Source organism: Theropithecus gelada, chromosome 3 (genome assembly GCF_003255815.1).
Source record: "Theropithecus gelada isolate Dixy chromosome 3, Tgel_1.0, whole genome shotgun sequence".
Classification (NCBI taxonomy): domain Eukaryota; kingdom Metazoa; phylum Chordata; class Mammalia; order Primates; family Cercopithecidae; genus Theropithecus; species Theropithecus gelada.
This window is the reverse complement of record NC_037670.1, coordinates 100,663,858-100,735,946: the sequence shown is the minus strand read 5'-3', so window position 1 is coordinate 100,735,946 and position 72,089 is coordinate 100,663,858. Positions and strand designations below refer to the sequence as shown.

General features: G+C 35.4%; 1 protein-coding gene across 2 annotated transcripts; it reads left to right on the top strand.

The window, feature by feature from the left end:
* Positions 1–40,656: 40,656 nt before the first annotated feature.
* Positions 40,657–63,432, top strand: TMEM106B (transmembrane protein 106B). 2 transcript variants are annotated; one of them, XM_025380871.1, is made up of 8 exons: positions 40,657–40,860; positions 44,272–44,490; positions 47,932–47,995; positions 53,863–54,022; positions 59,411–59,551; positions 60,122–60,171; positions 60,803–60,856; positions 61,591–63,432. In XM_025380871.1, the coding sequence occupies exons 2-8, from the start codon at positions 44,274–44,276 to the stop codon at positions 61,727–61,729; spliced, it is 825 nt and encodes a 274-aa protein (XP_025236656.1). In that variant the 5' UTR covers positions 40,657–40,860; positions 44,272–44,273; the 3' UTR covers positions 61,730–63,432. The 2 variants fall into 2 exon arrangements, with proteins under 2 accessions (XP_025236656.1, XP_025236657.1); XM_025380872.1 differs by having other exon boundaries at positions 40,729–40,982.
* The last annotated feature ends 8,657 nt before the right edge of the window (positions 63,433–72,089 follow it).

Here is a 72,089-nt window from a genome sequence, read left to right as displayed (position 1 = left end):
AAATTAAATAAACAGAGGAGAAATGACAAATATTCCTTATAGAATAATTCCAAATATTAAACATAGACATGGGAAAAATACAAAATCACCACTAGAACCCACCAGTAAATTGCTGCAGACAAGATTCACGATGAATGTTAAAATTGGTGGACAAAACTTTAAGGATACTTGTATGCCCCAAGGTGTCCACCCTCCAAATATGTATTATTTATTGTGATTTTAACATACGTGCACAAAATTTCTAAAATGCCTCCTTCCAGAAGGTAAAGCTCAATTCTCCTCTTGAATGTGAGTTGGATGTAATAGCTTAGTTGCAAGAATACAATGTGTAAAGGGAAAAGCTGACTCAGTGGAGAAACCTGGTAGATACAACCTCAAACAAATGATTAAGGTTAAGCTCACCAGTGATAGTGCATGTTTGTCTCAGGTACCTGTAACTGATTGTCATGAGAAGGGCATTTCATCTCTGCCGTATTTTTCCCCAAGAAGACCCATAAGCCCAATATTATCATGAGAAAACATCAGATATGCCCCAATTGAAAGACATTCTGCAAAACACTTGACCCATAGTCTTTATAACGCTCAAAGTCATGCAAAGCAAGAAGATACTCAGAAAATCCCATAAGCTAGAAAAAACTAAGGAGCTGTGATGCTTAAACTCATTGTAGTATTATGGATTGGATCTTAAAGCAGAAAAAGGACACTGGTTAAAAAAAAAAAAAAAAAAGAAAGAAAGAAAGAAAGAAAAATGTATCTGACAAATGGCTGTGTTGCAGAATATATAGAAGAATACTTACAATTCTATAATAAGTCAAACAATCCCATTAAACATGATTAAAACATTGGGGCTGGGCACAGTGGCTCATGCCTATAATCCCAGCACTTTGGGAGGCTGAGGTGGTTGGATCACTTGAGGTCGGGAGTTCCAGACCAGCCTGACCAACATGGTGCAACCCTGTATCTATTAAAAATACAAAAATTAGCTGGGTGTAGTGGCACATGCCTGTAATCCCAGCTATGGGAGGCTGAAACAGGAGAATCGCTTGAACCCTGGAGGCGGATGTTGCAGTGAGATCACGCCACTGCACACCAGCCTGGGTGGTAAGAGCAAAACTCTGTCTTTAAAAAAAGAAAAAAATGATTAAAACATTGGAACACACATTTCACCAAAGGAAAAAACTATGAACAGCAAATAAGCATGAGAAAGTTGTGCAACATCATTAGTCAATAGAGAAATGGAGATTACAACTATTTTATACCCTTGTACTGCAACCCAAATGGCTAATATTAGAAAGATTGACAGTACCAAATATTGACGTGTGTAGCAACTGGAATTCTTGAACACAGCCACTGGAAATATAAAATGATATGACCACTCTGGAAAAAGTGTGGCAGTTTCATATGTAAACACATACTTACCATATGACCCACTAATCCCATTACTAGATAGTTACACAAAAGAAATTAAAACTTAGGAATTCAGTTTAAAGATGGCCAAATAGGAACAACTGCAATCTACAGCTCCCAGCGTGAGCGACACAGAAGATGGGTGATTTCTGAATTTTCAATTGAGGAACGCAGCTCATCACCAGCAACAGATCAAAGCTGAATGGAAAATGACTTTGACGAGTTGAGAGAAGGCGGCTTCAGTCCATCAAAGTTCTCAGAGCTAAAGGAGGAATTATGTACCCAGCGCAAAGAAACTAAAAATCTTGAAACAAGAATGGAAGAATGGATAACTAGAATAATCAATGCAGAGAAGGCCATAAACAAACTGACAGAGATAAAAACGATGACATGAGAAATACGTGACAAATGCGCAAGCTTCAGTAACCGACTCGATCAACTGGAAGAAAGAGTATCAGCGATTGAGGATCAAATGAACAAAATGAAGCGAGAAGAGAAGTCTAAAGAAAAAAGAGGAAAAAGAACAAAGCCTTCAAGAAGTATGGGATTATGTGAAAAGAACAAATCTACGTCTGATTGGGGTGCCTGAAAGTGAGGGGGAAAATGTAATCAAGTTGGAAAATACTCTTCAGGATATCATCCAGGAGAACTTCCCCAACCTAGTAAGGCAGGCCAACATTCAAATTCAGGAAATACAGAGAATGCCACAAAGATAATCTTCGAGAAGAGCAACTCCAAGACACACAATTGTCAGATTCACCAAAGCTAAAATGAAGGAAAAAATCTTAAGGGCAGCCAGAGAGAAAGGTCGGGTTACCCACAAAGGGAAGCCCATCAGACTAACAGCAGATCTCTCGGCAGAAACTCTACAAGCTAGAAGAGAGTGGGGGCCAATATTCAACATTCTTAAAGAAAAGAATTTTCAACCCAGAATTTCATATCCAGCCAAACTAAGTTTCATAAGTGAAGGAGAAATAAAATCCTTTACAGATAAGCAAATGCTTAGAGATTTTGTCACCACTAGGCCTGCCTTACAAGAGACCCTGAAGGAAGCATTAAACATGGAAAGGAACAACCGGTACCATCTATTGCAAAAACATGCCAAAATGTAAAGACCATCGATGCTAGGAAGAAACTGCATCAACTAACGAGCAAAATAACCAGTTAATATCAAAATGACAGGATCAAGTTCACACATAACAATGTTAACCTTAAATGTAAATAGACTAAATGGTCCAATTAAAAGATACAAACTGGCAAACTGGATAAAGAGTCAACACCCATCAGTTTGCTATATTCAGGAGACCCATCTCACATGCAGAGACACACATAGGCTCAAAATAAAGGGATGGAGGAAGATCTACCAAGCAAATGGAGAACAAAAAAAACCAGGGGTTGCAATCCTAGTCTCTGATAAAACAGACTTTAAACCATCAAAGATCAAAAGAGACAAAGAAGGCCATTACATAATGGTAAAGGGATCAATTCAACAGGAAGAGCTAACTATCCAATATATGTGCACCCAATACAGGAGCACCCAGATTCATAAAGCAAGTCCTTAGAGACTTACAAAGAGACTTAGACTCCCATACAATAATAATGGGAGACTTCAACACCCCACTGTCAACATTAGACAGATCAACGAGACAGAAAGTTAACAAGGATATCCAGGAATTGAACTCACCTCTGCACCAAGCGGACCTAATAGACATCTACAGAACTCTCTACCCCAAATCAACAGAATATACATTCTTCTCAGCACCACATCACACTTATTCCAAAATTGACCACATAATTGGAAGTAAAGGACTCCTCAGCAAATGCACAAGAACAGAAATTATAACAAACTGTCTCTCAGACCACAGTGCAATCAAACTAGAACTCAGGACTAAGAAACTCAATCAAAACCGCTCAACTACATGGAAACTGAACAACCTGCTCCTGAATGACTACTGAGTCCATAACGAAATGAAGGCAGAAATAAAGATGTTCTTTGAAACCAATGAGAACAAAGATACAACATACCAGAATCTCTGGGACACATTTAAAGCAGTGTGTAGAGGGAAATTTATAGCACTAAATGCCCACAAGAGAAAGCTGGAAAGATCTAAAATTGACACTCTAACATCACAATTAAAAGAACTAGAGAAGCAAGAGCAAACACATTCAAAAGTTAGCAGAAGGCAAGAAATAACTAAGATCAGAGCAGAACTCAAGGAGAGAGAGACACAAAAAACCCTCAAAAAATCAATGAATCCAGGAGTTGGTTTTTTGAAAAGATCAACAAAATTGATAGACCGCTAGCAAGACTAATAAAGAAGAAAAGAGAGAAGAATCAAATAGACACAATAAAAAATGATAAAGGAGATATCACTACCAACCCCACAGAAATACAAACTACCATCAGAGAATACTATAAACACCTCTATGCAAATAAACTAGAAAATCTAGAAGAAATGGATAATTTCCTGGACACTTAACACTCTCCCAAGACCAAACCAGGAAGAAGTTGAATCCCTGAATAGACGAATAGCAGGCTCTGAAATTGAGGCAATAATTAATAGCCTACCAACCAAAAAAAGTCCAGGACCAGATGGATTCACAGCTGAATTCTACCAGAGGTACAAGGAGGAGCTGGTACCATTCCTTCTGAAACTATTCCAATCAATAGAAAAAGAGGGAATCCTCCCTAACTCATTTTAGGAGGCCAACATCATCCTGATACCAAAGCCTGGCAGAGACACAACAAAAAAAGAGAATTGTAGACCAATATCCCTGATGAACATTGATGCAAAAATCCTCAATAAAATACTGGCAAACCGAATCCAGCAGCACATCAAAAAGCTTATCCACCCTGATCAAGTGGGCTTCATCCCTCAGATGCAAAGCTGGTTCAACATATGCAAATCAATCAACGTAATCCAGCATATAAACAGAACCAAAGACAAAAACCACATAATTATCTCAATAGAGGCAGAAAAATCCTTTGACAAAATTCAATGGCCCTTCATGCTAAAAACTCTCAATAAATTCTGTATTGATAGAACGTATCTCAAAATAATAAGAGCTATTTATGACAAACCCACAGCCAATATCATACTGAATGGGCAAAAACTGGAAAAATTCCCTTTGAAAACTGGCACAAGACAGGGATGCCCTCTCTCACCACTCCTATTCAACATAGTGTTGGAAGTTCTGGCTAGGGCAATCAGGCAAGAGAAAGAAATCAAGGATATTCAGTTAGGAAAAGAAGAAGTCAAATTGTCCCTCTTTGCAGATGACATGATTGTATATTTAGAAAACCCCATCATCTCAGCCCAAAATCTCCTTAAGCAGATAAGCAACTTCAACAAAGTCTCAGGATACAAAATTAATGTGCAAAAATCACAAGCAGTCTTATACACCAGTAACAGACAAACAAAGAGCCAAATCATGAATGAACTTCCATTCACAATTGCTTCAAAGAGAATAAAATACCTAGGAATCCAACTTACAAGGGATGTAAAGGACCTCTTCAAGGAGAACTACAAACCACTGCTCAGTGAAATAAAAGGGGACACAAACAAATGGAAGAACATACCATGCTCATGGATAGGAAGAATCAATATCGTGAAAATGGCCATACTGCCCAAGGTAACTTATAGATTCAATGCCATCCCCATCAAGCTACCAATGAGTTTCTTCACAGAATTGGAAAAAACTGCTTTAAAGTTCATATGGAACCAAAAAAGACCCCACATTGCCAAGACAATCCTAAGTCAAAAGAACAAAGCTGGAGGCATCACGCTACCTGACTTCAAACTGTACTACAAGGCTACAGTAACTAAAACAGCATGGTACTGGTACCAAAACAGAGCTATAGACCAATGGAACAGAACAGAGTCCTCAGAAATAATACCACACATCTACAGCCCTCTGATCTTTGACAAACCTGACAAAAACAAGAAATGGGGAAAGGATTTCCTATTTAATAAATGGTGCTGGGAAAATTGGCTAGCCGTAAGTAGAAAGCTGAAACTGGATCCTTTCCTTACTCCTTATACGAAAATTAATTCAAGATGGATTAGAGACTTAAATGTTACACCTAAAACCATAAAAACCCTAGAAGAAAACCTAGGCAATACCATTCAGGACATAGGCATGGGCAAGGACTTCATGTCTAAAACACCAAAAGCAACAGCAAGAAAAGCCAAAATTGACAAATGGGATCTAATTAAACTAAAGAGCTTCTGCACAGCAAAAGAAACTACCATCAGAGTGAACAGGCAACCTACAGAATGGGAGAACATTTTTGCAATCTACTCATCTGACAAAGGGCTAATATCCAGAACCTACAAAGAACTCAAACAAATTTACAAGAAAAAAACAACACCATCAAAAAGTGGGCAATGGATATGAATAGACATTTCTCAAAAGAAGACATTCATACAGCCAACAGACACATGAAAAAATGCTCGTCATCACTGGCCATCAGAGAAATGCAAATCAAAACCACAATGAGATACCATCTCACACCAGTTAGAATGGCGATCATTAAAAAGTCAGGAAACAACAGGTGCTGGAGAGGATGTGGAGAAATAGGAACCCTTTTACAATGTTGGTGGGATTGTAAACTAGTTCAACCATTGTGGAAAACAGTATGGTGATTCCTCAAGGATCTAGAACTAGAAGTACCATATGACCCAGCCATCCCATTACTGGGTATATACCCAAAGGATTATAAATCATGCTGCTATAAAGACACATGCACACGTATGTTCATTGCGGCACTATTCACAATAGCAAAGACTTGGAATCAACCCAAATGTCCATCAGTGACAGACTGGATTAAGAAAATGTGGCACATATACACCATGGAATACTATGCAGCCATAAAAAAGGATGAGTTTATGTCCTTTGTAGGGACATGGATGCAGCTGGAAACCATCATTCTCAGCAAACTATCGCAGGAACAGAAAACCAAACACCGCATGTTCTCACTCATAGGAGGGAACTGAACAGTGAGATCACTTGGACTCGGGAAGGGAAACATCACACATCGGGGCCTATTATGGGGAGGGGGGACGGGGAAGGGATAGCATTGGGAGTTATACCTGATGTAAAGGACGAGTTGATGGGTGCTGACGAGTTGATGGGTGCAGCACACCAACATGGCACAAGTATACATATGTAACAAACCTGCACATTATGCACATGTACCCTAGAACTTAAAGTATAATAGCAAAAAATAAAAAATAAATAAATAAATAAAAATAAAGAAAAGGAACAATACTGCTAGCAAACCACCAAAAACAACAACAACAAAAAAAAAGAAATTAAACTTACATTCGTAAAAATAGCATTTAAATGCTAATTGCAGCCTAATTAGTTACAGCCAAAAATCGAAAACAACTCAATGTCCATCAACAGCTAAATGGATAAACAAGTTTTTGCATATTTATACAATATAATACATTGCAATAAAAAAGACAACCACACATCATGCAAAAGCATAGATGAGTTTCAAAAGCATTATGCTAGATGAAAGAAGTCAAGAAGACTACACACTGTATTGTTCAATTTCTATTAAATGTCTAGAAAATGCAAGTCTACCGTGAGAGAAAGGAGAACAGTAGGTGCTAGTAGCTAGGGTTAGTAAGGAGATTGATTCCTACAGAGCTGATTGGCGTAAAGGAAATATGTTATGAATATTGTCACATTTATAAAATTGTACTCTCATTAGTTAATGTTATTGTATGTAACTTCTACCTCAAAAAGGCTGATTAAAATATTTTTTAAAAGTTGAAAGTGGATCTCAGATAGCTTCCAAAGACTTGACAAAACGAGAGGGATATCCTTGGAATACCTGCCTAAATTACTGGGACTGTTCTAACATGTTTCCTGCAAGGCATCCACAGTGTACTTTAGACATTCATGGGCATATCACTGCTTGTGAAAATGGAAGAACTTATTTAGTGGCTGAAGAGCACAGACATCAGTTTATGTCTTGATAATATTACAGGATAATGGAGGGGCTAAATTAATATGTGAGCCTGAGTTTAATGTCACGTGCAAAAGCCCTGAGACAAGTTTTAGGGTGCCCTTTGGGTAGCATAAAATTGGCAAGGGGTTGTGCATGAATCAGACACCACAGCATCATTGAGAGGAGGAGGATAGAACAACACTTCTCATACATGTTCTGATGAAAATTAAGTGATTTGTTAAATGAGTAAACAGGAAGTGTTGAATAAAATCCTGCTTTTCCTTGTCCCCTCTGCCTCTTGTTCCAGGGATCTTGGCAAAGGGCTAATAATACTAATCCTAATATGTAACCATAGATTCTTTTAATATTATATTAAACACACAACACTGGATGAAACAATCACAAGGATGGCTCTAACAAATATTTAATCTTAACCAAAGATCTGTTGTATGAAAATGATAATATGTATAATTAATGTATATTAATATTAAAAAATAATTATAGATGAGTGTTCCTTTTAAAATATAGCATAAATTATGAGAATTTTTATCTTTATAAAAGTATAATTGAAAAAATAATGTCAGATGTGTTTAAAATGTACAACATGATGATTTGATATATTATACATTTTGAAATTATTACCAGAATCAAATTGGTTAGTATATCTGTCACCTTTTTTATTTTTTGGTGAGAATGGTGAAGATCTACTCTTTCAGAAATTTCAAGTATATAATACATTGTTATTAACTATAGTTACTATGCAGTACATAGGATCCTCAGAATTTACTCATAACTGAAAGTTCATACTTTTTGACCAACCCCTCCCCATTTGTTCCACTCCCAAGATGCTTGCTGCAAACACCACTATACCCTGTTATGAGTATTAAAAGAGAGGAAAAAATACACACACTGAATTGAATTCCATATTACAAAGAAGAGAGAGTTGTAAATATTAAAACTTTGTTTCTAACTTTGCTGCATTTTATTTGAAAAATATATAAGGAAATGAAAGAATCTATGAATGAAATGTTATATAATAAGCAGTTCTTATATGATAATTACTGATAAAGTGATAATGTGCACCAATGCTTAAAATCCCATGACATTAAAAATAATTTAGAAATATACATTTATGTCTCATTCTAATTGCATTTTACTGATAAAGTAATTTTTTCAACTGTGTAATGAGAAGTGAGGTTCCTTAACTCTTTCAGTTCTGTCTTGAAACGAAAGTAGCAATTAACACTACTAAAACATTCAGAGTTGCGTTAATTTCTTATTAAATTTGAGTTATACAAGAACAAAGGATACTTTATTCTCTGGAGAAAGATAATTGTGAATTGCAAATTGATACCGTAACAGATAAATGAAGCTTCTATTTAGTAGGGCAAATTATATCTCTTTTAGGAAATTTACTCCCAAGGTACCTACTCAAAAATCTATAATGACCACCTGACTGCTCTCACTGCAGCATGCCTACTTTGTTTGTTGAATTAAATGTTTGTTAATGAGTAACACTGAAATTCAGCCAGAACTTGGCCCCAGACTAACCTGCTATTCATAATCTGTGCTTCAGTCAAACACTGCTAATTGCTGCTCATCCCACATTGTGACCTCCTTGAGAACAGATCATTGAGTATAGAATCCCTCTACCACTACTGTCTAGCTTAATGTTGGGTTCGTTTTTAATACTCAGTACTTAGGTTGCTAAGTACACTAGTATGCTGTGTTTTTTGTCTGCTCTTACATTGTACCATTATGCCTAAGTACACTTCTTTCACTTTCCAAAATCCTACCCAGTTTTTAAGACCAAGATGGCATGCTGTACCATAGGAATCACATATTTTAAAAGTTCAAATAGATCCAGTGCTTGTCCATTCTTCTTCCAGAAATCACAGCCCCTGCTTTCAAAAAAAAAAATTGCTGGAAGAAAACCTACAAGTAAACTCTATTCACACCAAAATGACAGAACAGATGAAAAGACTGTTCTGAAAATATGAAAAACCAAAAGTAGCACAGGTGGCAGATGCAGGAAACAGTTGAGAAAGGATGCACCCAGCTATATATCCCTGACACTGGTGGTAGAATACATCTCCCCAAGTCAATGTCTCTTTTTGAAGCATAACCCCTAAAATTATTTGTCTATAGCAAAAGATAAAGGGTAAGTGGACAAGCTGTGAGAGTCTTCCCATATGTCATTTGGTAGAAAGTTTAATGAAATTGGAAAGGCAAACATGAGTGGAAAAACAAGGTTAAGTCATTTTTGAAAGGGGAAGTTTATGAGTGAGATAGCAAAAAAAAATAAAAAATAAAAAATAAAAAAAATAAAAGGGACTATCTTGGATGTGGATGCAGTCTAGTTGTGCCATATTACAGTACCTAAATTACTCACTACAAGAAGAGTACTAGTGCAATAGAGAACAAACTGATTAATAAAAAATGGTCAATCCAAAAGAAAGAAAAGGGGGAAGAGGAGTCATAGAATAGGCAGGACAAACAAAAAGCAAATAGTAAGATAGCAGATTTAAAATCAAAGATATTAGTAATCACATTCAGTACAAATGGACTAAGTGCTCAAATTAACTGATAAAGATTGTCAGACAAGATTTAACATTTGCAAGATACATCTAAAGTAAAAATATAGAAAAGAAATTGTTGACAAAGGTTTAGCTCACTAACAACAAATGAAACCTAAAGAAATTAGAGAAAAGGAAATAATAAACCTAAACGCATCAATTACAGAAATGGAAAGCAAACGTACATAAGAAAGAATGTATAAAGTCCAAAATAATTGTTTAAAAAACTAATGAAATGGGTAAACTTCTCTCTGATAAGACCGAGCCAGGAAAAAATAGTGAAGTACCAATATTAAAAATAAAAAAGAGAGAAAGAATTGACCAGTAGATTTTACAGTAATTAAAATATCATGAAACTCTTTTACCAACAATATTATGATAAGACAAGTGAAATAAACAAATTTCTAGAAAAAAAATAGAATCCTGGACAAAGTAAGAATATAAAATTTCAATTAAAGTATCAAAGAACTACAAATAAAGAATATTAAAAACAAATTTTAAAAAGGGGAAAACCTATTAAAAGCATACTTAATGTAAAATGTTAAGATGCTTATCTCTCAGACTGGCAATAAACCATGAAAAAAAGTGAAGGAAAAAAGATGAAAGCACTAATTCAGAAAAAGTAACACAGATATAGAAGAATATCAAAGAAAATAAAATTATATGAAACTACCTTGCTAAATACCATTTAAATAAATGTGACAGTGTGAATAAAATGATTATCTAGAAAAAATATAGACTAACAAAGTGAACCCTAGAAAAGATAGGACACCTAATTAGAAAAATTGCCAAAGAAGTAATAAAGATGTTGAAGAATAATTTCCTCCCTCTGCCCCTCCAAATAAAGCACTATATTCACATTCAGGTTGTTTGTAAGAGGAATTCCAAAAAATCTTAAGACACAGGTAAATCTAATGCAATTCTCTCAGACTATGCCACTGCTTTATCAGCTGAGTTTATGTAATATTTTAAATTCTTTATTGTCATTTCAACAATATTTACAGCATCTTCACCAGGAGTAGATTTCATGTCCAGAAACCACCTTCTTCATTCATCTTTAAGAGGTAGCTCCTCAGCCACTCAAGTTTTATTATGAGATCACAGCAATTCAGTCACATCTTCAGACTCCATTTCTAATTCTAGGTCTCTTGCAGTTTCCCCTACATTGGGAGTTACTTCCTCCACTGAAGTCTTGAGCCTCTCAAAGTCATCCATGAGGGCCGGAATCAACTTCTTCCAAACCCCTGTTAATATAAGTATTATGGCTTCTTCCCATAAATTACAAATGTTCTTAATGACATCTAGAATAGTAAATCCTTTTCAGAAGGTTTTCAATTTACTTTGCCCAGATCTTTCAGGGAAACCTCTATCTATGGCAGCCATAGCCTTACAAAATGCATTTCTTAAATAGTAAGACTTGAGAGTCAACATTATTCCTTGTTCTGTGGGCTGCAGAATGGATATTGTGTCAGCAGGCGTGAACACAGCGTTAATCTCCTTACCCATCTTCAGCAGAGTTATTGGGTAAGTAGGTGCATTGTCAGTGAACAGTAATATATATATATATTTTTTTTGAGACGGAGTCTTGCTCTGTCTCCCGGGCTGGAGTGCAGTGGCTGGATCTCGGCTCACTGCAAGCTCCGCCTCCCGGGTTTACGCCATTCTCCTGCCTCAGCCTCCTGTGTAGCTGGGACTACAGGCGCCCGCCACCTCGCCCGGCTAGTTTTTTTGTATTTTTTTAGTAGAGACTGGGTTTCACCGTGTTAACCAGGATGGTATCGATCTCCTGACATCGTGATCCGACCGTCTCGGCCTCCCAAAGTGCTGGGATTACAGGCTTGAGCCACCGTGCCCGGCCAACAGTAATATTTTGACAGAAATATATATATGTATTTTTTTCCTGAGTAAAAGGTCTCAACAGTAGGCTTAGAATATTCAGTAAACCATGCTGCAAATAGATGTGCTGTCATCCAAGCTTTGTTCTTCCACTTACAGAGCACAGACAAAGTAGATTAATAAATTCTTAAGGGTGCTACGATTTCTGGAATGGTAAAGGAGTCTTGCCTTCAACTTGGTCACCAGCCGCATCAATCTCTAACAAGAGAGTCAGCCTGTCCTTTGAAACTTTGAAGCAAGGTATTGTCTTCTCCTCTCTAGGTATGAAAGTCCTAGATGGCATCTTCTTTCAATAGAAGAATGTTTAGTCTACATTGAAAATCTGTTGTTTACTGTAGCCACTTTTATGAATGATCTTAACTAGGTCTTCTGGATAATGTGCTGCAGCTTCTATATCAACACCTGCTGCTTCACCTTGCGGTTTTATGGAGATGGTTTCTTTTATTCAACCTCATGAGCCAACCTGTGCTAGCTTAAAACTTTTCATCTGAGCTTTCCTACCTCTCTCAACCTTCACAGAATTGAAGAGAGTTAGGGTCTTGCTCTGGATTAGGCTTTGGTTTAAGGAAATGTTGTGGCTGGTTTGATCTTCTCTCCAGACCACTGAAACATTCTTCATGTCAGTAATAAGGCTGTTTCGTGCTCTTATTCATGTGTTCACTGGAGTAACACTTTTAACTTCATTCAAGAACATTTCCTTTGCATTCACAACCTCACTAACTGGTGCAAGACACCTAGTTTTCAGCCTATTTTGGCTTTTGAAATGTCTTGTCACTAAGTTTTATCATTTCTAGCTTTTAACTGGAAATGAGAGACTTATGCCTCTTCCTTTCACTTAAATACTTACAGGCCACTGTTTGATTAATAATTGGGCTAATTTCAATATTGTTTTGTGTCAGGGAATAGGTAGGACTGAGGAGAGAGAGAGAGAGGGATGGGTTAACAGCCTGTCACTGGAGCAGCCAGTGACACAACGTTTATCAATTAACTTTGCCTCCTTATATGGGTGCAGTTCATGGGACAAGACCATCACAATAGTGACATTAAATATCACTGATCATAGATCACTATAATAGATATAATAATAAAGCAAAAGTTTAAAATATTGCAAGAATTATCAAAATGGGGCACCAAGACATGAAGCAAGCAGATGTGCTTAGAAAATTGGTGCTGATAGATTTGTTTGATGCAAGGTTGCCAAAAACCTTTAATTTGAAAATTACCACAAAAATCTCTGAAATGCAATAAAGCAAGTGCAATTAAAGAAGGTATGCCTGTATTTATCTCAGTATCTCAGCATTGTTAGTAATAGCAAAAAACTTGGGGCAAACTACATGTTTACCAAAGGTATCTGATTAACAACTCTCTATTTGGGAAAAGAAAGTGGTGACCAGAGTGACAAGAGAAAAGAGGAAAACAGTTTTTCAATGATAATTCCTCTGTGTTTTTCATTTATAACCATATACACGCATTTACTAAGACAGTGATAAAACACATTCGTAAGTGCTGCAATCTTTCTAACACTTCCTAATCCCCCAGCAAATGTGAGTTGGACTTCATTGAACACTGGCTTTTTGTTTGATCTTTTTATGATATATCATCATCATCATCATTATTTTGACTTTCAACTCATCTCTGAGATTGCACTGAATCCGTGGCTTATTTTGTACCCCCAAAAGTTCTTAAGCTCAATGTCAAGCATAGGAAGTGCTCAGCGCATATATGTCTAAATAAGTGTCCCCCAACCTCAGTACTACTAATATTTAAGCCAGATACTCTTTTATTGTAGGGATCTGTCCTGTGCACTGCAGGATGTTTAGAAGCATTTCTGACCTATTACCACTAGATGCAAGTAGCACATTTTAAGTCACGACAAGCAAAAATACCTTCAGATATGGACAAAAGTCCCCTGGATGGGAAGAATCATCCCCAAGTGAGAAACCATTGGTTTAAAGTCACGACATATCTAATCTTGCAGAATTTTATAATAGATTTTGAAGCAAGATTTAGTATACATTTTTCTAGTAGAATATAATAATTTGTTATATACTATTTTGGTTTAAGTGAATAAAGAGTTGAAGTATATGTCTGGTATAGACTATAAACTAAACTAATCTTTAATACTTTTGTCATTCATTTATTTTTGTTTTTGTTATTTTATATACAGAGTTGAACTTGTATAGAATGGTGAAGATTTCAGAATTCCTTATTTAGTGACATTGTATGATTTGCAAAATGATGAATGATAGCCTGTATGTGAGATACATCATTTTCTCTCTTTTCTTCTAGGTAACATTAATGATAGTAAAAATTGATTATCAGAATGTCAACAGTATAATTTAAAGTAAATATTCTATCTTTGTTGCAGATAACCTCATCAAATAGGGATTAGACTACATAAAGATTAATTATAGTGGCCAAACAGTTAGTCCTGGATGATTTCTTTTAATTGATAACCAATGGTTTACAAACTAAAAGTTATCATCTGTGAAACTGGATAAAAGCCTTACAGTGAGAGTGATAAGCAGAGTAACACTAAGGATATGTAAGATAGACCATTGTCATCTCTCAAATAACATTAATAGGGAGAGAATAATACATGAGTGAAGAAATAAACACATCTTTCCCTATATATAAGCTTGTAATTTTGTCTTTGAAAGTCTTTGCAGTTTTAAAAAGATTCCTCATTTCTCTTATTCAAGCCCTTTTTTCCCTTTGTGTTAATTCTAGTAAGGGGAAAAGGAAAGGAAAGAAAAAAAGAAAAGAAGGAAAGAGAGAGGAAAAGAGGAAGGGACAAAATAAAAGGCAAAAGAAGGAGGGAGGAGGCAAGTGAAAAATGGGAGAAAATTTTTCTGTGATAGAATAAAATTGCCACAGATCTCTAGTCTACATGATAAAATTAACCTAGTGGACTAATTTTATATCTTCTTTTCCTTTAATCCCACCAAAACATAACTTACCCAACATCTCTGAAGCCCATTTTGAAAAATACTTCAGAAATTTACTTACCTAGAGCTACAATGCTCATTCTATTTTCATATTGTTATTTAAATAATATGTTATAAAGATTCACTATAGACAGATTTTCTGATATTCAACCTAACTCTGAATAGTATTATTTTAAAAACTAAAAATTTCTGCTTTTTAAATTTTAAATGTTTTGTATTGCTTTCTCTTATCTGTCTTATCTGTTTTATTATTGAATATGTCACCAAATACCAAATGGTTTTACACATTAATAATTCTAGCACCTTAAAAAAGAGCTAAAGTTATTATCCACAATAAAGTATAAATAAAAAATAATTTGCTGAACCCTAATCTGATCAGATATGAATTAGTATGGACTTCCATTTGTTTGCACCATCACTGAGTCCATCGAGTTAAAAACAGTACATAAGCAAAGAATAAATTAGTAGGTATCTAGTTATTTATTATTTTGTATTAACATAGAACATAATTACAGTTTGTTCTTATACATTATTTGTTTATATAAAAGGCTACCAATTTTACAGCTTGACTCTTTATAAACAATAAGAAGGCTTTATAGGATCCTCCTATCAAGGTAGGCTACTTGTATAATAACTCAAGAGTACAGAGAATCCACAATTCAGTCATTTGAATGACTGGATATTCATCAAGCTTTAGAGACAAAATAATTAATCACGAAGAAATATGTTTTCTATGTTTTCATGTCAAAATATTATATCTTGCTTGTAAGAAAAACGTTATTTTACAGTATATAAAATCTACAACATTATTAACCTCATATAAATTAATTGGGGAATCTTGATGAAGCTAAATATAATGTTTACATTGATGAAGCTAAATCTAAGATTTGTCTGGTAATTCCAATTTATCTTTTTTCCCCAAAAAAATTGACATATAGAATTATGCATTGGATGTTCAAATTCAAATACTCTAATTATCATAAACATTTATCCATTTTCCACTATAATTTCTTTTATATTAATTTGAGCTAAATGTAAGACATTGCAGAAATTGTAGTTGTATATGATTCAACCTACTTGTATTATCAAAAACACTAAGGGGCTTAAATATGAAATAAATAAAAAGAAAATGTAAAGAAGAATGCTGGCTTTTTTAAAGATAGACAAGCCTCTCTAATTGTGTTATAAGCAAATTATTTGAAAAAAATTTAGGAAAATCACAAAAAGTATTAACATCCAAATGACTCTTTCACTTTGAAAAACTTACATAAAGCATTATGAGGTTGAAATAACCAACGTGCAAGTGACATGTAAATTTACCCCTTTAACTTAGTATTATAATCAGTGAGCTAATGGATGAGAGATTAATAAATTAAGACATTTCACTCTACACTGAATAGTTAAGTATGATTCATGCATAATTCTGGTTATAATTTATAGAGATTAACAACGCATTTGTAAAAGAAGAGATCCTTTATTTTTCTTTGAATTTGACAATGGCAGGGCCTTGTTACCATCTCATGACTTAATAATCATATTGTGATACTAATGAATAACTTGTGACAACTTACACCTGATACCGCTGGAGCCAAAAACCTAGGGAGCAATCTGGCATACATTTATTAAGAATGTTAATATCTATAATTAATTCTAATTCTGAACTAACTGTACAATTGATACATTTTGGAGGTCATGAAGATCAATTATCTATGGTGATTTAGGATATTGATACTGAACTGAGAGGAAAAAATGATGAAAATACCACTAATCTCATATTCAGTTTGTTTACTTATAAAATTTACAAAATGCTTAAACCAAATGAAATATAATCAGATGATTTGAGAAATATTGTCTAGGGAAAGACACTAACAATACAGAACTTTAAATATTCAAAATCTTCAGCATAAGGTTGCTATAGATTGGATGTTCCCTCAAACCTCATGTTGAAATCTGATCACCAACCTTGGAGGTGGGGTCTAATGGGGAAAATCTGGGTCATGAGGTAGATTCCTCCCTTATGAATGGCATGATGCTGTCCTTGTGGTAATGAGTGAGTTCTCACTCTATTAGTTCCTGCAAAAGCTGGTTGTTAAAAGAGCCTAGTCCCTCCTCTTCTGTTTCTTGCTTCCTCTCTTGCCATGTGATCTCCACACATGACAGCTCCACTTTGCCTTCCACCATGAATAGAAGCAGCCTGAGACCCTCACCAGGAGCAGATGGTGATGCCATGCTTCGTGTCCAGCCTGCAAAACTATCAGCCAAATACACTCCTTTTTGTTTATAATTTACCCAGTCCTGGATATTCCTTTATAGCAATGCTAAATGAACTAAACCAAAAATCCATACCTAGGAGTTGGGGGGGGGGTTGTCATTACAAAGATATCTGAATATTTTAAAGGAGCTTTGAAACTAGGTGATGGACATAGGTTGGATGAGTTTGGAGGGCTCAGAAGAAGACAGGAAGATAAGGAAAAGTTGGAAGTTCTTGGAGATTGGTTAAATGGTTGTGACTAAAATGCTAATAGAAATATGGGCAGTGTAGCCCACGCTGACGAGGCCATAGCAAAGAATTTGGCTGCATTGTTTCCATACTCTAGGTCTTTTGGGAAGGCCAAACTTAAGAGCAATGACATAGGATGTCTAGCGGAAGAAATCTCTAGGCTTCAAAGCACTCAGGAAGTGGCATGCCTACTTCTAAGAGCTTACAATCAGATATGGAAGCAAACAAATAACTTAAAGTTGGAATTTATAACTAAAAGGGAAGCAGAGCATAAAAATTTGGAAATTTTGCAGCTTGGTCATTTGATGAAGAAGAAAAGAGCGTTCTTAGGACAGGAACCCCAGGTTGTTGAAGAACAACAACTTACTAGAGAGATTAGTGCAGATAAAAGGGAACCAAATGTTAATAGAACAATGGGAAAAAGACCCCAAAGGCATTTCAAAATCTTTGAATCCATCCCTCCCATCACTGACTCAGAGACCTAAAATAACAGAATGGTTTCAGGGGACAGGACTGGGTCTTGGCTACACTGCACCACCTTGGGATGCTGCTCCTTGTTTTGACCACTCCAACTCTAGCCATGGTTCAAAGAGCCCTAGATACTATCTGGGCTGCTGCTCTGGAAGTTGCAAGCCATAAACCTTGGTGGCATTCATGTGGTGCTAAGCCTGTAGGTGCTCAGAATTCAAGTGCCAGGAGGGTTGGCAAATTCCACCTAGATTTCAGAGGATATATTGGAAAGCCTGGGTGCCCAGGCAGAAGTCTGTCACAGGGTAGAGCCACTGAGAGAGCCTCTACTTGGGCAGTGCCTAGTACGACTGTGAAAACAGGGGCACTGTTCTCAGATCACAGAATTATAGAGTCACTTGTGCACCTTGCAAGCCACTATGCCCCTTGTATTAGTCCATTTTCACACTGCTGATAAAGACAGACCAGAGACTGGGTGATTTACAAAAGAAAGAGGTTATTTAGTTCCATGTGGCTGGGGAGGCCTCACAATCATGGCAGAAGGTGAAAGGCATGTCTCACATGGCAGCAAACAAGCAAATCAAGCTTGTGCAGGGAAACTACCCTTTATAAAACCATCAAATCTCATGAGACTTAGCTGCTATCACCAGAATAGCACAGGAAAGAGCTGCCCCTATGATTCAATTACCTCCCACCAGGTCCCGCCCACAACACATGGAAATTTAACATGAGATTTGGGTGGGGACACAACCAAACCATATCATTCTGCCCCAGGCCCTTCCAAATCTCATGTCCTCACATTTCAAAACCAATCGTGCCTTCCCAACAGTCCCCCAAAGTCTTAGCTCATTTCAGCATTAACTCAAAAGTCCAAAGCCTCACCCAAGACAAGGCAAGTCCCTTCCACCAATGAGCCTGTAAAATCAAAAGCAAGTTAGTTACTCCCTAGATACACTGGGGGTACAGGCATTGGGTAAATACTGCCATTTCAAATGGGAGAAATTGGCCAAAAGAAAGGGGCTATAGGTCCCATGCAAGTCCAAAATCCAGCCGGGCAGTCAAATTTTAAATGTCCAAAAATGATCTCCTTTGACTCCATGTCTTGCATCCAGGTCATGCTGATGCAAAAAGTGGGCTCCCATGGCCTTGGAGAGCTCTGCCCCTGTGGCTTTGCAGGGTATAGCCACCCCGCTTGACCGCTTTCATGAGATGGCATTGAGTTTCTGGCTCTTCCAGGTGCACGGTGCAAGCTGTTTGTGGATCTACCATTCTGGGGTCCGGAGGAGGGTGGCCCTCTTCTCACAGCTCCACTAGGCAATGCCCCAGTAGAGACTCTGTGGGGGCTCCGATCCCACATTTTCCTTCTGTACTGCCACAGCCGAGGTTCTCCATGGGGGCCCTGCCCCTGCAGCAAACTTCTGCCTGGGCATTCAGGTGTTTCCGTACATCCTCTGAAACCTATGCAAAGGTTCCCAAACCTAAATTCTTGATTTCTGTGCACCCACATGCTCAACACCATGTGGAAGCTGCCAAGGCTTGGCACTTGCACCCTCTGAAGCAATGGCCCAGGCTGTACCTGGGCTCCTTTTGGTCATGGCTGGAGCAGCTAGGACACAGTACCAAGCCCCTAGGCTGCACACAGCACAAGGATCCTGGATCTGGCCCACAAAACCATTTTTTTTCCTCCTAAACCTCTGGGCCTGTGATGAGAGGGACTGCTGCAAAGGTCTCTGACATGCCCTGGAGACATTTTCCCATTGTCTTGGTGATTAACATTCAGCTCCTTATTACTTATGCAAATTTCTTCAGCAGGCTTGAATTTTTCCTCAGAAAATGTGATTTTATTTTCTATCACATTGTCAGGCTGCCAATTTTCCAAACCTTTATGTTCTGTTTCCCTTTTAAAACTGAATGTCTTTAACAGCACCCAAGTCACCTCTTAAATGCTTTGCAGCTTAGAAATTTCTTCTACCAGATACCCTAAATCATCTCTCTCAAGTTCAAAGTTCCACAAATCTCTAGGACAAGGGAAAAATGCCACCAGTCTCTTTGCTAAAACATAACAAGAGTCACCTTTGCTCCACTTCCCAATAAGTTCCTCTTCTCCATCTGAGATCACCTCAGCTGGGTTTCATTATCCATATCATTATCAGCATTTTGGTCAAAGCCATTCAACAGGTCTCTAGGTAGTTCCAAACTTTCCCACATTTTCCTGTCTTCTTCTGAGCCCTCCAAACTGTTCCAACCTCTTCCTGTTACCCATTTCTAAAGTCACTTCCACATTTTCAGGTATCTTCTCAGCAGTGCCCACTCTATTGGTACTAATTTACTGTATTAGTCCATTTTCACACTGCTGATAAAGACATATCCGAGACAGGGCAATTTACAAAAGAAAGAGGTTTAATGGACTTACAGATCCACGTGACTAGGGAGGCCTCATAATCATGGTGGAATTTGAAAGGCATGTCTCACATGGTGGCAGACAAGAGAAGAGAGCTCTTACCGGGAAACTCCCCTTTTTAAAACCATCAGATCTTGTGAGACTTATTCACTATCACGAGAACAGTATGGGAAAGACATCTGCCCCCATGATTCAATTGCCTCCCACTGGATCCCTCCCACAACACATGGGAATTCAAGGTGAGATTTGCATGGGGACATTGCCAAACCATATCACTCCTTCAGCCTGAAAAAGCCATTGTTGTTTCCTTCCCACCCATGAGAGCAGCCACGTGGAGTACACCCGGCAAAGCCATTGGGGCACTGCTCCCTGAGGTCTTGAATCACAGCCCTTGAACTAGTTCACAGAATGCAGGACATGAAATTAAGGACTGTTTTGGAGCTTTAAAATTTAATGTCATCCTTCCTGGGTTTTAGACTTGTGGCCTGTTACTCTTTTCTCTTGACTGATTTATGCTTTTTGGAATAGGAATCTTTTACCCAATGCCTATACAACCTTGGTATCTTGGAAGTAAATAGCTTCTTTTTTGATTTTACAGGAGCATAGCTGGAAGAGACTTATCTCAGATGAAACTTTGGACTTTGCACTTTTGACTTTTGCTAGAACAATTAAGACTTTGGGGAATTGAAAAGGAATTACTATATTTTGCAATGTGAGGAGGACATTGTTTTAGGGGCCCAAGAACAGAGTGCCATAGTTTAGATGTTTGTTCTCTCAAACCTCATGTTGAAATTTAATGTCTGTTGTTGGAGATGGGGCTTAATGGGAGGCTTTGAAGTCACAGAGGTGGATCCCTCATGAATAGATTAATGCCCTCCCTGAGGCAAGACGCAGGATGGGAGTGTACTGCAGTGAGAACTGGTTGTTAAAAATAAACTGGCACCTTGCTCCCTTCTTTCTTGCTTTCTCTCTCACCATGTGAAGAGAGAATTTCTGCACATCTGGTTCCTCTTAGTCTTCTGCCATGAGTGGAAGCAGCCTGAAGCTTTCCTCAGATGTCCAATCTTTCAGCCAGTGAAATTATAAGCCAAATAAACCTTTTTTTCTTTATAAATTACTCAGCCTCAGGGATTGTTTACATCAACATAAAAAGACTAAGACAAAGGTTAAAGACATTTTTTAAAATTTAAACACCATTGACAACTTTTTTTTTTTTAATTTGAAACTAAATTGGAAGTATTTCTCTAGAGGGCAGAATTCGCTAGTAATTATGGTTGAGAGAATAATTCAGTGCCTTCTTGCTTAGTCCAGTACTATCATATTTTAGTTGACACTGTTGACACCTTGAGACAATCAAAAACAGAATGTGGAAAAATACTTTATTAAAACTCCATCTTAAATTTCTTTCTCTGAAGGACATACTGAGGTCATCAATGACTCTTATATTTGAATATTTCCATCCAGCATCTAGAACATTAAATATACCAGGACTGCGGGGCGCGGTGGCTCAGGCCTGTAATCCCAGCACTTTGGGAGGCCGAGATGGGCGGATCACAAGGTCATCCTGGCTAACCCGGTGAAACCCCGTCTCTACTAAAAAATACAAAAGACTAGCTGGGCATAGTGGCGGGCCCCTGTAGTCCCAGCTACTCGGGAGGCTGAGGCAGGAGAATGGCGTAAACCCGGGAGGCGGAGCTTGCAGTGAGCTGAGATCTGGCCACTGCACTCCAGCCTGGGGCACAGAGCGAGACCTTGTCTCAAAAAAAAAAAAAAAAAGAAAAAAGAAAAAAAAAAAAATATATATATATATATATACACACACACATACACACACACCAGGACTTCTAGTTATCTAAAATAATAATCCTTGTATTTCAGGCACTATGGCTTAGAAGATAAAGAAGTGCATTCGATTTCAAAGTTATAATAATGTACAATATAAATAGGATATTACTAGAGTTATAGCCTACAATGTAATTCATTATTTAGAACCACATAACATTTATTGTGAAATTTCCAAATTCTGTAATCATCAATTTATAAGGTATTGTCAGTATTATTGCATTATAGTAGTTTTAAAGGCTTAACATTTATATTCCTAGAGTGCTCGCGGTGATGAGTTCATTATAAAGATAATGTTCCAACTTATACAAAGAAAAAGTAGAAGAGACAAATCAACATACTGCCCTCATATTTTGGAACATTTTCTTGCAGTCTTAGCCTATTCAATGCATTTGCAGTTCTGTGTCCTCCATTTTCTCTTTGCATTATTATTATTTCCCATATTTCTTTAGAGTCCTTTTGGCAACATTTCAATAGTAGATCTATTAATACTAATTTAATTAGCTACTTCCATATTTTTGAATTTAAGTTTTATTTTATTTTGTAACTTTAAAAACAAAGATGAAAAATACTTGTAGGAATATTTCAAACTGTTGGTTATTACATATTTCTGGTTATAAGACTTTTTTCCATAAAAAAGTTGGAAAGAAGATTACACAAACATGGTAAAGAAAACAAAACAGAAAAAACTCCTTTACTCACCATTATACAGAGATAAAATTTATAAACTATGTCTTTAGATTCTTATTTATCTTTTCAGAAAGAAGCAATCTATAAACTATCCTTTCCTGTAGGAATGCTTTGACATTGATATTCTTTACCAGATTTCTATGACTCATTGCTTCAGTGTACTGATCCAGTTTGTGTGGTCATTGGTAAGTCATACTGAATTGCTATTTATAAGACAAATTTTCATTAGCATGATAAAAATTAAGTCTCAACTGAGAATTAGAAATTAATAAAAGAGAAAAAATAAAGGATTAGAAAATACTACTTAATTCAATATGAATATTCATATTCAGTAAATTATGCTAAAATATTCAGATTAAATAAAATATGCTAAAATATTTATATTAAAAATATGCTAAAATAAGATCATTTCAAAGATATTAAAACAAACTGGCTTCCTAGAGTCCTTCCAGACTGATGAGGAGAAGCTTATAGATCATTCACCATCCTTTGGTCAATGATATCTTCGATTGATAGTATAAGATATCATCTTTGTATTTTATCTTATTTAAATCTAAAGTCATACATCATAATATATTTCTATGTTAGCCACTTAGTGTAAGTAAAATAGTATATTTACGTTAGAGACTAAAAATTTATCATAACATCCCCCTAAGAGGCATGCAATCCTTAAAGTGTGGCATCAACCTGACAAAGGGGAAGGTGGATTACCTGCGTACATATATGCATACAAATATTCATACATTCACAAATTTGGATTGAGACCCATCTGAATTTTCAGCCTTGTGCTTTCCAGTCATACTGTTTCTTCTCTATATGAGAAGGCATAAGCATAAAAATAACCATTCTTTTTGTGTTTGTTTTTGTTTTTAAACTCTTCCGCATCTAAGAGGTAAAAATAGATTCTTTTAAAAATTCCCTAATTAATTACAGCAATAACCAAGACATATACCCATGTGTAAGCAAATTATTGTAAGAAACTTCAGAATATTCTGTACCAATATGTAAACATGTCATTGTAAGGAACTTCAAAATATTCTGAGGTAAACTTACAGTAACAATACCCACAAGCTAATGTGTTCTGTGACAACTTAGAAAGCAATTCTTTTTCTGTGTGACGTTTCATATAAACCTGGTAATTTAATCCAAGTTTTATGATGTATTTACCATTGTAATTTATTGATCATTCAACAGATTTTTTAAAATAGACCACTTAATAACTATATTACAATATGAATAATATCTAGAACAAAAAAAAATTCTGACTTTGGAGTTGGAGATCAGCCTGGTCAATATGGTGAAACTCCATCTCTACTAAAAATACAAAAATTAGTTGGGCGTGGTTGTGGGTGCCTGTAGTCCCAGCTACTCAGGAGACTAAGGTAGGAGAATCTCTTGAACCTGGGAGGTGGAGGCAGCAGTGAGCCGAGATCGTGCCACTGCACTCCAGCCTGGGCAACAGAATGAGACTCCATCTCAAATTAAAAAAAAAAAATCATTCTGACTTTGAAATTTAATATTTTAGGCCTTTGAATAATGCAGAAAAGTATTTAGAGTATAGATGATGAATTAACTAGTTGATAAGAGCAGCATACTAACGAGATTTTGGGTCCTTTACACTTCATTTAGTTTTGCATATCTTTTGCATATCTCAAAAATATACCCTTAAATTTTAAGACTGTGTGTCTTGGATTTGTATGTAATGTGTGTGTGTATATAGGTGTGTGAGACAGAGGAGTGAGCACACTGAATTAAGGTAAATGATCCTTATATTAAGAGATATGAGTACATGTGTTTCTTACACTGGATTGATAGCACTGTTTATTTGAAAGTGACATTTAACCGTATTGCTTGTTAATTAAGTTACAACATCCTCTAAATCTAAAGTCTATTATGGTCTCCATTATATCATGTACAATTCTATAATTGATAAAATAGTTTTGGTGGGTCTTTTCAGCATATTTACCAGTGCTAATTCCAGGAATTAAACCTATTTATTCAGTTGCTGTCCTGTGGCTTCAAAGAAATAAAATAAAATAAAATAAAATAAAATAAAATAAAATAAAATAAAATAAAATAAAATAAAATAAAATAAAAACAGTCACTAAACTGCAATGCATCTTACTAACTTGATATAATAAAATCATCATATGTGTATCATAGAGCAGCTATAGTGAAACAAAACACTCTCTTCCCTTTTCGAGACTGTTAAGAAACCAAATTTGATAGGTAGAGTGAATCCATGGGGAAAGCTCAGATAAAACAGTAAAACAATATAGATAGTGCTGCTCTGTAGAATTATGATCCTGTTAAGGAAAATTTCTCTGCAGAATGTTATCTAACTATCATCAATGACTGCTACACTGTTCACATTACAATAGCTACATTGTGTAGCAAATGGAGAGTAGATCTGTTTCAAGCATGCAATATCATATTAAAAGACTGATGCTTGGCCATTATTCAGGCATCTCATTTCTCTCCTCAAAGTTAAAACATATATGTCATGATGTTACTATCAACATTTCATGATTATACCACTGCATTTTCCTTAAAAAATTATTTAGCATTGACTATGTCTAATTTTTATTTACCCAAAATTTATTTACACAAAATTTTATATTGATGTTAATGTGATTAATCAAATAGTATTTTGTTATGCCATCGTTACTACTGATTACAGCAGTTACAAATGTCTCAGGTAAGTCATTACAAGCAGGCCATTTTCAGGCATTTCTACTGTACCACAATGGTGGTGGGTTTTTGCTAACATAAATTTGTAATTTGTTAATGTAAACTAAAATGTTTTAAGAGAACACTTCAGTTCAATCTATATAAGCATGCTGATTTATAGTCAGTGAGCTATAGCAAAACAAAAAGCTAAGAGGCTTTAAAGAGAAGAGACTGGTGAGGTGGAAGTACATGGATGAGAAAAGCAGTAGAAAACCAAGAAAGTTAAATCACAATCATGTGAATTTTTAATCTTAAAATCAATGTTCTTGAAACAGTAAACTCTAGAACTAAACGTTCTCTTTTCCACTAGGAAGTGGAGGAAATGGAGGAGGAAAAATGTTTACGAGTTGCTGGGCATTCCAAATGAGGAGAAGAAAACAGTGCTCCTTTTTTTTGCCTCTAGAGTAGAGGTGTTACCCATCACTATTGTCAAACCCTGTGGTCCATTTTAGTGAGTGCTCTCTGAATGGCTTTGATTAGCAAGATATTTTTAAAGTAAGCCTTCCTTCCTTTCTAGAGTATGATTCATGAGCTTTACAGAGAAGTTCAAATGCTTATGAGAATTCCATGCAATAAATGTGTGTGTGTGTGTGTGTGTGTGTGTGTGTGGAAAGAAACAAAGAATTGATGCTGGTGAGGAAGTAGACAAGTGAGCAAACACAAATAGAGATAATTAGTAATAATGAAAGATGAAAAAAATGACTACCGGATGAGTGGAGTTAATTAATTTTCCCTATTTCAGGCTTTAGCACTATTTGGCTGAAGAAAATATACATGGTTCAAATGACAGTAAAATATTTTTAGTCTCTTTAAGATGCATTTATTCAACAATTATTTATTGTTCACCTATGGTATTTCAGGCATTGTGATCTCGGATAAACTTACCTTTCAAACTTTCTGTTAAACATGAATTTTAAGACTTTCAAAATTCCTGATAAATGTGAATTTTAGCTCTTTTTTTTTTTAAAAAACAAAACAAAACAAAACAAAACAAAAACAGGGTCTTATGCTGTTGCCCAGTGAATGCAGTGGTGTGATCACAGCTTACTGCATCCTGGAACTCCTGGACTCATGCCCTTCTCCCACCAGCCTCCTGTGCTCTTTTTACTTAGTATCTTGTGAGTTCAATTTGTGAAAAACGTTTAAAAGATGGATGAAACATTGTAATAAAAAAACACCCATGTAACTTAAAAATACTGGAAGAAACTTTGAATTCGAATGTTTTACTTTGGAAAACAGAGGGAGAAGCATTCCTACAGGGCTACATTTTCTCTTTGAAAGAATACCTGGTCCGCCTATTTGCCACACCTGAGAGATGCCTAGGTTATTTACATATCACGTTAAAAATTTCAAAGATCTACAACCACCACAGGGATCAAAATTCTTTCCTGAGGCACTTTTTCAAAACAAGATTTATATTTACTAATTATTTTGTAAAAAATATTAATTGGGGAAGTAGTTGAAAGTATTGTATTTCTCGTCTAGCTTCTATGTGAGGTTCCAATATGAAAAACACATCAGTGGAAATTGGAATGATTTGTACCAAGAGGAAAAAAATTGTCTTTACTGTAAAAATAATATACTATGAAAATAATGATTATAACAATTATTACACATCATTTCATCTGTTGGCACCTAGGCCTTAATGCTTAAGAAGAAACACTTCAATACTTTTTGGCTGTTTTTTTACTATTTTAAACAACTTGCTTTCAGATACTGTGATTAACAGTGTTTTGGTTCAATAATCTTAATACTATATTCAGAAGTATTAGTTTAATATCAGCATAAGTTAGTTTATAATTAATACTCCGGGGCAATTTTGTGGTGGTATGCAAAAAGTAAGATGATGAATGTATTTACGCTCTTTTCAACTTGGATTCTTTTTTCTGAAATTAGTAGAACTCTGTAGTCTTCTTATTGCCTTAACTTGAGTAGACCACATGGCAGCTACCCAGAGAATACCAGAAAATCCATAATAGAATAAGAGATAGGTACAATACACTCACCTCCAAAAAATAATAATAATGAGCTGTGCCTGGAACTATAAAACTGGCACTAAATATTTTACAAGGAATATAAGAAAGACATCAACCTTTTTAGAAATATATCCAATAAAGACAATGCTTAAAACAAGCTTTGAAGAATTACAAAAAACCATGTAGACTAAGAATTACGAAAATTTTAAAAACCAATATAGGACACAAACATTGAGAGACACAACAGAATAGCTAATGCATTTGGAAATCACAAGAAGTAAACTCAGAATTGGTCAAAAAGAAGGCAACATCCCTACATATACCAGAACAAATTGTATTGCAATTTCTTAATAAAAAGGGAATCTGGAAACCCACTGTTACACGTAATTATGTTCAGTTGATTGCAAAGTAAATTTTATAGTTTTCATTCCATAATGACTTCAGTGGTTCTAAACATCAACATAATTCTTTATAGATTCCTAATAAAAGAATCGTCCCAGGCATATTTGCAACGATGACCCCTATGTTATTATTCTAGCCAAATTCTGGTGCCAGGAGTAGGAAGACAAACTAAGCAGAAACTTCTCACAGATTATTGTTTTTAACAAGGCTTATTTTTGTTTGGGTGCTCTACTTATTATATACACATGCCTGATCTCTTGTGAAACTAAAGCCTTACAGGAATGTCAAGGTTAGAAGTGAGGCTCTGCAATTTTCCATTAGTCATCAGTTAGTAGATTCAAGCAGCAGAGGGTGTCTTTTGATTGGTTTACCTAGCTGGTGCCAAAGTCTGTTCAAATGTCTCCTAATGTTGCTTACTTTTGTATTTGTGACTCAAAGTACTATGCCAAGTATTCTATGAGCTTTTCAAAATATTTCAATAAAAATAGGTTTGCAAAGGTAATAGGAATGATTATATTAAGAAAAAAGTTCAAATAAATCTATAAACGAGTGGGGAAAAACGTACTTCCATATAAATCATTAATTCTTAATAATGAGGATAATAAAAGTAAGACACTGATGATATACCATATTCTTAACATTAGCTATGGAAAAATGATTAGCCAGTAAAAACACACAAAACAGCAATCTGTGTGATGAGCACATTGCAAGCAAAAAGTAGAGCAGGAATGAACCACAATGGCAGGAAGAACAAGCCAGGAAAGTCTGAGGAAGAACAAGGATTGCAGAATCTTGGCAAAGTGTTTACAGTTGGATTCTCTTGCAGAAGACATCAGTACCCACCTAAATAGCCATCCTGGCAAAACTCTGGCCCATATACCTAGGAGTCAGACAGTGAAGTGGTAAAACCTGCAACAAATGTGACCAGTTAAACAAAACGGCACACTTGTGTGGAATTAATCCACCAAGTCTGCAGGACACAATTATCATTTCTTTTTCCTAGTGTCTAACAGCATTCTCAAATTCCTTCTTTCAAGTACGTCATAACTGCCATTATCATCCGATATCAGCTCTTTAAAGCTACTCAACTTTGTCTCTTGGTTCCTAGGAGTCAGTCTGTGTCTACTGTCTGTTTCAAAATTTTGGATATCGCACATGCCCACTTTCTGTCTTCTGAGTCTCTTTGTCCAATTAGTTCTTTATTTTATTTTATTTTTATTTTTTTATTATACTTTAAGTTCTAGGGTACATGTGCAGAACGTGCAGGTTTGTTACATATATATACTTGTGCCATGTTAGTGTGCTGCACCCATCAACTCGTCAGCACCCATCAACTTGTCATTTACATCAAGTATAACTCCCAATGCCATCCCTCTCCCCGCCCCACTCCCCATAATAGGCCCCAGTGTGTGATGTTCCCTTTCCAGAGTCCAAGTGATCTCATTGTTCAATTCTCACCTATGAGTGAGAACATGCAGTGTTTGGTTTTCTGTTCTTGCAATAGTTTGCTGAGAATGATGGTTTCCAGCTGCATCCATGTCCCTACAAAGGACACAAACTCATCCTTTTTTATGGCTGCATAATATTCCATGGTGTATATGTGCCACATTTTCTTAATCCAGTCTGTCACTGATGGACATTTGGGTTGATTCCAAGACTTTGCTACTGTGAATAGTGCCACAATAAACATACGTGTGCCTGTGTCTTTATAGTAGCATGATTTATAATCCTTTGGGTATATACCCAGTAATGGGATGGCTGGGTCATATGGTATTTCTAGTTCTAGATCCTTGAGGAATCGCCATACTGTTTTCCACAATGGTTGAACCAGTTTACAATCCCACCAACAGTGTAAAAGTATTCCTATTTCTCCACATCCTCTCCAGCACCTGTTGTTTCCTGATTTTTTCATGATTGCCATTCTAACTGGTGTGAGATGGTATCTCATTGTGGTTTTGATTTGCATTTCTCTGATGGCCAGTGATGACGAGCATTTTTTCATGTGTCTGTTGGCTGTATGCATATCTTCTTTTGAGAAATGACTATTCATATCCTTTGCCCACTTTTTGATGGGGTTGTTTGTTTTTTTCTTATAAATTTGTTTGAGTTCTTTGTAGGTTCTGGATATTAGCCCTTTGTCAGATGAGTAGATTGCAAAAATGTTCTCCCATTCTGTAGGTTGCCTGTTCACTCTGATGGTAGTTTCTTTTGCTGTGCAGAAGCTCTTTAGTTTAATTAGATCCCATTTGTCAATTTTGGCTTTTCTTGCTGTTGCTTTTGGTGTTTTAGACATGAAGTCCTTGCCCATGCCTATGTCCTGAATGGTATTACCTAGGTTTTCTTCTAGGGTTTTTATGCTATTAGATCTAACATTTAAGTCTCTAACCCATCTTGAATTAATTTTCGTAGAAGGAGTAAGGAAAGGATCAAGTTTCAGCTTTCTACTTATGGCTAGCCAATTTTCCCAGCACCATTTATTAAATAGGAAATCCTTTCCCCATTTCTTGTTTTTCTCAGGTTTGTCAAAGATCAGATGGCTATAGATGTGTGGTATTATTTCTGAGGACTCTGTTCTGTTCCATTGGTCTATGTCTCTGTTTTGGTACCAGTACCATGCTGTTTTGGTTACTGTTGCCTTGTAGTATAGTTTGAAGTCAGGTAGTGTGATGCCTCCAGCTTTGTTCTTTTGACTTAGGATTGTCTTGGCCATGTGGGGTCTTTTTTGGTTCTACATAAACTTTAAAGCAGTTTTTTCCAATTCTGTGAAGAAACTCATTGGTAGCTTGATGGGGATGGCATTGAATCTATAAATTACCTTGGGCAGTATAGCCATTTTCACGATATTGATTCTTCCTATCCATGAGCATGGTATGTTCTTCCATTTGTTTGTGTCCCCTTTTATTTCACTGAGCAGTGGTTTGTAGTTCTCCTTGAAGAGGTCCTTTACATCCCTTGTAAGTTGGATTCCTAGGTATTTTATTCTCTTTGAAGCAATTGTGAATGGAAGTTCATTCATGATTTGGCTCTTTGTTTGTCTGTTACTGGTGTATAAGACTGCTTGTGATTTTTGCACATTAATTTTGTATCCTGAGACTTTGTTGAAGTTGCTTATCTGCTTAAGGAGATTTTGGGCTGAGATGATGGGGTTTTCTAAATATACAATCATGTCATCTGCAAAGAGGGACAATTTGACTTCTTCTTTTCCTAACTGAATACCCTTGATTTCTTTCTCTTGCCTGATTGCCCTAGCCAGAACTTCCAACACTATGTTGAATAGGAGTGGTGAGAGAGGGCATCCCTGTCTTGTGCCAGTTTTCAAAGGGAATTTTTCCAGTTTTTGCCCATTCAGTATGATATTGGCTGTGGGTTTGTCATAAATAGCTCTTATTATTTTGAGATACGTTTCATCAATACCGAATTTATTGAGAGTTTTTAGCATGAAGGGCCATTGAATTTTGTCAAAGGCCTTTTCTGCATCTATTGAGATAATCATGTGGTTTTTGTCTTTGGTTCTGTTTATATGCTGGATTACAATTAGTTCTTAAAATAAATCAGAAGATGACTAATAGTAAACATGAAAGAGAATTTAAGACAGATAACAACATTTTCATGATATTTACTACATGCATTATATTTAAAAATGATACCAAAATTATTTATGATCAGATCGAGCCAAGTATACAGGAGAAAATACAGCTACCCAAATATAGAGTCAAAGAGTCAAGTCCCATTAATTATTCACCCCTTTATTTTATTTTTCATAAAAGTGATTTATTTCAAATTATAGTAATATGAACATGTATTTCAAAGCCAACATATCATTTCTCTAATTTATGAAATGATATTGTGAAGATACTGCAATGAATGATAAAGACACAAAGACACAAAAAGGGACTTTAAAATTTACCCAGTTACTCAAGGTTAGTAGAGGTAATAGGCACAAATTCCAGGAAAACAGTTTGGGCAACAGAGATCAGAAAAGAAAGTAAAAAGCCTAGGCAACATAGGCCAACCAAAGGCAAATATTGTACACAGTTGAAATTTATAGCCCAAGTCTAAATATTAATGGGATTTATAGGATAACAACATCAAATAGGGCCCTGAACTAATGAATTGGATTGGTAACTTTACTGAGGAAAAGAAAGTAATGACTTTTTGAGCCTCATAAATGAAAAGCCAAGACAAATCAGAACCTCCATGCTGAAAGACAATGTAAGATAAAGAGAAAAAAATAGATTCTAAAACTTTCTCTAAGCATAAATTTTTAATAGTTTATTGAAGTGTAATTTACATATAATAAACCATGTATTTTAAGTGATCAGTTCAAAGAGTTTGAGCAATTCCCCGCAACCCTGTAACTGTCACCCCAAACGAAATGAAGAATACTTATACAATCCCAGAAGTTTCCCTTATGTTAATTTTCCTGTCAATTTCTACCTCTACCTGAGGCAACCACTTTCTGCTTTCTATAACCAAGTATTTATTTTGCCTTTTCTGGGAATTCGTATAAATAGAATCACATTACATGAATTATTTGGCATCTAGATTTGTTTGCACAACAAAATGTTCTTGAGATTTGTCCATATTGCGTATACCAGTAGCTCCTTTTTATTGATGGAAAGAGCATTCCATTATATAAATTACGAATGTACAAATGTATGTCACCTTGCTTATCCCATTGATGGATATTTGGTGTCTTTTTTCCTCCAAGTTATGACTAAGTATAAGGCTGCTATGAATACTCATGTATAAATCTTTTTGTGGACATGTTTGATGTCCTTGTAGATCTCTGGGTCTAGAATGCATGTGTTTATAAGAAACTGCCAGTTCTCAGTTGGGCACGGTGGCTAATGCCTATAATCCCAGCATTTTGGGAGGCCGAGACAGGTGGATCACCTGAGGTCAGGAGTTCGAGACCAACCTGGCCAACATGGTGAAACTGCGTCTCTACTAAAAAATACAAAAAAATTAGCCAGGCGTGGTACTACTTGGGAGCCTGAGGCAGAAGAATCGCTTGAACCTGGGAGGCAGAGGTTGCAGTGAACCAAGATCATGCCACTGCATTCTAGCCTGGGCGATAAGAACAAAACTCCATCTCAAAAAAAGAAAAAAAAAAAAAAAAGGAAAGGAAGAAACTGCCAGTTCTCTAAAGAATTGATTTTTACATCCTGCTAGTAATACATGAGCATTTTTAATTATTTCACACGTTTATCAATAAAATGTCCATGTACCCTATGCCCAGTTTCCCTATAACACCTTACATTAGTATGGTACACTTGTTACAATTAATGAACCAATACCGATACATTGGTATACTTTATTCTGATTCCCTTAGTCTGTACTTAATACACTCTTCCTGTTTCAGGATTCCATCCAAGAAGTATTATTACATTGAATTGTCATGTCTCCTTAAGCATGAAACTGTGACAGTTTCTCAGACTTCTACTCTTCCACTCTTTTTGACGACCCTCACAGTTTTGAGGAGTACTGGTTAGCTATTTTGTAAAATGTCCCTCACTTGGGATTTGTCTAATGTTTTCCTCATGACTAGATTGGGTGTGATGGTTAATTTTATATGTCAATGTGGGTGAGTCATGGTGCCCAAACATGTAATCAAACATTATTCTGGATGTTTCTGTGTGGTTTTGCTTGGATAAAGCTTATATTTAAATCAGTGGACTTTGAGTAAAGCAGATTGCCGTCCAATAATGTGGGTGGGCTTCATGCAATCAGTAGAAGGCCTGAATAGAACAGAAGTCTGATCACCCCACAGCAAGAGGGAATTCTGCTAACAGATGGCGTTTGGACTTCAACTGTAACACTGGCTCTGAGTTTCCATCCTGACTGCCTTTGTACTGGAACTGCTACTCTTTCCTGACTCTCCAGCCTACCAGTCTCCCCCTTCAGATTTTGGACTCATCAAGCCTCCATAATCATGTAAGTCAATTTCTTAATATAAACCTCTCTCTCTCTCTCTCTCTCATCCACAGACACAGACACACACACAGACACAGACACACACATCCTACTGGTCTATTTCTCTGGAGAATCCTAACCAATACACTGGGGTTATAGGCTTGGGGAGGAAGACTCAGGAAAAAAAAAGTGTCACACTCATCATACTATATCTAGCGTACATAATATAAACATGACTTATCCCTCTTGACAACCTTGATTATCTGGCTGAGGTAGTATTGGTCATTTCTCAACTGTGTTTACTATTTCCCCACTTTCTATACTATGCTCTTTGGAAGGAAATCACCATATGCAGCCCACACTTAGGAAGTAGGGAGTCATGTTCTACCTCCTTGAGGGTGTTATATTTACATAAATTATTAGGGGCCAGGTGCAGTGGCTTATGCCTGTAATTCCAGCAATTTAGGAGGATCACTTGAGACCACAAGTTTGAGACTGGCCTGCGCAACACAGTGAGACAAAAATATATATATTAATATATATATATTTTTAATTAACCAGGTGTGGCGACACACACCTGTGGTCTTAGCTATTCCAGAGGCTGAGGTGAGAGGATTACATGAGCCCAGGAGGTCAAGGTTGCAGTGAGCCATGATCTTGCCACTGCACTACAGCTTGGGTGACAGAATGAGATCTTATCTCAAAAAAATATATATATGTGTAAATATACATACATATACACACACATATTTATATATACATATATACACACGTGTGTGTGTGTGTATATATATAAAATATATATTTGGAATTCTTCTACATAGGAGATTTGTCTATTTCCCCCCACTCATTTCCTCAGTCATTTATTCATACCGGTAAGAACTCATGGATGTATATTTTATAATTTCGGTTATAATCCAATACCACTTTATTTATATTAATATTATTGCTCAAAGTATACCAGCTCCAGCTTTGGCCATTGGGAGTTCTTTCCATTGCCTCCTGTGTCCCTTTGACAGGCCTTCATTACTCTCAGTTCCTGTGAGTTGTGTGTATGCACTGAATTTGCTAATATTTTATTAACATATTTGTACCTCTATTTTCTTTTCTGATAATATATTTATCAGGTTATGATTTCAGGGTTATGATGCTTCATAGAATAAGTTGGGAAATGTTCCCTCCTCTGTTTTTAAAAGTTATTCATTTATTTAAGATTGGTTTTATTATACTTCTTCACTTAATGTTTGATATAATTCACTGGTAAAGCCATCTGAGATTTGAGTTTTCTTTGTGAGAAAGTTACAATCACAAGTTCAATCTCCCTAATAGAAACAGGGTTGTGGAGATTTTTCTATTCCTTTGCCAATTGCATAAGCTATATTTTTAAAAATATTTATTCATTTATATCTAAGCTAATGAATTTATTAACACAAAACAGAGCTTTTCCACCTCAACATTATTGGCATGTGGGGCCAGGTAGGTCTTTGTTATGATAGGATAGTGTGTATTACAGGATGTTTAGCAGCTTCCTTGGCCTGTGTCCACAAGTTGTGCAGTAACTTTCCTCCCAGGTTGTGACAACCAAACCATTTTCAGATATTGCCAAATTTCCCCACTGGGAAAAATCACCCCCATTTGAGAGCTACTGTCATAAAGTTATTCATAATATCCCCTTGTTATGTTTTTAATGTTTGTAAGATTTGTAATGCTGTCTTCTCTTTTTAAAATGATATTAGTAATTTGTATTTTCTCCATTATTTCTTCGTTAGGGGTTTACTAATCTTTTCAAAGGACTGACTTTTGACTTTATTTCTCTTTTATTTCATTAATTTCTGCTTTTATATTTATTATTCCATTTCTTCAAAGTTGGATTTTATCTTCTCTTTTGTTTGTTAATGTAGACACTTAACTAGTTCCCTGTAAGCCTTTATTTTTTATTTTAGGCATTAATGTTATAAATTTCCATTTTACTGGTAATTTGGGTGCATCCAACAAATTTTGATAAATTTTTATTATCATAGAGTTCAAAATATTTTTCATTTTACTTGTGATTTGTGCGACTCATGAATTACTCAGAAGCAAAATACTTAATGTCTGTATATTTTGGTATTTTCTAGATAATTTTCTGCCACTGATTTTTATTTTAGGTCATGAATCATATACTCTATGATTCTGGTCTTTTGAAATTTATTGAGACTTCTTTTTTGTATGCTGTCACCTGATTAGTTTATCTTGTTGGGTGCAGTTGAAAAAAATTGTGCTTTTTAGTTGATGGATATCATATTCTATTAACTCAATTATGTCAAGTTAGTAGATAGTGTTAATGAAATCTTCTATATTTCCCTGATTTTTATTATTCTATCAATTACTTATTATATACTTGACTATTTCCCCCATGTAATTCTGTTAAGTCTTTCTTTGTGTTTTATAATTGCTACATATTCTTAAATAATGAAGACTTTTATCCTTATGAATGTGCTTCATATCTCTGGTAATACTATGTGAGTTGAGGTCTTACTTTTCTGATATTAATATGGTCATATCTTTCCTATGCTTATTGTTTTCATGGTATATTTCCCCCATCCTTTGATTTTATGCATTTTTTTAAAAGTTTGCCTTCAGTCAGCCTGGGCAAAATAAAGAAATTCTGTTTCTACAAAAAGTAAAATAATTAACTTGGCATAGTGACATGTGCCTGTAGTCCCAGGTTCTTGAAAGGCTGAGGTGGGAGGATCACATGAGCCCCGGGAGGTCTAAGGTGCAGTAAGCCATGATTGTGCCACTGTGCTCCAGCCTGGACGACAGAGTAAAATCCCATCTCAAGAAGAAAAAAAAAAAAAAATTTGCCTTCAGTAACAAATTACTACTTAAAAATGTAAGAACACTGCAACGCTATAATTCTATTTACATTCTCTCCTATACAATATGGCTTCATTGGCATGTATTTTACTTCAACATATGTTATAAACCCAAAATATACGGTTATTACATTTACTTTAGTCAATAATCTTTTAAATATATATGTCTCTATAGATAAATATGTAGAGATATGATATATGGGATACACATAAAATGAAGATAATACAAAATATTTCTATATGTTTATTTCTACATCAGGACTTCCATCTGGTGTCATTTCACATTAGCATAAAGAGTTTCTAGACATTCTGCTGGAGGTGTTCAGGAATAAATTTGCTCAGCTTCTGCCTGTGTGAAAATAGCTTTCTTTTGCTTTCAATTTTTTTTTTTGCTAGATATTGAATTTAAATTGATATATTTTATGTTCTTAGACACTTCAAATATGCTATTCCATTTTCTGTGGCCTCCATCACTTTTGATATAGAAGTTAGTACTGATATTATTATTGTTCCCCAGTATGTAATGTGTATCTTATGACTAATTTTAGGATTTTTTCTATTTGCTGTTTCCCTAGGTTTAGTGTTCTTTAAATTTGTTTTTTGTTTTGTTTTGTTTTTAGGATTCACTGAGTTTCTTGAATATATGGATTTACATATTCAGTCAGCTTTGGAGATTTCTAAGTTTTTATCTTTCCAATATTTCTTCTATTCCATTTCTGCTCCTTGGATTCCAAGTACATATATGCTAAATGATTTGATATTATCCTAAAGATATCAGATGCTCCCTTCCATTTGTCCTTGATTTTGCTCTTTATATTCAGTTTATATAATTTCTACTGACCTGTCTCAAGTTTACAGGTTTTTTTTCCCTCTGTTATGTCTAATTTGGTGACAATCCTAAAAAATGAACTTTTTACTTCTAATATTTATTTCTAATATTTCAACTTGCTTTTTATAAATAGTTCCCATCTTTTTGCTAAAATTCCCTGTCTGTTCATGCATGTTTTCCACTTTTTACATAGATGCTGTAACATATTTATCAAAGTGATTTTAAAGTCTCTGCCAGATACACCAAATCTGGGCTATTTCTGTATTTTCCCCTGTTAACCATTTTCTCTCTTGACCATGGCTCACATTTTCTTGCTCCTTCATGTCTCATAATTTTTACTGTAGGCTAGATATTGTATAAAAGAAAACAGAAAATAATATTTACCTCAAAAAACATCTTGCCATTTTTTCTATCAGGATTATTGTTTGGAAGGCTGAATCAAATCTTTTGACATTGAGTCAAAAACCCACATTCTGGGTTTTGTAAAAGTTTCGATTCAGTTTACTATTGCTTTCAAATGTGTTGAGTTCTTGGCACTGGCAAAACTCTCAAGATTAATGTGCACCTACTAGCTCATACCACCAAAGTATTCAATACTTTCTTAGCTCAAACACCTAGCTTCCAATATCTCATCAGGTTGTTCTATTTACTCTCCAGTCTTGCCTGTCTTTCCTGTGCCTCAGGAGAGTTCTGGGCAGCCTGCCACCCTCCCTCCAGCCTTCACAGAGCTGCTGCAGTACAATGTTTAAAGGCCTAGAATCTGCAAAGAAATTTATCTCAGCAATCATGCCCTACCCCATGCCTTTGAAATACGACATTTGAGCACTTAATGAAGACCTTTGGGAGAGAATTGGAGAGTGAGTGCACACTCATTCTCTCACTGGAACGGCATGAGACTGTAATCTATCATCCTGGTCCACACATGTCATTTGGCAGGTCTCCCTTTGGCCCTGTTTATGGTGCATTCCTCCTCCCACTGTTTTGTAGGTGATTAAAGCAACTATATAATTCTATTCTCTCTTAGGAAGCTCTCCTTATCTTTTGGATTTAAGTTTACTTAAATTTGTGTCCTCCTTTTTTTGATAAGTTTTTTAAAACTGTTTTTTAAAAAAACCTTGTCTACCTTGTGTTTGTTATGAAGAAACAGTCTTTTATAACTTATAAATTCTGTTTGGACTCTGTGTTTTTCTTATTTTATATTTGGAACACCTCCTTAAGGATTTCTGGACCCAATTCTCCTCTTTTCAGCAGCAGTGATGATCACTTAGAAAAAGAGTGAAAATATCCTCTTTTTTCTCCCTAACCAGTTAACTTTACTCACTGTCATCACTTATCTTTGTGTAGTAAAAGTTGCAGACAGAATTCACTCTTCCAAATTTAATACAGATATTCATGCCACAGTGGTTAATAGCTGTGGCTTTGCAGTCGAAATATCCGAGTTCTAGTTGCTAGCTGTGTGGCCGTGTGCAAATTATAATACCTTGGATCCTCTGTTTCTATTGTTTGAAATAAGATATGGGATAATAACAGAACCTAATCCATAGCATTTCTGTAAAAATTAGATGATATAAACCACACAATGCCTAGCACAATAAATTCATTCATTCCCTAAGTGTCATCAAACTCTTAAAATTATTCTCACTAGAAATTGTGATTATGACAAAAACCCTATAAAAGATGATTTGAATATTTGGGAAAGAAAGTTTTAACACATGGGGAGAGATTAGCTCCAGGCAGTTGTGAAGCAAGATGAATGAGACTGAGGAAATACAGAAGATCCTGCCTCAAAAGGAGTACAGAGACATAAGTAAAAGTTTCAGATAGGTAAGTTATCTACAGAATTTAATACAGACCTCAGCTTTTAAAATAAAGGGAATGATAAAGTTGTGTCAACAGAGTCAGGAGTTTACTGCCTGTGAATTAAGTCAGGTGGCACAGGGGGAAATGGTAGTTTTGCTTATGGTAGCTGTGCTATGTATCTGAGACACTATCTCTGAAAATCAGTCAGAAAATATGGGCTAAATAAAAGGGATTTGGGTATGAGGTGTGTCCATTTACAACTCAATGTCCAACAAGGGACATTGATAAAATCATTATTTTTCAATCCCTTTTATTCATGTAATCCTCTCACCTCAGCCTCTGGAATAGCTAAGACCACAGGTGTGTGTCGCCACACCTGGTTAATTAAAAATATATATATATACCCAAATCTTTTTAGAGGTCACATTTGGTTTAGGATACTTCTGAAAGATTGGAATTGCTGGGCCAAACGATGTGACTATTTTAATAGTCTTGATACATATTGACTGCCTGCCAGAAAACTTAGGAGTTTTAAATCTCCGACAACATTGTATGACAAAGCTCATTGTCTCACATATGGATCTACAGTAATCCTTTTAAACATTACATTGGATATTGCTCTGACTTGTATTTTCTCCTTTTACATAGCTTCATTTCCCAGTTGCCGGAACACACTGATCCTGTTAGAAGAGAGAAATATATGACTCTCACTTCCTTGCTCCTGTCACTATAACAATGCCTACCATTCATTAAACGTTCAACTCTCCCCAGGCAATGAGACTAGAGTGCCCTTAATATTATTACCGGCATCTCACTGATCCCTCAAACCGACTCTTTGTCGTTGTTCTTATCTTCTAAGTGAAATGACCTAGACATTGAGGGAGGGCAGCCCCCACCCACAGCGAAGAGCTGAAGTACTGGGATCCGAAGCGGGATTTCACACACCTGTAACTAGCACCAGAGTTAAGGGGTGGGGAGGGGCAGCGTGGGCAAAGCAAAACGAAACCGAACAAAAACAAAAAATACGGCCTTGCCGCTTGGTGTTTCCTTCTAGTTGACAAGTTTCTAAATTAAAATAGAAGTAGCTTTGCTTCTGTCAGCGGCGTGTGTACGGACCAGTTTATCCCATTCCTAGAGACCAGAGTGTCAGCGACAACTCGTATTGCGTGAGCAAAGAGGCTGCTCAGCTGAAAGCTGAGGCAGATGGTGCACATGTTTCCCCTTTGCAAAAGAAAATGGTCTGACATGGGAAAAAGGAACAGTGACTATTCCTAGGTAATTCGTGGCTAGAGTGGACACACTTTACTTTGAAGTCTGGGGGACACCAAGGTAATGAAACCCGGAGAGCGCACAATCTCACACGATCTATGCCTAAGGGCTCAAGCAGGAGGAAGAAGGGCGCATGCGTCAGGCGCACGCCGGTGGCTCCCCCGCCCCTCCGGGAGCACTGTGCGCAGGCGCGGGCGCAGGTTACAGCGGCGCTTGGCCTCTTCTGATGCAGTCGTTGTTCTACCCCTCCCCCGTCCCAGCTCTGCGGCGGCCGCGCGCTCCAGGCCGGTCGCTCCACCCCCCGGCTCCCGGGACTGTGGACACCGTGACCCTGTACTCGGCCCTGTCCGCGCCGAAGCAGCCCGGGACTGCGCAGCGCCCCGCGTGCCGGTGAGCGACCCCGGACGTGCAGTCCCCAGGTCCCCTTCCGGAGCGGGGCTGAGCGGCTGCGCTGCGGCTTCAGCCGGGCCTGACAAGGAGGGGAGGCCGCCTGGGTGCTGGGCCTGCCGCAGGTACGGCGGCGCTCAGGGCTCCAGATCGAGGTGCTGTTTCGCCTCTTATGAGGCCCAGCCAGGGAACACCGGGCTTCGGCCCAAGCCCGGCCTCTGGGTTGCCTCTAGGCCCTCACCCCTTGAGCGCCAGGTGGCCCTCTTTTGCTGTTGATGAATTTTCTTGCCGTGGTGCCGGGATGTTATTTTTCAGCTTTACAGAGTAGACTTTGTGCTAGATGTTGTTTATGGAGCTTTTTAAAGGCGCTGGTTTCCTTCGTTCTCAAGCCCTTTTAGAACTAAAACCAGTGTCTGCACAGACGATCAGGAGCCATTTAAATTGGAGTGCTGTGATATATTTTTTCTCTCCAAATTGAGTCTGATATCCATGTTGGCTTTCAGTAAAGGAAGGAACCGCTATAATAACATTGAGCACCGAGAGGTTGGAGAATAGGGTCTAGCACCCCTTTTTTAAACCATTGAGTCTCCAAGAATAAAAGTGGTTAAACTTGTCAGTTCTCTAAGGAAAATCTAGTAGAGAAGGCAAGGGATTCCCAGATTTTGATAAAGTCTGGCACCTGTCCAAACACCTACCTAAAACAATCGATCACGGCAGCTGTTAGATTAGGACAGAAAACAGGCTCAAACGGAGATCCACTTGAGTTTTCCTTTCTGTGCCTTTTCTCTCAACGCCCTCCAGTAAGATGCAGCTTACACCCTGGCTGTGTTGCCTGAGATCCCAGAAAGGGTGCCTCTAAGGCTGAAAGGGTGCCCTTAAGACCTTGCTGGTAAGGCCCAATGATCCCAGTTCATCTAGTGTTCCGCATAGACCCCAAGGTCACTGTGTGGGGACAGTGATGTTAAGTCTTCCCTAACCTACCTGTGGCTGGCAGGTGTTGATTTGACCGGGGTATTGTGTCATTGAGCCAAATTAAGACAATGATTTTTTAGAAGTCATAAATCATTTGTATTTTTAATGTGGGCAATTATTTTTATAAATACATAGTTTTTTTTTTTTTTTAAAGAGTGAAAATCGCATTTTACAGTTTCGTTTGTACACCATTTGTATTTTTTTTTATTCTGTTTGACAGCAACAAGTGGATGGCATGCGAGTTTTATTTTTTTATCTTTGTATTTATTTTGTATATATTCATGGGCAATTTGCTACAAGTGCAATTTGCTACATTGATATACGACATCCTAGTGAAGTCAGGGCCCTCAGTGCATCCAACACTGGAGCAACACACATTGTACCCACCAAGCAACCTCCCATCAGGCATGCCAATTCTAAAAAGTAAAAGTTTCTTCATACTCTAGGATGAATTGACTTATTTGGAGTATCTGTTTTGTTTAATCAAATAAGTGAGAATTTTTGAAAGAAATACTATCTGTCTTAATGTCTGTAATCTATTTTTAGGAACCGATAAAAGACATATCAAATTTAGAAGGAGTAGAATTATGTTACTTCTAAGTTTTACTTTTTCACTTTATTTTTTCTCAAGTTATAAGCAGGAAAATGCCAGCAGGGTGTATTGTATGACTATTAAGTTCTTTTCAGCTTTAAAAGGGTATGACCTTAAGTATAAAGTTACTTCATTATCTACTTGCAGAAGTTATTTTTGTGTAGGCACTAGTCCTAATTATTTCTACTTAGATTTTTACATGTGTATTTAATTTTCCCATGTTATTTTGATACTCTCATCCTAAAAGTTTGAAGTTAGTATTCTAAATTTTGCTGCTTTGTAAATTATATTTAATATTTTGGAACACTGGCTTCATAATTTTAACTCTGTCAAGTGCTGAATGAAAAAAACTTGCATGATTTTGGAATTTGGGGGCTTTTTATTGTTGTTGCAAGTGTTTAAATATTTAAAGCAAGAAATTTAAGGATGGAAGAGTGGTTTGTATTTATCACAAAGGTGCACGAATTTTCAGAGGCTGAAACGTACTGTTTTGAAGTTACTTGGACATATACATCAAATACCTAGCTATCATCTACCCAAAGCAATTTTTGCCTTTAGTGCCGACTGGTTAAAAGGTAGAATGTATTTTTATTTTATTCTAAGGAAAATGAAACCTGCATGTTTCTTTTCAGAGAACCTGCAGATGTAGACTTTTGTCAAATGTTAATGTTTGAAAGCCCATTCTCATCATAAGCATGGTAGGATATCATTTCACATTATTTTCTTTAAAAAACACTTCTGGACTCTAGTAAATGACTCCTTTGTTTCAGACATTATTTTGATTGGATATTATCCTAATCCAAAAGGTAGTTTGAACATTCTCTTAAAGTTTGTTCTGTAAACCAAAAATAAAATTCTGAGCCCCCCAACTGACTGAGTGGACCCTGCTTCTCTGTCAAGGGCATTCCAAAGTAAACCTAAAAATGTGGTTCTGGCCATGATGAAAAGGTGGGCGGAGGGGATTGAACATACCTTATTATACCTTCCTCTCTTTGGAATTCAGGCACAACTGACCAGCATTGATGAAAACAGAGATTTTAAAACCAGCAAAAGAGTCTCTTTGTAGCAGTAAGACATCAAATCCCAACCTGACTCTAATATAGAATCACTTGACAGATAGCAGGCCCTGAAAGAAATCAAAATATCTTACCCCAAAATATATTTATTTGAAATGGCCTTGCAAAGCTGTCTCTTGTGGGGAAGATCCACATTCTGTACAGAATCCCCTTTCCTTTCCAGATCTTTTCCTTAATCCAGCAGAGATTTAACCAAGAGCCTGGAATATTTTAAGGTGTAATAAGAGACATTTACAAACTGTTCTCTCTGAAGCCTGCTACCTGGAGGCATCATCTACATAATAAGAACCTTGGCTTCCACAACCTCCTCCCTTGTCTTAACTATAAGCATTTCTTTCTGCTGACTTCAACTCCTCAGGTAGAGTTTAACCCGTTTCAACCAATTGCCATTAGAAAATCTTTAAATCCACCTTTGCACCTATGACCTGGATACCCCCCAACCTTCTACCCCTGCTTCAAACCGTCCTGCTTTTCTGGGCTAAATTAATGTATACCTTACATGTATTGATTTATGCCTCTGCCTGTAATTTCTGTCTCCAAAATGTATAAATCAAGCTGTAACCCAACTACCTTGAGGACATTTTCTCAGGACCTGTTGAGACTGTGCCTCAGGCCTTGGTCACTCATATTTGGCTCAGAATAAGTCCCTTCAAATATTTTACAGAGTTTAACTCTTCCTTTACTGTTCTAAATTAATTAGTGTAAATATCTCATAGAGTTCTTGAATGTACTTTTTTCCCTGAAGTTTACTGTAAGATTTTTATTTTTCTTTAGACATGGGAAAGTCTCTTTCTCATTTGCCTTTGCATTCAAGCAAAGAAGATGCTTATGATGGAGTCACATCTGAAAATATGAGAAATGGATTGGTTAATAGTGAAGTCCATAATGAAGATGGAAGAAATGGAGATGTCTCTCAGTTTCCATATGTGGAATTTACAGGAAGAGATAGTGTCACCTGCCCTACTTGTCAGGGAACAGGAAGAATTCCTAGGGGTATGTGTTACTGCATTGCTTTCCCTTTAAATAATGATTTCAGGAATTTGCTCAAATACTATAAAAACTATGGGTCTCAGGAACCACCTGTTTTAGAAGACTGTTAGAATTGAAGTTGAAACATCATATCAGTTATCTTCAGGCAAAAAGATGCAAAAGAAACAAATAAAAAAATATTAATTAAGGTTCCTAAAGCAGTGAAGAAAACCACCCCACTACCTCCAGTATTTTTTCATTCCCTTCTACTATTATAACAGATATTCACTGTCTTGTGAACAAAAACTTTTAGTCCTATTTGGCATCTATAGAGATGACATCATAGTTATTTGCTACTTTGCTATATCTGATGTTAGAAGCAATTTAAGTAATTTGTTGACCTAATTTTTTTTTTTTTTTAAGAGATGAGATCTCGCAATTGTTGGCCAGGCTGGTCTTGAACCCCTGTCCTCAAGCAATCCTCCCATCTTGGCCTCCCAGAGTGCTAGGATTATAGCAGTTGAGCCCCATGCCCAGCCAGAATTAATGTGTAAGGAAGCTTATTCTTTCATGTTATTTTAAAAATTTTATTATTTTTAATAATAAGGATAGAATTTCCCCATGTTTCCCAGGATGATGTTGAGTTCTTGGGCTCAAGCCATCATCCAGTCTTGGCCTCTCAAAGTGTTAGAATTACAGCTGTGAGCCACCACGCCTGGCCAACCTAATATTTTTAATTCATTATCTAAAGAAGAAGAATAAGCTGCCTGTGCTGTAGTCAGTTATTTCTAAAAGAAATTCTATGAAGAGGGATGGTATGTGAAAACAAGCCAAATTGAAAAAAAAAAAAAATTGTTTGTGATATATCACAGGGGACGTCAGAAGGAAATAATCCCCTATGTGCTGCTTGTAAGTTACTTTAGGAACAGTGGCAATAAGTAGAAATAATAAAGATACCTTATGCTGTTCTCATTATCTTCTTGGTGAAAGTTGATATGTGACCCTGGAGACACCCAGAGGGAAAAAGGACAAAGTGAAAGTATAAAGTATACCAGAGTCTTAAAAATGCTGTGGGTTGGAATTGAAGTTTACACTTGCATTGGCCTTTGAGTATGATGGTTTTATCTTCACAGGGATAATAGCTGTTTAAGAATAAAATAATTATTGTAGTTGAAGGGATTAATGCACCAGACTCAGGGGGTAGGGGAGTACTGTTTTACCAGTCTGGTTACATTTTTGAGGTGTGACTAGTAAACTTTTTTGGCCACCTGGATACAGATTATGGAAAGTAGGAAATCAAGGATGACTGCAGAGTTTTTTGTTTTTTTAGGTCATTTGTTTGAGCAACTGAAAGAATGTAGTAACAATTTATTAAAATTGAAAAAAATATTATTTGAGTGTATATGTCACAGGAGAGTTCAGGAGCTCAAGTTTACACATGTAAATTTGGAGATACCTATTTGACATGGAAATGGATATGTTCATTAGGCAGTTAGTTATCATAAGGGTCAGGAATTCAATTGCAGGGCCCAGCCTCAAGTTATCAATGTACAGATGACACTTAAAGCTCAGCTGGATGACAGCACCAAGCTAATCAGTGCAGATAGCAAAATGAGACCCTAGCACTGAATCCTGAGACACTGTGGCATATCAAGGTCAGTGAAAGAATTAACAAAGGACCCTGAGAAAGAACAGCGAGAGAGGAGGAATCACTGTGTCTGGTATCATGGAAGATAAGTGAAGAAAGTGTACCAAGGAGAAAAGAGTTACCAAATGTTGGATGCTACTGATAGATTAGGTAGTGTGAAGACTGAGAACTGACCATTGGATTTGGTGACATGGAGGCCACAGGAGAGTTTTAAAGAGCAGTTTTGGTAAAGGCATGTGTAGCATGTATAAGGTGGGCTCAAGAGTGCATAGAAGATGTTACATAGAGAGAAAACAGATTTTCTGAGGAGTTTGGCTCCATAGCAGAGAGAAGAGAGGTGGTCCTTAGAAGGCGCTGTGGGGTCAGGGGAGGGATTTTTTTAAATATATGTATATATATAAGATGGAGTGAATAATAGACACTTGTATGCTGATGAGAATTATCTGTAGAGTAAACATTGGTAATTCAGAAGATAAGAGGAATTATTGGAGTAATGTTCTTGAACAGATGAAAGGGCAGATCTGCTGCACAGGAGCAAAGAGCTGCTCTTTTTTCTATAAAAGGTAAAGGTAAGTTGTAAACGGGTAGTTTATTCTTGGTAATAAAAGAGAAGGTAAAGTATGGACACAGAAGCAGCTACGTGGATAGATCTGATAGTAAATCTTGTAGAAATTATCTTCTGTTTATCATATAATGAACTAAGAATGAGGATAGCGAAGAAGATATTAAAGATTTGAAGAGAGTTGAAGTTATAAAATTGTGGTCTTGGAGAGTCAGCTTGAGAGTATGAACTTGGGAAATGTAGTATGATTGTTGACTTCATTGAGTGCTACTTGACATGAGTGATCAAAAATGAAACCAGTTGTGTATTTTTCTGTGTCCATGTTTAGCTGTGTTGATATACGCACAGGAGCCAGAGGGCTGGTTTTAACCAGGGTTGTAGTTTTAGCCAAATGAATACCGCTAAACAAGGTGAGATATGTAAACACACAAAAACGCAGATATCCATATTGTATGTATTTGTATAATTTTGTATAATTATATATGGGTGTGATGGGGGAGCACAGAAGAGAGGAAGAGTATAGAAGTGTTGGAGGGAATAACAGAAACATTTTAGAAAGCTTTTAAAGATAACTTGACTATCCGGTACCTTAATAGTTAATATAATAGGCCAACTTCTAATAAGCTTATAAAATTGGCATTTAAAGGTCCATTTATCCTTTAAACTTACGGATTTAGCTCAACCCAAGAAAGATATAATGGATTTTGAAGTGACTTTAATGTGAATTGGGGTGAGACCTGAAAGGGCCCTGGAAGACTCATTATGTAGGGGGCTCTTAAAGCTTGAGACTTCTACTTCAAAAGCCAGTTTTGGTTTTTGAGGGGGACAATGTCAGAAGCTCTGCAGTGATAGAGGTTTCAGGAAAGGGAGATAGCAATATGTTTCTTCTTTTATCATCCAGGCAACCAAATCAGAGTCTTAATGGACAACAGTGAAGCAGAAGGAAGGCCTGGTAAATTTAGCTCTTCTGAAAGCTGGGACTTTCAAAATTTTGTTTCAGGGAAGAAAAAGTAATGGACCCCTCATTTGTTACAATTTTTTTTTTTTTTTTTTTTAGCTCGACATCTAGGTATGAAAAAACACACTGTCTTCTCTAGAACTTCTGCTGTGTACTTTCTGAAGACTTAGCAATTTACTAAAGGAAAGAGATGAGTGCCAGATGATATTCTGGTCTTTCCAAACCAGATTGTGATGGGGAGCCATTGTATTTTTAACTAATCGTAGTAATTTCTAAACCTACTTCTTTCACATTTAGGGCAAGAAAACCAACTGGTGGCATTGATTCCATATAGTGATCAGAGATTAAGGCCAAGAAGAACGTAAGTGATTCTAAGAACATGGCAGTGTTTTATGTTTTATTTTTGTTTTTTGTATTTTTTCAAATTATGTATAAACAACTCTAGTTAAAACTATTAAAAGGAAAAATGCTGTCACGTTGTTAAATTATGTCATCATATGCTTTGTATCCTTAAACAGACAAAAAAGGAATTTCTGTTTGGGGTAAGGTCTTGAAAGCAGTATGGTATCTTTATCTTCTCAAATCTATGGAAATAGATCTAGAATAGCAGTAGGAAACACATACACTCACATAAAATTTTCATTAAAAATTGGATAAGGTGTGCTCCACAACCCCGGAATAAAAATTGGTATTTAAACATGATGACAACAGGGACCCCAATTGGCTTAGCAGCTCTGTGGAGGTTGTGAAGGAAAGCAAAAAGAGAGTTACTAAGGATCCTATGAGCCCTGATACACAAAGCAAATACTTTGTCCCAAAAGAAGAGGACACCCAGCAAATATTTCCAAGAATAATCTGCAAAAATGACAAGATTTGCATGCTGTAGCTTGGAGAAAGTACAAAAATACCACAGAGATGTACTAAGCATCTTTGAGAAGATCAGAAGGAACTGGACCATCCTAAATCGTCAGCGACCTTAGAAAATGTCAAAACAAAAATTCTTGCAAAAGGATACAGATACATATCCTCAAGAAAAAAGTTGTTGAGTAGAAAACAGTGTCTACAGGACAGGAGTTAGGAATGAAGGAGAGAACAGATTCAGATATTAGGGAGATCATCTCAAAACTGTGGAGATAAATACACATGGAGGCCATGTTTTCAAATACTTTGTATGTCAACAGAGGATGGATCCCTTGAACAGTGAAGCTAGCAAAGTGACGCTGGCATATTCCATCACCAAAAATGGAACCTTTTCTTAAAAGTACAAAAGCTCTTTTCATTTAAACATGAGCAACTGGAAAGGATCGCAACAAAGCATTATACAAATATACTTTTTAAGAAATTGAAGAAAGTAAGCTGAGCAAAATACTGACACTTTAATAAAGGCATGTGAGAAGAGCAGATGAACACTTTAACTTAATACTATATATAGAAGCTACAACAGGACAGCATAAGGCAGAAATTGAGAAGCTCAGAAATGAGATAACTAAACAATCAGAGTATGTGAAAAGAGAATTTACAGACCTCTGGAAAGAATTAGAAGAAAAACACATCCACAAAACTGGAAGAACACAAGTACAAATACGTTGGAAGTACAGTCAGGGAAATAGATCATAAACAGGAGGAATGAAGACATACACAAAAAATTAATGTAAACGATTTGAGAACAAATGTCTAAAAGTCAAATAAACTGAACATGTGTGTAATTGGAGCATCTGAAGAAGAAAACCAAAGGAATAGAACTGAACAAATGCAAAACATTAAATCAAGAACACAGAGACCTACATATTGAAAAGACATCACAATCCTGAAAAAAATCAACCCATGTTAGTGAAATTCTTGAACTTTAAGGTTAAGAAAACAACAGCAAAACTCCTAAATACCCAGGCAAAAGGATCAGTTAATTTATAAAGGTTAGAAAATCAGATTGACATGCTGCTGCTTGACTACAGTGCCTCAAACAGATAAGCAGTGGAGTGATGTATTTAGTCATCAGGAAAATAAAACGAACCAAGGATTTTATAAATAGTCTAACCTTTTATTACAAAACGTATAAACAGATATGAATATGAAGGAAATTAGGATGAATCCCTTCAAAACGTAAAAGTGGGAGAACTTTTTAAACTATGATTTTAAATGCAGAAAAGGTAAATTTGATAAGTAAACTTTTACAGAATGAAGACAAAACCTTAACTGAAGTCAAAATACAAATAGCAAACTGAGTAGTAATGTTTACAAATCATATCACAGACAGAGGGCCAATATCCTTACTCTAAAAAGAGCTTCGGAATTTGAGAAGAAAAAGGCCAACCTCCAAAGCAAAGTAGAAGCTATGAACAGCTAGTTCACAAAAAAGAAATGCAAATGACCTTTAAACATTTGAAAAGATGTCCAATCTTGCTCATAATAGAAATGCAAATTAAAACTACACTTAGATGCCATTTCGGTCACATTGGCAAAAATCCAAAATGTTGACAACATACTTTGTTGGCAGTAGTGACTGAAAACAAGTATATTTATTCCTTGCTAGTGAATGAAAATGTGGCGTTATTTGCCAAATTACATCTGCATTTACTTTTTGGCTCAGGAATCCTACTTTGAAAAATTTATTCTAAGGATAGTTGTCAAATATAGTAAATTGTATTTGCACAAATTATTCATTGTGCCAATGTTTGCAGAAGCAAACAACTGGAAACAATGTAAATACCCGTAATAGAGGACTGATGGAATGAGATATTACATGTATACAATGATAAAATGGAAGAACTATTTTACTACAGTGTGATATTGAGAATATGTTTTTCTTTGAAAACACCACACACTCACACCCACACACATATACACACAAACAGACTGACTTATAAACCCTAAGGACTAAATAGATTATGATGGATTCACCCGCCCATAAGTAATTAAAAATAAAACACTAAAGTGTAGAAAATCGGATAAAACCAAATCAAACAAAACAATGGGATGATAAACCAAATCTAATAGAATTGGTTCCCCTCAGAGTTTGGGAAGGAATTTGGAAGAGGGAGTGGATAAGCAAGTAAAGAGTGTGTGTGTGTGTGTGTCTGTGTACATATTTTTTTACATAAAAGATGAAATAAAAAGTGAAAGTAACTGCCAAAAATTGAGATAAAAGGAAACATTATTCTAATTGTATATGAAATTGGTGACACTAACAAAACTGAAAGATTTTAATTGACTTGAAAACATTGTGCTATGATTGTAGATGTCTAATAAGTTGTGTTCCAAATGGCAAAGAAAATCACAACAAATTTTAAACTGTACTTAATAGTTGTATTATTAGGAGTACCTTTGGTGTAATTTGGAAATTTTATATGTAAATAAGTAATTATGTAAATCCCTTAGGAAGCCAGATTTTTAGCGTTAAGAGCAAAGAGATACAAAATCAAAGAAATTGAATTTTCCACTTTTGACCCAAATAGAATAATGCCTGAAATACTTCCACCTGAAATCACTAAAAAAATGGACAAATACAGTAAACAATATTTTCCAACATTGGACATCAGCCAGCCCAGGGCAGTGATTCCTGAGAAAGCAAAAACAAAGGAGATACGCCCTATAATTGCACCAGCAAGCCCTGTGATTGTACCAGCTTACTGTCTGAGGAAGGTTCCAAGCTACAGCACAAGGAAGGAACCAACCCAGGCAGAGCTCAGAGGTCTTCCTCAATTGAGGAGGTGGAACTGGGTGTCCAGAAAACCAAGCTGACTAGAGTTTGCAGGGCCGAGTACCAGACGGTAGAAAGCTGCACAGGGTGCTCTTAAGACTGCAGCAGTGTCCTGGTCAACATATATGTGTGGGGAACATACTTGAGGCTGAGGAAAGACTACCCAATAGGAGCAGGGGGAATAGTCCTCAGAGCTCACACAAGGCCAAGAACAGTTGTTTCTCAATTTGTAATAAAATTATAATATTTTAGGAACAACTCTGGGTCCTTATTCCTTTACAAATTGAGTTGTGGTGAGATTAGAAAATTATCAGTTGCTTTTGTCTGTATACTTTAGCTATGTCATTTAATCCTCAAACATGGATTTTAAAGTGGAAGAGAAGTAAACTGCGTTAAATACTGTGAGTAGGAAATGGCAAAAATGGAATTCTAACTTGATTGCAGATATACCACACAACTTTCATAACTTTATCAGCACCTTGTAACTCCCAGGATTTGGGTGCTATCACTAGAGCCATAAGAAAAATCATTGCTAATTAATTTTGTAATGGAGACATATATTTTGTCAGTAAACTAGCCAGTTTTTCAATTTGGAATGAAATACTACATGAAATGTTGTTGTATTGTCCTACCAGGTTCAATAATGTTTGTTATGGCTACAACCTTGATATACAGAGTAATTTAGAACATGATTCATTTATTCACAACTAGGACTGACTCATAAGCCCTAAGGACTAAATAGATTATGATGGATTCACCCACCTATAAAAAATTAAAAATAAAACCCTAACGTGTAGAAAATCCAACAAAGTTCAGATTTTATTATGATGTTAAATTCTTCTTATGCTTTTTTATGTATTTTGGTGTATTGTAGATACTACAAATGTGTTTAAATTTCCTATTAGGTAATTCAGTGGGGATCACTACCCTACTCAGGTTGAGAGAGTCCAGAATGAGTAAGTGGGAACTACTTTGTTTGCTCAAGACAACAGTATGGGCTTCATAGCAGTGATTTAGCAAATTTGTGTTTGCTTATATTATTTTGTTTTTTAATAAACCAGTTTGCTCTGTTCTTAACTTGGGCGGCTTAAAACACTAAGAAATATTTTTAAAATATCTGCAGGAGGCACTTTAATAGTTGTTGTAATACATACAAAGATTAAATCCATCAGAGCATTTAGAAAGGAATTGGTGGCGAAGAGAGTGTGGAAGAAACTATAAAATGGAAAATTTTTGTATAAGTAGAATGTAAGGAAAATAAGAAATAATTGTCATGCAAGACTCAAATAAAAAAGGATGTTGTAGGCATCCAGTAGAGGGCTTGTATATTAGAGAGAACAGGAAATAGTCCTTTGGAACTCTGGGTTTGAGGTTAACCTTGAAAAGAGGAAATTTTTACCTACAAATATTGGAAAGAGCAAGAAAAGAAAGAAATACATTTCAGGAGAGTTAGAAGAATGTCAAAGGCATGTAAGGCTTAGTTTCTTCCTTGTCTTATACCTGTGTAATACATCTTTTGATTAAAAAAAGAAATGTAACAACACCTTCAAAGCAGAGTTGATCAATGTAAAAAATATTTTAGAAACTGAGTACATAAGTACTTTGAGATGAGAATACTCAAAAAAGAGACTATAGTAAGAATCATTTATTAGGCATGTGGTTATGTCATTTTTTTTTTTTTAATATGGAGGATGTGCAGGTTTGTTAGATAGGTAAATGTGTGCCATGGTGGTTTGTTGTACCTGTCAACCCATCCCCTAGGTTTTTAAGCCCAGCATGATTAGCTATTTGCCCTCATGCTCTCCCTTCCCCATCATTATTTTTAAGATGGTTCTGATGAGCAGTCACTTTAGGGGATCATGCAATGGCAAAACTCATGTAAAAATTCCGCTTCAGTGAATTCAGAGGGAGTTTTGAAATGTGTATTTGTATGAAGTGCCTCAACTTGATTCTAATGTGAAAACTGCTCTGGCAGTCACTAAAGTAAATGTTCTATTGCTTTTAAGCCCAAAATTTCAGTGTTCAAAAATGTGATTCCATTTTTTTTTTTTTTTTTTGAGATGGAGTCTCGCTCTCTTGTCCAGGAGTGCGGTGGCACGATCTCGCCTCACTCCAACCTCTGGCTCCCGGGTTCAAGCTATTCTCCTGCCTCAGCCTCCTGAGTACCTGGGATATCAGGCACACATCACCACACCTGGCTAATTTTTGTGTTTTTAGTAGAGACAGGGCTTCACCATGTTGGTCAGACTGGTCTCGAACTCCTGACCTCGTGATCCACCCGCCTCAGCCTCTCAAAGTGCTGGGATTACAGGCATGAGCCACTGCGTGCCGCTGATTTCATCTTTTGAAGGGAACATCTTAACACTTAGTACTCAGACTCAACGATACCCAATACTTTCAAATGTGAAAATTTGGTAACATTTAATGTATGTTGCTGGTAATATACGGGGGAAATTGAACATATCTTCTCTAATGTTACATTATATAATTCTTGATGCACATGTACTTAAATACCCTCTTTTCCTTTTCAGAAAGCTGTATGTGATGGCTTCTGTGTTTGTCTGTCTGCTCCTTTCCGGATTGGCTGTGTTTTTCCTTTTCCCTCGCTCTATCGACGTGAAATACATTGGTGTAAAATCAGCATATGTCAGTTATGATGTTCAGAAGCGTACAATTTATTTAAATATCACAGTGAGTATAAATTTATATGAAAAATGTTTAACTTCATTCTTTTATCCTGTTAAGCAGCACCTTTGTCCCCATTGAGACGAGGTGTTTGCTAAATGTGACACTGGTCAGTGTGCTTTCTGTATGCCTTTGCTGTATTGACCTTCAGTACCATTTCTGGTTCTGCTAAAAATAGCAATAATAAATACTGGCAATTCTGTATATGCAGAATCATTTAGCATTTGAAAATGTCTTTAGGAGGGTAAAATAAACTAAAATAAGAGAAAAGATAGTACAATTTACTTTTCAACATTTGACTCTGAATAACTTCTAGCAAAGTGTTGACATAGTTGATTTGATAGATTTTATAAATGTAACATTTTCATTTCATTGTATTTGGGAAATGCAGTTTTTGCCACCTTTAACAGACCATTCCTTTATCAGCTTTAAATATGACATACAAGTAACTGGTTTCTCTTTTGTAAATTAGCATATGTGAAAATGCCCTGTGGTGTTTTTTTAATTATACTTTAAGTTCTAGGGTACATGTGCACAACGTGCAGGTTTGTTATATATGTATACAGGTGCCATGATGGTGTTCTGCACCCATTAACTTGTCATTTACATTAGATATTTCTCCTAATGCTATCACCCTACCCCACCACAGACCCCAGTGTGTGATGTTCCCCACCCTGTGTCCAGATGTTCTCACTGTTCAATTCCCACCTATGAGTGAGAACATACTGTGTTTGGTTTTCTGTCCTTGCAATAGTTTGTTCAGAATGATGGTTTCCAGCTTCATCCATGTCCCTGCAAAGGACATGAACTCATCCTTTTTTATGGCTGCATGGTATTCCATGGTACATGTGTGCCACATTTTCTTAATCCAGTCTATCATTGATGGACATTTCGGTTGGTTCCAAGTCTTTGTTATTGTGAATAGTGCCACAATAAACATACATGTTCATGTGTCTTTATAGCAGCATGATTTATAATCCTTTGGGTATATACCCAGTAATGGGATGGCTGGATCAAATGGTATTTCTAGTTCTAGATCCTTGAGGAATCGCCACACTGTCTTCCATAGTGGTTGAACTAGTTTACACTCCCACTAACAGTGTAGAAGTGTTCCTATTTCTCCACATCCTCTCCAGCATCTGTTTCCCGAACTTTTTAATGATCGCCATTCTAACTGGTGTGAGATGGTATCTCATTGTGGTTTTGATTTGAATTTCTCTGATGGCCAGTGATGACGAGCATTTTTTCATGTGTCTGTTGGCTGCATAAATGTCTTCTTTTGAGAAGTGTCTGTTCATATCCTTTGCCCACTTTTTGATGGGGTTTTTTGATTTTTTTCTTGTAGATTTATTTAAGTTCTTTGTAGATTCTGGATATTAGCCCTTTGTCAGATATGTAGATTACAAACATTTTCTCCCATTCTGTAGGTTGCCTGTTCACTCTGATGGTAGTTTATTTTGCTGTAGAGAAGCTCTTTAATTAGATCCCATTTTTCAATTTTGGCTTTTGTTGCCATTGCTTTTGGTGTTTTAGTCATGAAGACCTTGCCCATGCCTATGTCCTGAATGGTATTGTCTAGGTTTTCTTCTAGGATTTTTATGGTTTTAGGTCTAACAGTTAAGTCTTTAATCCATCTTGAATTAATTTTTGTATAAGGTATAAGGAAGGGATCCAGTTTCAGCTTTCTACATATGGCTAGCCAGTTTTCCTAGCACCATTTATTAAATAGGGAATCCTTTCCCCATTTATTATTTTTGTCAGGTTTGTCAAAGATCAGATGGTTGTAGATGTGTGGTATTATTTCTGAGGGCTCTGTTCTGTTCCATTGGTGTGTATCTCTGTTTTGATACCAGTACCATGCTGTTTTGATTACTGTAGCCTTGTAGTATAGTTTGAAGTGATGCCTTCAGCTTTGTTTTTTTTGCAAACAATGTGTGTTTCTTAGAACATTGTTTTTGGAAGGACTGTGTAGCCTTGCCACTCATGAAAACAAAACAAACAAAAAGCTCAGAGAGGTTTTCTACCTGTTTTACATGTTAACATTTGTTTGAAAAGAGCATGGTTTGCTAACTGTTGAATTAGGAAAAGGGATGATGTATATTGGCCAGCCATGAAATATATCTGAGTGACAGTGATCTGCCAGGAAGAGTGATAGTTGTTTTTTCTTGCAGAGATGAGTGGTATGATTAAGGTTGAGGTAGAGATGTCTGTAGTGGGGGTTGGAAAGAGGGAGGTTTGTCGGGACAGTGAGTGAGACGGAATGTTATGTTAAAGTGGAATCACTACTTAATTGCAGAGAAAAAGTAACTCCCGTGGATCCATTTATCCTTATTGCTTTCCGTCAAAAGTTGCCGGTTTAAGGGCTTTTTCTTTAAAAACAATATAGGAAAATATATATATATATATATGTGTGTGTGTGAATAAAACATTTATAACACAATGCTAATTGTAAATTGTTTTACACAACTGGGGAATTGTTGGGTATATTCTCAGCCCTTTGGAACAAGGAACATATTTTCTTTTTTGTACACTGTTTAAAACATTGACCAGACTTTTTTTGGCCTACCTCCAAAGCCTTTTTTAGTGTCAAAGAACATAAATATGTACTACTAATAAAAAGCCATGTGATGTTTTCTTTTAAGTACCAGAAAGTATATTTAAATGTGAATATCATACTCCATTTTAAATAATTATGCAGAAATTCTCACATTTTGGAATACTGCCACTTAAACTGAGACAGACTGAACATTAAATGAAAAATAAGATTATTATTTGGATGAACATTAAGTTTAACTGGATGACAATAAGATGCTGAATTTTCTGTACATTATCAGTATTTTGAAAATGGAACTGCTTTGCTTTCTTAAAATTAGTACATATTAGTAGTACTACTTTTTAGTAACATTTGTCTTTCTACTTACGAAAATATTTATCATTATAAGACATTTGAAAACTATAATGTATAAAGATTTTTACTTCTACTACCTAGGTCGAACTATTACCACATACATATATTTATGAGCAATGCATATACATTTACAAATGTAATCATTCTCATGTGTAAAGGATACACACACACTCATTCACATATATACAAATGCACATTTCAACTAGGTCACAGTACATTTTCCCGTGTCAAATGGTCTTGTGTAGTCTTTTCCGTGATCATATTGTAATTAATTCAACCATTTTCTTAATGGATGTTTAATTTTGCTATTACAAATATTCAGAAAACATCTATATGCTTAAACTTTGTTTCCATTTCAGGTTATTTCTTTAGGATAAATTCCTGAAAGTATATTTGCCAATTAAAGATGATAGGTAGTTTAGGGTCTTTGTTAATAATTACAGTGATCTCTTTTCATCTTTTAAGTTAAATGAATTCTCACTACTCTGAGCAACAAATGTCTAACCTTTATTACTAAATTTTTATTTATTGTCTTATTTTTTCTTTGTCTTAATTCTCATAAGCATTTGTATTCTCAACCTGTTTTATGTCATTGATCCTTTAAATATTCTAATGAAACTTATGGACAGTACAGAAAAAGACAGGTATTAGCATAATTTTGCGTATACAAAGACTTCCAAGATTCTTCTAAATTTCAATCCTTGGTCTTATCAGGAGATCCATTGACCTCAAATTAACTATATCTTTCCTATCATGTCTAGAAATGAAATTGACATGAACATTAAGAACCAGCTAAAATGTTTATATATTTAGATAAAAGTTATTTTTACTATGTTTGAGAACTGTTTTGAAATTTCTTTCCATTTGTGACTATACCAACATAAATGACTCCATAAATGTAATCATATAATTGCTGACTCTAGCATATTCGTTCATCCTTTTTTACTAAAACTATTTTCTCTCCTTCAACTCATCCCATATTGCATCTTTTCATATCTTTCTCCATATTCCTGTTAACATGTATATATATACTCACATATTCAGCTTTATAAAAATCAGTATTTTTAAAAAATATTCTTACTTACTTACTTATGTACATCTTGGTTTTCACATTTGTTAATACCTTGTAAAAATCTTTCCTGATTATCTGGCTTGGTTCTTTTTGATGGCTCCATAATTTTCCATATAAGGACTTAATATAATTTATTCATTGTTTTATGAATAGAATTCATTTTATTTTCAGGATTTTTTTTCCCATTTCAAATAACACTGTCATTAGCATCCTAATGTTTTTATTTCTGTGGAATAGGTGCTCAGAAGTAGGATTGCTAGATCAAAGTCTGTACATAGTTCTAATTTTAATGTATATGAATTACTGATGAAATGGCTGTAATACTTCAAATATTTGCTAGCAGTATAAAAATATACCCTTTTCCCATATCTGTGCCAGGAATAGAATTTGTTGCTTTCTATAAATTATACTAGTTCAAGGAATTTAAAGCAATATTCCATTTTTACTTAAATTACCTTTTTCTTAACTGTAAATGAAGTTGAGCGTTGTGAAATATTTTTGGCCATTTAGCTTTGTACCTTTTTGATTTATGTATATTCTTTGTTCTTTTTTCATTTTCTGTTAGAATTTTGTCTTTTCAATTTGTAAGGGCTCTTTTCATATTCTAGATTATAACTGATGCTTACAAATATTTCTTCTATTTATCATTTAGTGTCTACTGATTTTGTTTATGATACCTTTTGGTATGACTGTTTTAGATCTTTTATATATCTGTTATTTTTTATTTAACATTTTTAAATTTTTTAATGACTGTTTTCTATAGTAATTTAAGACGATAATTGTAAATTAGAAATGTATAAGGTGATCTCAGCTATTAGTTCTTACTTAAGCATGTGAATGATGTAACCACATTTCTCCCCAACCAACCAGACTTGAATCTAGCCCATTTCTTCTTCATAGTGAGCTGGTGTAAATCTCTACTAATGTATAAGTTGAAATAGCAGTTTCTTTTAAACAAAAAAGATGATTTTAGGTACTGTTGAACATTTTAAACGATCATCTTTATATTTAATAGAATAGCAAACAGCTTACTAACAAAGTTTGTGGAGACATGTATATATATTGAGTTAGTAAAAATGTAGATTAAATCTTAAAATTCTTAAAATTATTTTTATTAAACATTTGCTAAGGCCACAAATAAATTTTCTGACATTAATTTGTCCGTATTCTGAAACTATACATTTTCTGTTTTTTTAAATGTTGAATCATGTGTTTATTCTTGGCATATTACATACATAGTACTCATGCATAAAACCAAATAATTGGTTTGATTTTCTTTGACATTTTGGTATTACTTTCTTTTTCTTAATTAATGAAGCATAGCCACAGCTGAAGTTACTTTCTTTAATTTTAAATACATATTTGTATGTTTATTTTTAGCTAACTTGTACATTTTCTGTCTCCTTTTTTGTAGAACACACTAAATATAACGAACAATAACTATTATTCTGTCGAAGTTGAAAACATCACTGCCCAAGTTCAATTTGCGAAAACAGTTATTGGAAAGGCACGCTTAAACAACATAACCAATATTGGTCCACTTGATATGAAACAAGTAAGACTCAATCATGAAATACCTTGTAAGAGTGAAATGAGTATCAACTTTGTATATCATATAACTTGAAGGAGGTGGGGGATTTCCTCAAAAACTTGATTTAAAAATGTGTCTCCGCTGGGTACAGTGGCTCATGCCTGTGATACTAGCACCCTTAGGAAGCTGAGCTTGGTGGACTGCTTGAGCCCAGGAATTCAAGACCAGCCTGGGCAACATGGTGAAACCTCATCTCTACAAAAAATACAAAAATGTGCTGAGTGTGGTGGTGTGCACCTCTTGTCCCACCTGCTGGGGAGGCTGATGTGGGAGGATCACTTGAACCCAGTAGGTCGAGGCTTGCAAGCCGTGATCGCACTGCTGTACTCCAAACTGGGTGACACAGTGAGATCCTGTCTCAAAGAAAAAGAAAAGAAAAAGAAATGTGTCTTGTAGACTTACAAGATGAAATCTTTGAGAATCAAGCTTGTAAAGGGAGAAAATTTTCTAATTCTTTGAAGTTATGAAGTATATCTGAAATATTTGATGTTTTGATCCTGTTCTCTATTGATTTTTTTCCCTTTTGCCTTTCAGATTGATTACACAGTACCTACCATTATAGCAGAGGAAATGAGTTATATGTAGTAAGTTCTGATTTATAACTTTTTATTATCAAGTAATGAAATGTATAAAATAAGGTATTAAGAATATACATATTTTTTAATTTCCATAATCAGTCAAAAAGAGTACATTATGCAGTATTCTGGTTTCTGGTCCTCTCTGTTCTTTTTCAACATATATAATATTCATGTATATATACACACAAAATTTGTTTTTTTAGTTTTCAGAATTAGGGTCATATATACCATGTCACTTTATTTTTAGTTACTATGTTAACTATGTTACTATGTTAAACTTAGTTACTATATTAAAATAATTATAAATTTTCATCATCTTTTGAAAGCTTAGATATAGAATTTTAGGGTAAATAACAACCTAGTTATCAAAATTTCAGAAGATGAGCAAAATATGTAATTCATAGCCTGCATTTAAACAACCCTGCAACTGCAGTGGTGTGAATACATACATGTTTTTCTAGTAAGAAGGCATGAATATATCAGTCATTGTTTGAAGTATAGAAAATGCTCAACCAATAAATGCTTATTATATATTCTTAGGTAGCATCTGTTAGCTTTAATATAGGAAGGAGAATTTATATTTATAATTTATAATGTAATAACTTGTATTTGTTCACATTTTAATTTCTTTTAACAGTGATTTCTGTACTCTGATATCCATCAAAGTGCATAACATAGTACTCATGATGCAGTAAGTACGAATCTTTTTTGAAAGAGATATTTCTTGTCAAAATTCTAGATTTATAACATTGGCTTATAATATACACAACATCTTTATAAATGCCACCTCAGTTGGGTTTTAAGCCTTACAAGAGTGCTGTGAGGTTGAGTGAATATCACCCACTTTAAAAATCAGGAAATGGTTGGTCACAGAAGTAGTGAAAGACTACATGACTGCTAAATAGTGAATCTGGATGTCACAAGAGTTCAAGAAAATGGAAAGGATACGTTGAACTGAGCCCCACATCCAATTCCTTACTCCCTTGATAAATAGTCATTAACAGTAATAAGAAGTAGTAATATTATTGGTTTGTAAATTGGGTGTTATCTAAGCCAATAAAACATTGTTGGTTACAGGTTTGATGTTTTGACCATTAGCTGACATTTGATTAACCTTTTTTTCTATGATAAGAGAACCATGGTCACTTTTAAGCATATAATGAACTTTTATATTTTTAACAGAAGATAATTGTCTTAAAATATTACATTTATTATGTGTAATTATATCGACAGGGTTCATTCAGCTATCCATTTTTGTTGTCTGTTGGGGAAATGTTCCTTAAGAGGACTGTGTGCACAATATTAAGTTATCATTAATCAAATATTCTCTTCTAGGAGATAATTTTTATATGTAAAAGTAGTTTCATTATGGAGAAACTTCTAATATAACTATTAAATGTCTCTCCCCACTTACATTATTTTTAGAGTTACTGTGACAACAACATACTTTGGCCACTCTGAACAGATATCCCAGGAGAGGTATCAGTATGTCGACTGTGGAAGAAACACAACTTACCAGTTAGGGCAGTCTGAATATTTAAATGTACTTCAGCCACAACAGTAAAAACTGGAAGAGATGGATTTAAAGAAGAAATATCTATTGATATTTACTGCACTCTCAGTGAAGAGGTATTTCCTAATAGGAGATCTTAAATTGAACCAACCTAAAGTTTACACTTCTATTTTAAGAGTACAGTTAAAAGTATGTGGACCTGCAGTTCTTGTAACTCTCCCCTCTGTGTTAATGATGTATTTGTACTAGGATCTTTTACTTGAATCTAAATTTACTGTTTGACTTCCTTCTCAAGCCTATCCCCTACAGGGAAAAGCTGATACTTCCCCTATGGTACAATAAATAATTATTTAAAAGTCATCGCTCCAGTCACTACTGAAAACGTAATTTTGGTGATAAACATAATTTGAGAAACTTAATTTCTGAATGTTTTTATAGAAAATTACTGAAAGTCTATTATTCATGGAAGACTTTTAAATAACCTTTTTTCCTGTTTTATAGATTCCCATTGTTATATGGTAGTATTTCAGCTACACAATATTTTAGCTTTCAGCTAAACATTTATAGCTTTTCATTTGTTGACGCTGTAATCATCTGCATGTTTTTGTTACTTGCTTCAAGTTAGTGATTGCCTAACACTTGTAAGCCAAAATAATCTTTGCAAAATTCCATACCTAAAATTTTGAAAGCCCCTAATGTTTTCACACATCTTTCTGTATTATAGTTTTGTGAAATCTTTGTGTGATCTTCAAACATTATCATTTAATGTACAATACTGTAAATAAACTGTGCATGGCTTTTGTACAGCTTTAGTAAATGTCAAATAAAGTGGTACAGATTCATTACAACAAGTTTCTCATAAAAATACAATAAATAGGAAAACGAAATTCAGAAACCCATAGATTGGGAATAGGTTCCAATTACATGTTGCATCTGGCATAAAATAAATCTGAAATATTTTGATGCTCCATTTTTTTTTTATGTTGCTTTTCATGCTACAGAATGGTGTAGACATATTTTGCAACTGTTAGGTACCCAGTTATCAATTTTATCAATGTTTTACAGAAGGAAACTTTTTTTTGATAGATATTGTTCAGGAAATCCTGTCATTAAATGATGGTGGCTATATCAAAATAAAACCTATTTAGAAATTTAATCACTTTGCACATCACTTGGAATATGATGCCTCTAGTAGTTACTTTTTTATAGTTTTCTACTTTTAGTTTTAATTTTATTTAAAATTGTTTTCAAATATAGATTATTGACTTACTTTGCTGTTTTATATTTTCAATATCATTTTTCATTTAATTTTTTTTTTTCACTTACCAAGTTCTAGGGACATTTAAAATATGTATCACTAAGTGTAGGAGTGATGATACCAAAAAATGTAGGTGGGTTGAGATTAATTTCATTCTGTTTTCTCGTGGCAGAATCAGGTTTCCCTTTCCCCATCCCCTAAGTGCCTAACTTAGGTCTGAAACAGCCTGTTTATTAGTCTGACTCTCTCAAGCATAAAACGTAAGCTTTATTTGTTTAATTCTGCCTTTAAACACACTCAGGTTTCCCCTTAATTTTCATATTATTTTCTCCAAGTTTTCCTGAGTGAATATCTTAAATTCGTTGAATGTGCTTTTTCTTTCTTTCTTTCTTTTTTTTTTTTTAACACTAGTCTTCCCTTAATTCATTGCTAACTCAAGCCATCCTTACTATTAAACCCAAATCAGTCCTTTAAGTTCATTATGGCCTTTCTAGTAAAAAAAAAAAAAAAAAAAACCTTCATTTTCATTTTTCTTCTGCTATATTTTCTGACTACTACTGCATACTTCTTTAATACATTGATTCTGTTTGTATTTTTTTTTTTTTTTTTTTTTTTTTTGAGACGGAATCTGGCTCTGTCACCCGTGCTGGAGTGCAGTGGCCGGATCTCAGCTCACTGTAAGCTCTGCCTCCAGGTTCACGCCATTCTCCTGGCTCAGCCTCCTGAGTAGCTGGGACTACAGGTGCCCGCCACCTCGCCCAGCTAGTTTTTTGTATTTTTTTTTTAGTAGAGACGGGGTTTCGCCATGTTAGCCAGGATGGTCTCGATCTCCTGACCTCGTGATCTGCCCATCTCGGCCTCCCAAAGTGCTGGGATTACAGGCTTGAGCCACCGCGCCCGGCCTCTGTTCGTATTTTTTATATCATTCTCATTTTCTCATTTGACATGATCTATGTCTATATATGATATAGGTTCCGTTTTGTCTCAACATTTTTAATTATGTGACTTCAAAAATCACCTGTATCTCTAGTAGGGCTTCCAAATCTGCTTCTCCATATGTGACCAGTCACCTGTCTGCTTTCACATTTAGCTAGTGAGCTACACATTTACTAAAATGTGTAAATTTTACACATTTAGTGATTGTGTAAAATCAAAAAAATGTTAAAGACATTTTATCATACCCTTTCTATTATGTTCCCACCCTATCCTCATATCCCATTTACTTCATTATCACCATTCATTTAAAATTATCTTTTAGATATGCTCATACAAAAATCAATCCTTGTTTTCTTGCTTGTGTCTTTTAACCTTAGAAAATTTCTTGCTTATGTCTTTTAACCTTGGAAAATTACATTGTGTAAATTAAACAGATTTTTCTGATGACCTGTGCTTCTTATATCCTATTAGAGTGCATGCATAGTATCTCCTGAAAAGGATGGAAAGTAGAAGAAACATTTGCTTTTTAAGTCACTTAATTTTGACTCTTTTTTCATTTTTTGAATTAAATTTTTTTTTTTTTTTTTTTTTTTTTACTACATCTAGTTTCACTGGAGTTTGAGTCAGAAAAAAACAAGAATTTGCAACAAGTAAAAAAGATAGAAGAGAAATTAAGATGGCATGTGACTACTTTCAGAGAGAGTTAAGTAACTGTCAGAATAAGCCTGGAACAAAACAGGCTGTCAATTAATAAAACTACAAACACACATTTCAGGTGAAGCAGAAGTATAGCCATAAAACATCTAGAAAGAGTGAATGAGGCTTTTAGCTTTTCTTAGGTCAGTGTCCAATGTGCTTTTTCCCATGGGAATAGGATAGGTATTAATACACTTTTCTAAACTGCTCTCAGACCTTATCCAGAGGACATGGTAAAGATATGTTACAGAAATTTTTCTGATACTTCCTGTAACTTTCTTTTAAGTTACACCCTAGTAGACTGGTCATTCTAATAAAATCCAGTACTATAACGTCTGTATGTTGATAGCACATTGGCCCTTTTTAGAGTTCTTTCCTATGTTTTTCTTACATGATTTCCCACAGTTCCATGAGTCCAACAAAGGAGAGTGATAGGCTCCTTATCTTTTAGAAGGGGAAGGAAAGGCATGGAGAAGTTGAGGGACTGGCTGAAGATCACATACTTAACTAAGTAGTATAATTGGAGCCAGACCAAGTCTCTCTGTCTCCCATATCTGTGTTCTGTCGTTTAAAATATATATTGGAAATCCCTGCTGACTCAGATTGGTATGATTAAAAATGAGAGGAAAGTTCAAATAGTAGTGACAATCAAACTAATACTGCTGGACTAAGATTTTGGTAGCATCTAAAATGTTTTAAGTGGAGAATGAACACTTATAAAATGCTTTCGAACATAATCTTTAGCTTAATTTTCTGTTAAAATTTAGTACCCCTTCATCATTCCAATAAAGACTGATCCATTGTCTAAGGAAATTATTTATAAATAAGAGATTAATGTATTTGAGATTTGAAATAAGAATAGTATGAAAATATTAGATACCACATAAATTGTTTGAAATTACTAAATAACCATCTTAAGTATGGGAACATTTAAATGGCTATATTTTGTGTACAGTTTTCCTGTGCCTTTTTTGTTAGGCCAATGAAGCAATTATTTTCTCTAAGAAAATGACAATAAAATATAGCACACTTCAGATTGTCTGATTTACAGTTTGGAAAGGACACTGCAATGTTCAAATAGGTAGGAGACCATCAAAAACACAATTAAAATAATGTGTTAGGAGACTTGAAACTTTAGTCCAATAAACCCTTCATGGTTCTTAGCCTTATTATTGTGATATAATTCTAGATATTTTCTTGGAGGGCATGTGCCCAACTCTCCCCCACCCCATTTTGTTTGTCTTTTAAAGTTCTTAGAATAAACAGTTATTTATATAATAATTATATTTTATTTAAGAAAATAATTTGTTAGATACTTTTTAAAAGATGTAAATTTTTAAATTTACAAATACATATGGGTCTTTGATAAGCAATATGAATTGAATTTCAGGTTACTAGGGTTATAAGCAAAAGGTTGCTTACCATAATGTCATTAGGTCATGATTTTTAGCGCACATCTGGAAGCAGCAACTACTTGGCTCAAATACATATAAAAGTAATTAGTTTTATTCTTTCTTTTTTATAAAATTGGGTTTCAGATAAGATGTTTATCTTACACTATTTTCTTTTAGGGAAAAATTGTACATGTTTGAGATTGTGGAGTAAAAAGACTGTTAAACATTTCTTTTAAAAAATTATTTTTACATTATAACAATATATTTATGATGTGTTTAGATCAAAAATTTAACTTCTGTGTCCCAGATCTACTTTCAAAGTGAAATTTTCATTTGTCAGCTGAAATTTCTGACTAGAACTAACATTTGTATTTCTGTGCTTAGTCAGAATACAAATTTCACAGTGAATTTTTGAAGTTTGTCCTTAAATTGGATAAAATCAAGTGATTAAAGTTACTAAAGAGATAAAAATGGTAATTTCCATTTTTAAAACTAATTTGGTTCTGTTTATAGTTACTCGTACAAGTATTTATCACAGACTCTAAATTGAAAAATATAGTATGATCTATATTTGACCCTAAAATTGTTCCATAAATTAACAAAGATATGGCAAATTTTTCATAACTAAATCTAAGTCTTCTAAAAGGAAGCTGTTACCCTTCTGTTTTTAATTACATTAATTGAAATGTGTTTAAGAGATGATTTCAGCATATTTTGTATATTAAAAAAAAAAAAAGGATTAGTATTGGGCCAATGGCCAAAAGGTAATATTACTACCATGTAGACTGTGAATAGTTCAAATTGTCCCACTTCCCCCAGAATTTTAGAAACTAGAATTCTGGGAGATACTGTATCAGCTGTAGTTGGGTAATTCCAAGTGCTGATAGTACTATTCATCTTTTTTATTACTGTGTCAGATGAAACAAATGCCAAGTTGCAAAAGATGCAGATTTTTATTATATAATGGTTTTAGGCATAAATTATTAACAAGCCATGCCTTGTATGTTTCATCTTATATTTTTCTTTAGAACTAAACTATAATAGATTTTGGAAAACGATTTGATGTGCTTGCTCACTTGATTCACTTGGTCAGATATTTGAATGATGGTATTACCTAGATTCTAATCCTTGATTCTAGTTATATAATAAATAATAATATAGAATGTGAAAATATGTTTGGACACTTACTGTTTATATTATGTAGTAGCCTCCATCATGATACACTACATTTATGAATTTAGCAGTTCTGTAATTGTAATTATTATTGCTGTTCATGTAACAAAACATGCTTATGATAATAGCAAACAAATAGAAATGCCCCCAAAATGCTATTTTTTTAATTCAGTTGTAACTATTACTCTTGTAGTTGTGTATGACACAATAAAATTTGTAAAAAAAATTTAGCATGAAAAATAAAATTTGTATCACTCATGTATTTTGGCTATGCTTTTGAAATTTCCTTGACATAAACAAATCAGTGTAGATATTGAAAATCTTTTACCTTTAATCTTTTCCATCCTTATATTCCTTACCTGAACTCCACTTTAGCATTCTCTTTGATTTCTTTCATTCATTTAACTTCCAATCAGTGCTCAAGCTTTATCCCTTCTACCTCTGTAATGTCTCTGGAATTTATCTCATACATGAAATTTCCCTTGATATTATGGACGTACCTTGGAGATACTACAGGTTTGGTTCCACCCCATATCAATAAAGTGATGTAATAAAGCAAGTTACACACTTATTTTTGGTTTTCCAGTGCATATGAAAGTTAGATTTACATCATACTATAGTCTATTAAGTGTACAATAGCATTATGTCAAAAAACACAATATACATGCCTTAATAAAAAAATAGTCTCTGTGCAGTGGCTCCCACCTGTAATCCCAGCACTTTCAGAGGCCAAGGTGGGAGGATCACCTGAGCCCAGAAGTTCAAGACCAAACTGGTCAACATGGCGAGACCTTATAAAAAATACACATACACACACACACACACACACACACACGTTATTGCTAAAAAATGTTAATCATCTGAACGTACAGAAGTTTGTACTCCTTTTGCTGGCAGAGGATCTTGTCTGGATGTCATTTGCTGACATCCATGCAGTGGTTACTAAAGTTGGAGTGGCTATGGCAATTTCTTAAGACAGCAATGAAGTTTATCACGTCTATTGCCTTGTCCTTTCATGAAAGATTTCTCTAGCATGTGATGCTGTTTTGATAGCATTTTACCAATGATATGTCTTTTTTCAAAATTGGAGCCAGTCCTCTCAAACCCTGCCACTGCTTTATCAACCATGTCAACCATGTTTAAATAATTTTCTAAGTTCTTTATTGTCATTTCAGCAATGGTCTCAGCATCTTCACCAGGAGTAGATTCCAACTCAAGAAACCACTTTCTTTGCTCATTCATAAGAAAATTCCTCATCTGTTCAAGTTTTGTCATCAAGTTGTAGCAATTCAGTCACATCTACAGATTCCATTGCTAAATTTTAGTTCCCTTGCTATTTCCACATCTGCTGTGACTTCCTTCACTGAAGTCATGAATTTTGAGGGCAAAATTATACATGAGAGTTGAAGTCAACTTCTTTCAAACTCCTGTTAATATTCATATTTAGACCTCCTCCCCTGAATCACAAATGTTCTTAATGGCATCTAGAATGGCAAATCTTTTCTGGAAGGTTTCAATTTACTTTGTCCAGATCCATCAGAGGAATCACTACCTATGAAGCTATGGTCTTACAAAATGTATTTCTTACATAGTAAGATTCAAAAGTCAAATTTACTCCCTGATCCATGGCTGCAGAATGCATGTTGTGTTAAGAGGCATGAAAACAACATTAATCTACTTGTACATCATGAGAGTTGTTGGATGAGTAGTAATATTTTGAAAGGAATTCTTTTTTCCAAGCAGTAGGTCTCAACAATGGGCTTAAAATATTCAGCGAACCGTGTTGTAAACAGATGTGCTATTATCCAGACTGTTCCATTTATTGAACACAGGCAGAGTAGGTAAAAGTTTTAAGGGTCCTAGGATTTTCAGGATGGCAAATGAGCATTGGCTTCAACTTAAAGTCACCAGCTACATTCACCACTAAAGAGACTCAATCTGTCCTTTAAAGCTTTAAAGGCAAGCACTAACTTTTCTTTAGCTATGAAAGTTTTAGATGGCACCTTTTTGTAAAAGAAGGTTGTTTTATCTAAATTGAAAATATGTTGTTTAGTGTAACCACTTTCATCAGTGATCTTGGCTAGATATTCTGGATAACTTACTGCAGGTTCTCCATCGGCACTTACTGCTTCACCTTGCACTTTTATATTACGGAAACAACTTATTTCCTTAAACATCATTAACCAACCTCTTGGTAGCTTCCAACTTTTCTTCAATAGCTTCCTCGTCTCTCTCAGCCTTCATAGAATTGAAGCGTGTTAGGGCTTCGGTCAGGATTAGGCTTTCACTTAAGGCAATGTTGTGGCTGGTTTGATCTATCCAGATCACTAAAACATTCCCATATCAGCAGTAAGGCTGTTTCATTTTCTTATTATTCATGTTTTCTGGAACACTTTTCAATTACTTCCAGTAAGGAAATAGCACTTTTAATTTCATTCAAGAACTTTTCCTTTGCATTCACAACTTGTGCAAGAGACCTAGCTTTCAGCCTATCGTGGCTTTCCAAGATAGTCCTTTGTGAGAAATGCTTGATCACTAGGTATAATTATTTCTAGCTTTTAATTGAAAGTGAGAGATATGTGACTCTTCCTTTTACCTGAAGATTTAGAGGCCATTGTAGGATTATTAATTGGCCTAATTTCAATGTTATTTTGTCTCAAGGAGAGAGGGATATGGGAACAGCTGGTTAGTAGAGCAGTCCGGACACACACTTTTTTTTACTACGTTCACTGCCTTACATGGGTATGGTTCATGCTGTCTCCAAATACTTAAAAAACATAAAGATCACGGATTACAGATCATTAAAATAGGTTTAATAATAATGGAACCTTTTGAAATATTGCAAAAGTTACCAAAATGCAGAGAGACATGAAGTGAGAACATGCTGTTGAAAAAATGGCACTGATAGACTTGCTGGACACAGGATTGCAAGAAACCAATTTATCAAAACCACAATATCTGCAAAGCACAATAAGGTGATGCACAATAAAAAGAGGTATGTCTGCATTTCCTTCTTTTTTACTGAAAAAAGCCAAAGTTCTTACTCTGGTGTTAACCTTTCATTAGCTGGCTACGATCTCAGTTCACAATCATTTCTTATTGCCCTTCAACTATGTCCTGACCAAATAGAGTTCTTTCTCATTGGGAACAGTTCATTCCTTTATCCCTTTGCTCATTCCATTCCTTTTTTCTTAGAAAATTATTTGCCCATGTTTTTTATCCCCCAATTCACATGTCCAACCCCTCTCTACTTGTCTCCCTCCAAACTTACTCAAACACTTGGTGAATTTTTTCTGAATGTTTTTCCTGAACATTTACTTTTAAAGGAGTTGCCCAGTCACAAAGTTTGAACTCAAGTTTTTTTTTGTTTTGAACTCAAAACTTGTTTTAAACTTTTGTTTTCATCAACTTCTTTATTTAAACAATTTTTGTCAGCTTAGAGTTTGTGTTTTAATTACTATCTTTAAAATAGTAATTATCAGGTAGTATGATTTGAAATTGTATGGAATGTGCCCAAAATTATCTCTGAAGAATAATATGGAAAAATGAAAATTAAAAGATGTATTATCTGAATGTGCTCCTCCTAGCCAGTTTCTCAAGGGAGAAGAATCATTAACAAGTTTGTGAGGCTTTTTTTTCTGGTAGATTTCTGTTTCTTTGATCAATGGTTTTTTCAGAATTTTTTTAAGGTTGTGAAATACATATTTGTAAATAGCATCTTGTGTAGAATCTTGATATATGACAAAACAGCTGCTTTGATTTGAGAGCAGAAGACCTGCAGACCCAGACTGCTCACCTTTCCAGCGACCCCTGAATCATTGGCCTAGAGGGTAGTATACAGTCACTTCTTCAATGATAACTTACTGAGTGTGATTCAACAAAACTGCTTTGTTTATGGGTAAAACAATTTATAACTAGGCAAATGTAGGCTTAAATTTATATTTTATAAATAGCACTGAAAATGATAATAGACAAATGTAATTTCTGTAATTTGATTTTTAAGAAATGATTTTCCGTGTTAACATATATTTTAAATGTTTTGTCTTCAAAGGGAATCCTTAAAACATATATTGGAAACCATTGATTTCTTATTTTCATTTCATGAATTTCAGATTCATGAATGGAATATATTAATAGCATTTTTGAAGTTACCCCAAAAAGATGAAATACAAATAATTTTAATCCCAAATCTATTTCAGATACTTAGCTCTTATTTTTTATACTTTAAGTTCTGGGATACATGTGCAGAACATGGTTTGTCACATAGGTATACACATGCCATGTTGGTTTACTGCACCCATCAACCCGTCATCTACATTAGGTATTTATCCTAATGCTATCCCTCCCCTAGGATCCCACCCCACGACAGGCCCCAGTGTGTGATGTTCCCCTCCCTGTGTCCATGTGTTCTCATTGTTCAGCTCCCACTTATGAGAACGTGTGATGTTTGGTTTTCCGTTCCTGTGTTAGTTTGCTGAGAATAATGGTTTCTAGCTTCATCAATGTCCCTGCAAAGGACATGAATTCACCTTTTTTTATGGCTGCATCGTATTCCATGGTGTATATGTGCTACATTTTCTTTATCTAGTCTATCATTGATGGGCATTTGGGTTGGTTCTGAGTCTTTACTATTGTGAACAGTGCTGCAATAAACATACATGTGCATGTGTCTTTATAGAAGAATGATTTATAATCCTTTGGGCATATACCCAGTAATGGGATTGCTGGGTCAGATGGTATTTCTGGTTCTAGATCTTTGAGGAATCACCACACTGTCTTCCACAATGGTTGAACTAATTTACACTCCCACCAACAGTGTGTAATTTCTCTACATTCTCTACAGCATCTGTTGTTTCCTGAGTTAATTATTGCCATTCTAACTGGTGTGAGATGGTATATCATTGTGGTTTTGATTTGCATTTCTCTAATGATCAGTGATGATGAGCTTTTTTTC

Coding starts and splice junctions, on each gene's coding strand:
- TMEM106B (XM_025380871.1), top strand. CDS start 44,274: ATGGGAAAGTCTCTTTCTCATTTGCCTTTGCATTCAAGCAAAGAAGAT. Junction 59,552..60,121: donor GTCCACTTGATATGAAACAA/GTAAGACTCAAT, acceptor TTTGCCTTTCAG/ATTGATTACACAGTACCTAC. Junction 60,857..61,590: donor AACATAGTACTCATGATGCA/GTAAGTACGAAT, acceptor CATTATTTTTAG/AGTTACTGTGACAACAACAT.